Raw genomic sequence first — 72,089 nt, 5'->3', positions numbered from 1 at the left:
AAAACAAGTCTATAGAAATGTCCAATCAAAGGCATCCAGGGAAAGATACCTTGGTTCAAGAAGGCCGATGAAGTTCAGGGTTTCTCTCTCAAGTGGGAGGGCACGTGCGAAAACAGTCAGAGTTCCTCTCTCATCTGGAAGGGCACATGGTGAACACGGCATCATCTGCTAGCTTTCTCTCCTGGCTTCCTGTTTCATAAAGCTCCCCGGGAGGTGTTTTCTTTCTTCATCTCCAGAGGTCGCTGGTGGACTCTGCTTCTGATCGGTGTTGGTTATGTCATTCTGCTTTCTCTGAATCTCTCGCCCAAAATATTTCCTCTGTTATTGAATTCTAGTAAACTAATCAAGACCCGCCCAAATGGGTGGAGACACGCCTCTACCTAATCCATTTTAACAACCACTCTTGATTTATCACATCTCCAGGGAGATGATCTAATTACAGTGTCAAACATACAATACTGAATAAGGCCTAGAAGAAACGGCTGCCTTTACAAAATGGGATTAAGATTAAAACATGGCTTTTCTAGGGTACAGACATCTTTTCAAACCGGCACACTACTCTTTCTTGAGAAGACGTTTGATATCTTCATGGAACATCCAGACTAGCAGAAAACCTCATCTTAGCAAAATAGAGTCCCTATTTATTTCTATATCCAACTTCATGAAATCCTTTTTTGTATGCTTTCTGCTTTGCATTTTAATAGAATTTTCATATGAACCTATGAGCTGAACGCATTTTCCTAAGGGGAGGAGTCAGTATTTCTACATCTCAATAATTGGGGGAAAGTGGGGTTGAAAGGATCTGGGAGTGAATCCACTCTGAAGCATCAGGAATTTGGAGAAGTTGGAGCACAGAGCAGAGTAGTGCTCAATTAAGATGGTAAGCTTTGTGCACTTTGCACTCATGATCTAACTTCCCAGGAGTAATAAAGAGTGTAGGCATGTTTAATACCATGTCAGGAAAATAAATCAGAATGCTTGGTTTACTTGTCTTAAAAGGACTCTAAATTTGATATTTTCTCCTGAGGTTTTTTTTTTTTTTTGATTGTCCTGTTTGGATTATTATTTATTGAATTACTTTCAGCAATTTCCATTTATCTACTCTCTGAGCTTTTTTAATGGATTACTTATATAGCTCTGAAATTATAACATATTGTGCTGGAAGAAAATGGCAATTTAAATTTGCCTATGTAATGAACATAAATTCAAAGGGCAATAAATTGTCTTAATCATTTGAAAACTCAGGAAAATGGAAACTCAACAACAGGGACTTTTCTATGACATAGACAGTTTTCATACTATAAAGCCATTTTAATGCAAGCATTAATTTGGAGATGAGGCTATCTATGAGAATATAGCATTTGCATGCTTTTACTGTCTTAAAAATATTATACTGATTTACAGGGAAAAAAAGAAATTGTTCCATCTGTTTAACTAATAGGCAAGAAAGGTCATACTAATAAGTAACATCAGTCAGTTTACTAATTCCATGTTATCTTTATCAGGCATTTGTGCTCAAGAAGGTTTACCTAATGACCTCTTAGAATTTTAAAAAAAATTAGAGTAACTTTATATGAGCTTTCTTTTCCCCATGTCAGCTTTAGTAGGCTAGTGAAAGACATCACATGCTGTGATTTCGAAAAGATTGCCAACTTCCTATTTTATTATTTTTTATCTGAAAATCTTGACTATCATAAATAAATGCTTAACAACTTCACATTACTTTTGCCTTTGATATCAGTTTTAAGAGTTTGCTCTTTAGGATTCGGTTTGTTTGCTAGAATCTATGGAAATATATTTCTTCTTTGCTTATCAATGTCCACATTTTCTGTTAGAGGAGACATGGCTAATCTATGTGTAGACTTTGCTAATGGACAAGTAGCCATTTCATCTCTGGAAATGTATTCAAATTTTCAAAATGTTCACTGAGGTTCTGAATTGATGGGATACCATGAGTAAAATGACCAAATGATGGCTCATGGGTTATACATAACATAAATCCTCATAACTATGCATATATGACCTTGAATATGATATTCTTAATCCATGATCAAGAGTAAGAAAAATGTTGTTTCGTTCATGTGATTTAGTAGATTTTTACAATGTGGTTTAGAGGAAATATCAATTGACCAATCAAAAGATATGGGTTACAAACCAATAGCGTAATTTTCTAGTAGACCATTGTACATATGACTGCCAGTAATCTCAGTGATCAATAAGGATTAAAACATGCAAACACTCCCATAGTTGCATGTAAACTTAAGAAAATGATGCCCATACAAATATTTTTAAATCTTTAGAACATTATGGCATATAAATGCTACCATAATTAATTTACTATTTAAATTTTTCTATTAAGTGTATCTGCTTAACTAGAACAGGCAACTAAATTTTAAAGTATGATAAAAATCAAACATTTCTTGAGTATAGAAGGCACATGCCATAAGTTATTTGCCTTTAAAAATGTGGATTACATATATCACACTTGTAAATCAACCAAAAGATACAGAAGTAAGTAGAAAAAAGCCTCTTGTTACACAAAGGTTCATGATTCTTCTATTGATTTGGTGAATGAACTTTTTAATGTTTTTTTTAATTGAGGTAAACATAAATATTGTATTATGCACAATTCTTCAGTGTATAACTCAAGTTTTTACATACATCCACATACTCATATAAACACTAACATCATTTTTTGGAAGGCTCCCTTATGTTCTATTTCAATATACTCAACCCTCTCAGCAACAAGTATCCATAATATTGACTCTTTTCACAATTAATTAGCTTTGCCTATTGTTGATTCACAAATAAACTGAATCATACCATGTGTCCTATTTTGTGCCTGGCTTTTTTTCACTCATCATTATGTCAGTACATTTATTCTTCTTGCATTTTCAATATTAGTGCATGTTTTTATAAAGCTAGTTAATATTTCATTGTATAAACATGATTTATGTTTCTTCTCTCTAAATGATGGAAATTTAGATTGTTCCGAGGTATTGGCTAGTATGAATAAAGCTGCTATAAACATTCTAGTACTTGTCTTTTTATTTTATTTATTTATTTAAAAAGTTGTAGGTTTACAGAAAAATCATTCAGAAAATACAGAGTTCCAATACACCCCCTCACAGACAGTTTTCCCTATTATTGACATTTCACATTAGTGTGGAAACTATTAAAATTGTTGAAATAATATATTTTTGCAAATATCCTATTAATGACATCATAATTTATATTAGTGTTTGTGTTGTACAGTCTTATTTTTTTAGATTTTTATTCTTGTAATAAATATATACATATATACAATCTAAACTTTCCCTATTAGCTATATTCATATATATAATTCAGTGTTGCTAATTGCATTCACAACGTTGTGCTATCACCCCAACTATCTATTACCAAAATGTTACCATCAGCCCAAACACAAACTCTACCAATTAAGCATTTACTTACCATTCCTAATAACCACCCTAATCCCTGATAGCTTTATTATAGTTTCTGACTCCATGAATGTACTTATTCAAATTATTTCATATCAGTGACATCAGGCAATATTTGTTCATTTGTGTCTGGCTTATTTTACTCAGCATGATTTCCCCAGGGTTCATCCATGTTGTCTCATGTATTAGAATTGCATTCCTTTTTATTTCTGAAGAAGATTCCATTGTATGTGTGTATCATATATTTTTGTCCATTCATCTGTTGATGGACACTTGGGTTACTTCCATCTTTTGGCAATTCTGAATGATACAATATGAACCATTGATTTGTGATATGTTTGAAACCATCTGCCAAAGTGTCTTCCACAGTGGCTGTATCATTTTACAGTCTTACCAGCCAGAAACGGTATTCCTATTTCTCAACATCCTCTCAACACTTGTTATTTACTGTTTTTTTGATAGTAACCATTTCTGTGGGTGTGTAATGATATCTCACTGAGGTTTTGATTTGCGTTTCCCTAATGGTTAATGATGTTGAGCATCTTTTCACCTGTTTTTTTGTCATTTGTGTTATTTTTTTTTGATAAATATTGTTCATGCACTTTGCCCATTTTGCAACTGGGTTGTTTGCCTTTCTATTGTTGAGTTGCAGGATTTCTTTATATCTTCTGGATGTTATTAATTATTGGATATGTGGTTTCCAAATATTTTCTTCTGGTGTCTAGGCTGTCTTTTTATTTTCATGATGAAGTCTTTTGATGCAAAAAATATTTCAATTTTGATGAAGTTCCATTTACCTATTTTTTTCTTTTTCTGTTCATATTTTTGCCATAAAGTCTAAGAAAACTTTGGCTAACACAAGATCCTGAAGATGCTTCCCTATGCTTTTTCTAGGAAGTTTATTGTGTGGGTTCTTATATACAGGTCTTTGCTCCATTTTTAGATAATTTTTGCATATGGTATGAGATAGTGGTCCACTTTCATTCTTTTGCAAATGGATATCCAGTTTTTCCAGCACCATTTGTTGAAGAAAATATTCTTTCCCCATCTTTTTCTAGATCCTCCAGGTCTGAGGTTAGATCTTTCTTCTCTTATAATGTATACATTTAGAGCTGTAAATTTTCCTCTCAGCATCGTCTTTGTTGCATCCCATAATTTTTCATTAGTTGTGTTTTCAATTTCATTTGCCTCAAGTTATTTCTTAATTATCCCAGTGATTTCTTCTTTGACACATTGGTTATTTATGTTTTTTTTGTTGTTGTTTAGCATCCACATATTTGTGAATTTTTCAATTCTTTCTCTGCTACCAATTTCTATCTTTATTCCATTGTGGCTGGAAAAGATGCATTGTATGATTTATTTTTTTAATTTATTGATACTTGTTTTATGGTCTCTCCTGGAGAATGATCCACGGGCTCCAGGGGAGAATGTGTATTCCGCTGCTGTTGGGTGAAGTATCCTATATACATCTGTTAGGTCTAACTGATTTAGAGCATCATTCAAGTCTTCTATTTTTTTCTTAATCTTATGTCTAGATGTTTTATCAATTATTGAAAGTGATATACTGAAGTCTCCTGTTATTAATGCAGAACGGCCTATTTCTCCCTTCAAATCTTTCAATATTTGTTTAATATGTTTTGGGCATACGCCATTAGGCACATATATATTTTTTTACATCTTGTTGAATCGACATATTTATCAGTAGATGGCATCTTTCTTTGTTCTCACAAAAGTTTTTGACTTCAAGTCTATTTGAGCTGATATTGGCAAAGCTAACCCAGCTCTCTTTGTTACTATTTGCTGGTATATATTTTTCCATCTTTTTTTGTTGAATTTAAGGTGAGTCTCTCATGAACAACCTATGTTTGGGTCATGCTCTTTTATCCATTCTTCCAATCTCTGTTTTTGACCAGAGAGCTTAACCCATAACATTTAAAGTTACTAGTGATAAAGCAGGACTTTCTTCTGCCATTTGCTATTTGGTCTTTTATGTCTTAAGCTTTTTACCCCTTAACTGTTCTGTTAATTCCAAACTTCCTATTTATTTGGTTTTTTGCAGTATACCATTTTTATTCTTTCTTATTTTCCTCTGTATATGCTTTTCAGATATATACTTCTCACATGTACATATGTGGTTTCCAAACATTTTATCCCATTGCATAGGTTGTTGTTTTCTTTCATAATATTGTTCTTTGATGTGCAAATTTTTAAATTTTGATGAGTTTCTGTTTATTCATTTTTTCTTTAGTTGCTTGAACTTTTGGTGTAAGTCTAAGACGCCATTGCCTAACACAAGGTCGTGAAGATGCTTCGTATGTTTTCTTCCAGGAGTTTTATAGTTGTTTTTGATGTGTATGTCTTTGATCCATTTTGAGTTGACTTTTCTATATGATATGATGTAGGGGCCGTCTTCACTCACCATTTGTTTAAGTGACTATTCTTTCCTTGTTGAATGGACTTGACAGAGTTGTCAAAAATCAGTTGGTTGTAAATATGAGGGTTGATTTCTAAACTCTCAGTTCTATCCCACTGGTGTATGTATGCCCTTGTGTCAGTACCATGCTTTCCTGATTATTGTGGTTTTGTAATACATTTTATGATAATTGATATCTTAATCATGTTTAATCTTCCAACTCATGAACATAAGAATATCCTTCCATTTATTTAAGTCTCTTTCTGTTTCTTCTAGTAATGTTTTGTAGTTTTCTATGTGTAAGTCCTTTAAATCCTTGGTTAAATTTATTCCTATATATTTGATTATTTCAGTTGATCTTATAAATGGAATTTTAAAAGTTTTTTTCTTCTGATTGTTCACTATTAATGTACAGAAACAATATTGATTTTTGAGTCTTAATCTTCTACCCTGCAAGTTTGCTGAACTCATTTATTAGCTCTATTAGCTTTGTTGTGGTTTTTTTTTGTTTGTTTTAAGATTTTCTATATACAAGTCCATGTCTTCGGCAAACAGGGAAAGTTTCACATCTTCCTTTCCAATTAGGATGCCTTTTATTCCTTATTCTTGACAAATTGCTCTTGTTAGAGCATCCAGTAAATGTTGAATGATGGTGGTGACAGTGGGCATCATTGTCTTGTCCCTTGTTGTTAAAGGGTAAGCATTCAGGACTTCACTTTTAAGTATTATGCTATCAATGGGTTTTTATATGCGCTGTTTATCAAACTTAGGAAGTTTCTCTCTCTTTTCCTAGTTTTCTGAATATTGTTATGAAGAAGGGGTGCTGGATTTCATCAAATGACTTTTCTGCTTCAATTGAGATGATCATTTGTTTTTCCCTTTGTTTTGTTAATGTGTGTTACATTCATTGATTTTCTCACATTGAAACACCCTTGCATACCTGAGATAAATCCCACTTTTTCCTGGTATTTAATTCTTTTAATGTGCCATTGGTTCATTTTGTTAGTATTTTGCTCAGGATTTTGCATCTATATTTATCAGAGATATTAGTCTATAATTTTTTTTTGTGGTATCTTTATCTGCCTTTGAAAGAGGGTGATGTTGACCTCACTGAATGAGCATGGGAGTATTCTCTCCTCTTCAGTTTTTTTGGAAGTGTTTGAACAGGATTGATGCTAGCTCTTGGAATGTTTGATAAAATTCACCTGAGAAGTGACTGAATCCTGGGCTTTTTAAATGGAAGTTTCTGATTACTGATTCAATTTTTTGGAAGTTATTGGTTTCTCGAGATTTATTTCTTCTTGTATTAGTATAGGGCGATTGTGTGGTTTAGGAATTTGTCCATTTCATCTAGGTTATCTACTTTGTTGGTATACAGTTGTTCATATTATCACTCATAATCCTGTTCATTTCTGTGTGATTGGTAGTAATGTTCCACTTTTTATTTCTAATTTTAGAAATTTATGTTCTCTCTTTTTATTTCTTTGCCTAATTAAATGTTTGCCCATTTTAATGATCTTTTTGAAGAACCAAGTTTTGGTTTTGTTTATTCTCTAGTGTTCTCTATCCTCTGTTTCATTTATCAGCACTCTAATCTTTGTTATTTCCTTCTTTCTGCTCACTTTGTGTTTAGTTTGTTCTTCTTTTTTCTAGGTCAGCTAGTTTTGAGGTTCAGTTTCTGACTTGATATTATTAGAGGAATAAATTTCCCTCTGCGCACTTCCTCTTCTGCATCCCATAAGTCTTGGTATGTTCTGTTTTTGTTTGCATTCACCTCAAGTTATTTCCTAATTTCCTTCAGAGTTCTTTCCTTTACCCGTTGGTTGTTTAAGAATGTGTTGTTTCACTTCTGCATATTTGTGAATTTTCCAGTTCTCCCTACTGTTATTGAGTTTTAGCTTTATTCTATTGTGATTGCAGAAGTACATTGTGTGATTTCAATATTTTTCGATTTATTGAGTCTTATTTTTGTGAGCTACCATTTGGTCTATCCTGGAGAATGATTAATGTTACTAGAGAAGAATGTGCATTCCACTACTGTTGGGTGAAGTGTTTACATATGTCTGTTAGGTCTAAGTGGTTTAGAGTATTGTTCAAGTCTTCTATTTCTTTTTTGGTCTTATATCAAGATGTTCTATCTATTATTGAAAGTGGCTTATTAAAGTCTTCTATTATTAATGGAGAACCATCTATTTCCTCCATCAAATTTGTTAATACTTGTTTCATATATCTTTGGGCTCTGCTTTTTAGTGACTATGTATTTATGGTTGCTATGCCTTCTTTTTGAATTGATATCTTTATCAGTACATAATGCCCTCCTTTTCTTCTTGTCTCAGTTTATGACTTTCAGTCCATTTTATCTGATATTAGTAAAGTGACCACCGCTCCATTTTGGTTACTATTTTCATGGTATAATATTTTTCAGTCCTTTCCCTCTCAACCTATTTTTATTAGAGATGTTGTACATTTTCAAAAAATCCTGCATAATAAATATGATTACCATATATGACCCTATTATTAACACTTTGCATTGATTGGAACATTTGTTATATTTGATGATAGCACATTTTATTATTATAATCCATGGCTTAACTTATGGTTCACTGTTTGTGTAGTAGAGTTCCATGGATAGTTTAAAAACATTATTCTCTTGCCATATATACAATCTAACATTTAACCTTTTTATTGCATTCATTTGTATATTTCAGTGCAGTTAATTATGTTCACTATATTGCATTGCAATATTGCCTATTTTCATGTTTATTTGATTTTTTTTTGTCTTGTACCACATGAGTCTCTTAAATTTTTTTCTCTATATATTTTCATATATTTTCTTTGTGGTTACTGTGGGTTAAAATTTAACATCCTAATATAAAACACTAATTTTTAAAATGATATCAATCTAATTTCAATAGAATGTACATACACTTTCCTGTGTCCTCCCATCCTCTCACCTTCTTTCGTACTTGTTATAATTATGTCTTTGTATATTTTATTCACCAAATCATGTATTTGTTATTACTTTATGCATTTCCATTTTTTTTATACCTATAAGAAGCATGAAGCAGAGTTACCTACCAGAACTCTAGTACTATGTTACTGGCATCTATAATTATCCATATGATTATCTTTTTTTTTTTTTCAACATTTAGAAATCATTCCATGCTACATATGCAATCAGTAATTCTTAATATCATCACATAGATGTATAATCATCATTTCTTAGTACATTTGCATCGATTTAGAAAAAGAAATAGTAAGACAACAGAAAAAGAAATAAAATGATAATATAGAGAAAAAATACAAAAAATATATATAAAAAAAAAACACACATATGATTATCTTGACCAGAGGCCTTTATTTCTTTATACTGCTTTGATTCACTGTCTACTGTCCTTTCCTTTCAATCTGAAGACCTTCCCTTATCATTGCTTGTCAATCAAGTCTAGTGGTAATAAGTTCCCTTGGCTTTTGTTTATGTAGAAATGTCTTAATCTCACCTTCAGTTTTGAAAGAAAGTCTTGCCAGATATGAAATTTTTGGTTGGCTATTGTTTTCTCTCAGCACTTTATGTATTTCAGCCCGTTGTGATCTTGTCTCCATGGTGTCTTGTGGGAAATTGCCCTTAATATAATCAGGACTTGTACATAAGATGTTGCTTTTCTCCTGCAGCTTTCAGAACTCTCTTATTCTCTTTTGCATTCTACAGTTTGACTACTATGTGTCAGGGTATATTTCCTTCAAGTTTATCTTGTTTGATGTTTGCTGGGATTCTTGGATGTCCTTATCCATGTTTTCTTCCTAAGTTTGGGAAGTTTTCCATTGTTTCTTTCTTTGAATATTGTTTCTACCCCTTTATCTCTTTCCTCTCCTTTTTGGATCCCTATAAAAATTTCAGAATGCTTGATGTGTCCACAAATCTATCAGGCTATTCTTGCTTTTTCTAATTTTTTTTTTCTTCCTACTTCATGCCTGACTCATTTCAATTGTTTTGTCTTTGAGGTCACTGATTTTTTCTTCTGACAGTTTCTATTTGCTTTTGATGTCCCCCTGGGGATTTTTTCCTCTCAGTTATTATGGTCTTCAACTCCAGTATTTCTGTCTGGTGCCATTTAAGATTTTCCATCTCTTTATTGAGATTTTCATATTGTTCCTTCATTGTTTTCCTGATATCCTGTCATTCATTCTCTATATTTTCATTTATCTTCTTGCACATATTGAAGATCAACTTTAAGAAGTCTTTATTATATTCAGTCTTGTGGTCTTCATACATGTTTTCTGAATTTTTATTCCCATCCTTTGGATGGTTCACTGCTTCTTGTGTATTTGTTTGTCTTGTAATCTTTTATTGCACACTGTACATTTTAATATTTTAAAATGTTAACTCTGGGATTTAGTCCCTGAGCTGTCTGTTTCTTGAGTATATATCTAGGTAGTGATACGACAGGGATTTTCTTGAGTGCCAGCAGCTACTAAAACAAAAAAGCTGTGTTTTCTTGGTTTGGTACTCACCCAGTTACTGTACCCCTCTAGTTGTTTTCATGAGTTTTGAAAAAGATAACTCTGGCAGTTTTTGCTTGTTTGTCAAAGAATCTGGGGGAATGGCACCCTTGTGCATACTATTCTACCATCTTGGTTGCCCAGAATTCTTGTACTTGTATTGTGATGGACCTATGTAGTCATTTATTTTGAAAAATTCTTTTTTGGCAACTTCATTTTGGATTCTATTTAATATTGTTATTTCTGCCTACTTCTTACTATATGGGTTTTTTCCTTCAGACTCTTCTATTACAATGATGCCAGAAAACCTTTATAGCTATATATTTTTCTCTTATGCTTTTCATTATTTTATGTAATTTAACTGCCTGTTTCAAAAATATTTTGACTTGATCTTTCACCTCTCCAATTAAACACTGAACTTTAGGAAACCTGTCCTTTAACCTCTGTTAAGTCAGTAATTATATGCTGAAATTTCAGTACTCAACTTTTTCTTTCCAATGCAGCTTGAAATTTATTTTAGTAATTGCTGTATCCTCTTCAATATTTCTGAAACTATTAATTTTTCCATTTTAATGGATCTTTTATTTCCTATGCTAAAATTTTCTTATAATTTCAGTTTTTCCATTTAAGAGTTTTTCCTTTCAGGTTATTTTCTTCAAATGTTTTAGATGTATTTTTTTTCTTTGTATGCTGCATGGCGGGGGTCAGATTTCATTCTTTCTCTATGTGAGTTTCCCCTTATTGCAGCACCATTTGTTGAATTTTTGTTTTGTTTTTTGTTTGCTTGCTTGTTTTGGGAGGTGCATGGGCTGGGAATCAAACCCATGTCTCCTGTATGGCAGACAAGAACTCTACCTCTGTACTACCCTCGTACCCCCCTGTTTTAGATACTTTTTAATTAATATTTTTCATTGAGAAGTTTGATCAAAATTAATGGCCAGAGTGTATGTTTTTCTGTCCATGTGAGACTCTTTTATCTTGGAAATGAATATAGAAAAATACAGAATTGGACTGCAGTAGCCCTAGCTCAAGAGATTGAGTGTGTGTGTGTTGGGCAGTGAGGGAGAACACATGATCAGAGTAAGAAACTGCCTTGACTTCTGCATAGGGACTCCTAGTTATAAGATGCCATATAACACTGTTGTTTTCTGGTTTCACTGCCTAGTGTAAAGTATCTAATATTGGAATTTCCATTTTGGAAGATAGTCTCATGATTATATCCCTAAAGTGGAACCAGGAGTCAAGTGCTCTGTTCTTCCACTAATACCTGACCAGCTGCCAATTGACCATTCTTTTCGTGGCCTCTGTGATTTAATTTTGCTTGAAACCATTCTTGGGTTCTGCTGTTCACCTTCACTTTTAGGTGGTCCACTAATTTTCCAGTATGGCTTTGCTGTTTCCTCAGGTTTTTTTTTAGGCTTTCTTGTCCTATTGCCATTGCCTTATATTTCCCAGAACATTGACTATTCTGATCAACTGATGATACTCTCTCAGTCTTTCAGCATTCCAAAAGATTTATTTTTCATTTATATTGTATTATTTTAATGAAACTTGGGGTTGAGTAGAGAGAAATACTTGAACATAGCCATCTGGAACCAAGTATTTTTGTATTTTATTTCCAATATTTCTATTCATCATATAACCCATAAGAGGTTAAATAATATGCCAACATTTAAATATCTGGTATGTGACAGAACTTGATTGATTTCAATATCTATGTTCTTTTCAGTACCCCAATCTCATTTTACCATAGTAAAGATCCAAATACCCTATGGATCAGGTCAACATGCTATTTTACTTGGATTTTAAAACATTATCTTCTCATTTCAGTAGTTTTGTGGATAATGATGGGCTTACACTTGAATAAAAAATAATTGCAAATAAAGGATCTAACAATAGGAGTGCATTAGTGTATTCAACAGTAGTTTGATCATTAGAGGGAAAATACTAATATAAAATGCCGCATTCTGTTCTTTAAGCCCATTCTCATTATTGAAATAACATAACAGTTCATTGCCCATGAAATATTTAAAAATGTAACTGCATCTCTGGATAGAGAAGGAGGAGAAGAGGATTGTATGTTCATTTTTTTTCCCCAAGGAGTTTTGAACTTAGAATTGTAATGTTAGAATATTAGAAATTGGGTTCATAATATTTAAGTATTGAAAGTAGATACAAAACTGTTTATGCCTAATAACATCTTTTGGCTAATAATGATTTTTTTTTCTTTTTTGGAATTATGGCAATTGGAATGCTAACTGGTAGTTTTGATGTTAAGCTTTGAATATTCCTCACATTTTTATTTGAGCAGAGATGTCTATAAGTAAATGACCTAGTCACATTGAATATATTTATGTTTTAGTATAATTATTCAAAGAATAAAACTTTGATTTTGTATGCTAGAAAACTGAAATTATATTAGACATCTATTGCTTGGTGCTTGGATGTTGTAATTAAGAAAATCGATATGGGTTAACTTAATTTCACCTGAGCAAAGAACAGAGCAGCAAATAGACTTTTTATGAGGAAAGCCTTTTCAAATGACATGGATTAAAAGAGGCCAATGTCTCTGTAGCAGATTGGAGTTTTGTTAAGTTTTATTTTTCCTGATGTCTGTTTTAGGTATTATTGATGGTGGTGATAATTAAGGCAGTGGTACTATTTGACAGTGAGACACAGAAGCTAGGGACTCAGCTCTTTTTCCTTATGGTAAACATGGACTTTGAGTCATGTTTTTTTTTTGTCCCTCTGACTTTGATGTGACAGCATTATTGAACAGGGCATTTTCCATGCTAATTTTCACAGTTATTAATAATACATATACTATTAAACAATGATTTAACATATTTAATTAAAGTTGATACAATGACAATAATATAGAAAGGCAAGACTTTCCCCATGATGAGTCAGAAATAAGTGATGATGATTAGTCTGGATTGTGCCAAAGAAAAAAAACAGGTGTAGGAGATGAACCTGATGGCCCTTCTTCAGTAACTCTTGGTTTCCTTGTAATGAAATTTTAGTAGAAATTGCTAAATTATACACACTTGTCTTAATGAGCAGTGACAGGAACTCAGTGTGTCATAATCTTTTTCATTTGTTACACATCATGATGCATATCAGCAAATCCCTGACTTTCTTTAATTTTTCCATTAGTCCTAGAAAACTCAGGAATCATGCTTTTCTTCATCTCAAATAAATTACTATAAACTCTTCAGCCTTCCATCTTTTTTCTCCACAGCCATTATATCTAGAAGAGATCACTTTCATTCAAAGGTCAAGAAAGTACATCTGGAAACAGTTAATGGGTGCACATTATTAAATTATCTCTTCCTAATGATTATTCTATTAGCTGGAAAATGATTGTAGTAATTATAAGCAGAGCAGATATATGAGCTCATAACAATTGTGTGGCTCGAAATTTCCACTCATGGTCTCACTCATAAAAAATTCCAAATGATGATTGAGTATGTTTCATTTTCTATATCATTAGCAGTTAGCAACTGTTTTGCATAGATATTGAGAAATCAAAATTGACTCGCCGTTTGGGAAGGTTGAATTCTCCAAAGCATACAATGATGACCAATATAATGAGTTGGAGATTTGATGTTAAATGGACATTGCTATTAACTCTGAAGCAAAGAAGGTGAACTTATAAAAGAAGGAAAATCCTGTGTTGGGAATGAGATAAAAGGCAAAAATGAGACACTTAAAAAGATATTTTTAATACTGTGAAATGATTCATACTTAACTTTGTCCCTTGGATTGCTTCACATCATACACACTCAGGACAACCTATAGAAACCAATGAAGAACTCCAGTGTATGTAAATGGTCACAAAGAGTGTCACATTGTTACTACTTGTCATACATTCCTGCGGGACATAATCATCTTAAATAATAAGAAAGTACCATTTGATGAGATTGTGACTGTGTTCTATTTAGTGAATGAAAAATTCTGACTCTTTTCTTGACTCTTAGCTAGGGAAGAGTTACTGTTTCTCTCATTACATGGTTTTTGTGAGTTTTTAGTAGGTATGGTCTTCAAATATATTAAACAATACCAATTAGATAGGAAATGCTTCTATGGATTTTGCTGTTGATGAAAATGCTTTTTATTATTTGCATGGCAACACCATACTTCTCCCCATGTACTTGAAACTCTGATGGCTCAGATCTTACTTATGCCTATGCAACAGATCAACTTTCACCCATCAGCATAGGTCCTAGGTTTTGTATAAATGAGTGAATGGCATGATTATCCACAATATATTTGGGTTGCCTTAGTTTAGTCTGTATGGATACATTAAGAATATGTTGCAATATTATAAATCAGCAGAATCAATTCTACTTGTTGGGCATGAAAAGATACATCAAAGGTCTATCTAGTTGAATGTATAAAGCATTGGACTAAAAGATCCAAGTCTGTCATCTGGCTTTGTCTATTTCTAGTCTTTTCTTTTTTTAATATCAAATTACTTGATATACCAGATTCAGTTCTATCCTTTGTGGATGGCTCATTTCAAGATTTATTTTGAGGATGCAAGAAGTCACATTTTGTAGTGTAAAGTGATTTACACAAAAGGTAATGAAATCATAATAATATTATTTTTATATATGGAAAATATAGAAGATTTTCACAGTTTTTAAAAACAAGTCTCTAGGCTTCACAGGCTTCTGAATAGCCTATATTGCCCACTGTCACCCAACTTTCCGTCTGTTCTGATCCAGTGGGAAGGACTGGTCTCAGGTTCTGGACTTCTTTCCTGCCTTGAGTGACTTGCTGTGCTTAGACAAATCAAACTCACCTCAGGTAACATCAACCACAAAACTGACTATTGGAATAGTGGTTTGACATAAAATCAGAAACAATAAAAAATTTAACCTACTACATTCCTCTATTGGCTTTATCTAACAAGCCTTAGAGAAGAACAAACATTTTCAGGGTTTCAGCAGTTAGTATGGAAGGAGAGTCACACATTAGACTTATGCCACAAAATGTCTCACATATTTGACTCAAGGTCTATGCCCTGTCACTAAGATCCTCTGTGAAACAAAGAATGGCCTGTAGTGGTCTTGGCTTGGGAAGGGAGGCGTTTCTATTGGGCCTAGAGGAAATTATCATTTAGGGAAAACTTGGACTGAAACTATCCTTTTAAACAACATACTGACACTTTCTTGAATAGCATAGGTGTGGAGCCATAGCAGGAGTCTTCTAGAGAAGAGTCTAGTCATTAGTTATAGCTTATAGGCTATCTGACAATGAGGCTTTATACCTCATCTATAAACTTAAAATTTTCCACTTATGTGGTATATTATGCATAACTTAAAGAGCTCTGGTTAGAGGTTTCTTTCCAAGTGAGGTCTGATGACCTCTTCACTGATGTCTTCTGCTATATTGGACGTTATGGGTTAGGGCAGGTGGCTTCCTTAGTGACTTATATTTTCAGGGTCAATTATCAAATCCGGATGTGCTCTGTCCAAGAGACCTCTCCTTGTGCAAGTACCATCTCCTGGGAAGGGAAGTTTGTGGCCAAGTGTCTGGAGCTATCTGCTGAGTTGCTGCCATGATTTTGGTACATCATATTTCCTCATTCCTTTTGACATTGTCCCACTTGGAGTGGGAAGAGAAAGGGAAGGAACAATGCAGAGCCAAGTGAGATAACTCCCAGCTCAGCCATGGATCGAGGGAGAAAAGGAACCCTGCAAGTGGTGTGGATGCAGGTGACCTCCAACAGAGGAGAACTCTGCTCTGCAAATGGATGAGATTCTCAGAAATTGATAGCAAATTGTGTACGGTATTGTGGTAGAAGTTGCTGATTTTGTTTTGGAAAAAAATGCTGCTAATGCTTCATTAGACTTTGGACTTTTGAAGAAGAGACAGAGGCCACAGTGAATTAGAGATAGTGTTTGCCTCTGACTCAAGAAGGAGAAGGAAAGTCATACAAAATATATTATCTGTACCTGGGGCATTAGTCAAATTATTGCTCGTCAAAGTAACCTCCTTGGAATTGACTGATCTGAATTCCCTACAGTATAGGTTAAGTTTCTTTCTCCAAAAACAGATATCAATGATCTGAGTGTTACTGATAAGAAGCCACTGTATGGGTTACATCTGAGAGTTTTCCATTCAGAACAGAATGCATCCCAAGTTCTTGGAAAGCTTCTTCTCAGTTATAGACAACCTGCTCAGTCCAGATTTATAAATATACTGATCAGATTCGTTCTAAACAAAGGAAAACACTAGGAAGATATTAGCTACAGAAAATTATTTTTTTGAGCAAAAACATCATCAAAGGATCTGAAAGATTTGGAAGAACTTTGCTAAATTTTTGGAGATTCAAGGATTGCCTGACAGGTGAACAAAGTACACATGTATACTACCAGCAAAGCAGAAACATCAAAACAATGTTTGAAATAATTTCATACATTATGTTTGAAGAGCAAGGTTACCATAATAATATTGAGAAAATTAGACTATTTAAAAATTTTATTTTTAGTGTAACCATCACTTTTATTTTGATTTATAAATGGGTGTTCCCATAATATTTTCAGTGCTTAAGCTCTCTAAGGGCGTCATTGTAGCTTTTTCTGGATCCTTTGTCTGAAGTAAAGAGGATAATGAGAATGGGCAAGTATGTAGACTCTTAAAGTCATGTATTCAGTGCTACTACAATCCTTGTTTATTGAATTCAAGATGAATTCCAAGATGTCCACTAGCTAAGACAGTTATGCAGTTAATCAGGAGGAAGATTCAAGGCACTTAATGGTTCTGGAAGTTTGCTACTGTGTAACAGCAAATGTATCTTGACTTTGCAACAGGCAAGAAGATGCAGCCTTGAGATGAAGTTGTGCTGCAAATATTGGAATTTTTGGTAGCTATAAGCTTTTTGGCCACTGAAAGGAGACTCTATCTAATGGTGAAATAGTTAGTATCCTAATAGCAAATTATATTAGGTAACTGATAGTGGTGCTGGAAGTATCTGTGGACGATTGTTGGTGTTCCATTGCTACCTCATGACAGTAATGTCCAAGACTTAGTGAGCTGTCACTCATTGAGTGGAGTATGTTAAGAGAGAGAATAGTTATATGGAGGAGAGAGGTGAGGTAGAGGCCTGGTAATTCTCTACCTTTGAATAGTTGCCCAAAGAGGTGATTAACCCCCAAAAGAGCAAAATTGTATGAAAGTTGGCACAAATGAGACAAGTCTTTTCAAAGCGCACGAAGGATTCCATCTAATATTGAGGATGACTTGAAATGTCAGAGAAAATGCTTCCCTTTTATATACTTCCCAGTGTATGAATTGTACAAGTCTTCTCCAGAATGGACAGTCTTCATTTAGAATTGGTCCAGTGCAATTTTATAAAACACATCATTTTATACACAGCTGAGATGTATGTTTGAGGAAATGTATCAAGGTTATTAGTAGCAAGTAACAAAAACCAACTCTTGTTTTGAATAAAAGGAATTAACTGGCAAGTAAAGGATAGCTTACATTACTGAAGGAAAAGCTAAAAAAATAGACCATAAGGAGATCAGGAACCAGGAAAATCTGGTAATCTAGGAAGCAGGAGCCAATAAATGATCTTTATTTTTTGACAAGGAGTTGTATCAAGTCCAGCTGCTCTCTACCTGTGCCATTTTGCTTAAGCTACAAATGCTCAAGGTCCCATTTGTCTGATCATTCCAACTGGGTCTTATGCCTGCCACTTGTCTGGGAGAGAGCAGAGCACTATACTGACACAATCTGCAACAGTAGAAGGGCATCTCCCCAGAGGAAAAAGTAAGGTACTGTTTCCCAGATAAGAGGGAATTGAAGCCAAAGAAAAAATATATATATGTGGTTTAGAACCAGGGCTATCTCATGTGCCCATCTTCCTAACAAGTTTGCATCTCCACAATGATATCAAAAGTGTCTCATCGATATAATAGAACATTCACATGTACAATAAAAAACATATTAACATTTTTTTCCAGAATAGAAATAAACTGGAGTCTAATTTATTTTTTTAATTCCATGTTGAAAATATTTGAATGGTGAGCATTTCTTCTGTGGTTCTGCCACTTTCCTGTCATGATGTTGTGCACTTGCTACCAACTGAAATCATATAAAATAAGAAAGGAAGAAAAATGACGCACATAGACACATCAAAGACTCATAACCAAGCAAGGAAGGAAATAGAGGCCTCATTTCTGAAATAGGTCATAAAGCCACTACTGGATTTGTACCTGGGACTTTCCTTTTCCATAACACTCTCAAATGTCTCCTTGCTTTCCACCAGCATTTTAGATATTTAGGGTTCTTTACCCCATATGGTGACAATGTACACCTTTGTCACTGGTAACACTGGGCCCCAGTTTACCCTGACTTGTAATATTGCTGTACTTTTCAATTAATAATAACTATAAAGAAATGCCAAGGAACTCCATTTTACCCCCTACTTTTAGTCGAAATCCTATTTTCTATTTAAGTTAAGAGCAGTCACCCTAAAAAACACCAGAATTCTTATTCTCCCCCCCTACCCTTCCTGCCTCTTTTTCCTATTTGTGTAGAGGCACAAGATATACCCAATGTCCAAATGGCAACTTCCAGTATCCTGTTGAATGGAATTACCACAGATCCCTGTGACAGTATTTTTCTCTTTGGTACCACAATTTCTATACAGCAGTTGGACTAGAAGTCACAGGCATGGAAAGAAAAAAAAAATGAAAATGTCATTATGTAGCATCTTGAGAGGAGCCTTTTCCATTTTTTCTCCTTGATTCTTAGATTCATGCATTCTCTTTAGGGGAGAAACAGCAGCATTTCTTGGCCATTGGCTTACACACCATCCTGAAAGTCTCCCAGCTGTACCTGGGTGAAGGGGACAGTGATAAAAGTAATGCCAATGAATAAAACAATAGCATCAAAAAATACTCTATGGAAGAGGTCATTGCCTTGATTTTTATTGTAAGTAAGTTTCTTGGTCAAAGGCCATATCATGAGGGAATATAAGGTGTATGTTAAATACAGATGGTGGGGCTGGCAGAGGGGCAAGTTCCATTAAGAATATGTATGTTTCATAGAAGACAAATTGCTACCTCCCTTGTGATAAAAGAGTTGTAGTGTAATAAATCTTCCACTTGGTAGCTGCATAGACCCTCAAAATTTGATACGGTATGAAAGATGTTCATGGCTGTTTGTTGCTGATGTAACATTTGTCATAAGTAAAGCGGTCAGGCTGGCATTGTAAAGTCCATGTCCCTAAGCTGATGCCAAGCTGGTTTCATGCACACAGTCAAGTGTTTCATGAGACTCTTAAGAAAATCCTGGGCTACCTGGTCTGACTGAAACCGGGCTGTTTTTCCCACTTTGTTATTTAAGCGCCCTTCCTGTGGTGAGGGCTATTGCTCTTGGACTTTCACCTGGGATTCAAATCTCTGAAATTCTGAGGCCACTCTAAGAAACTCACCCACATATTCTTTCCTCAAACCTTTTCACCAGTCCTTCAATCATTCTGCTTTGCCCACTGAATTTCAGACAGTCCCAGGGTAAAGTGTTAACCCCACAGCGAGGAACTTCAGTCTGGTAGCAGCATTTTATTCAGAACCAACTTCAAACTCATATTACAGGGTTTCATCCCCTGTCAACTGACACAGGGTGTCTCTCTCAGGCCATGTGGTGCTTTGAGAGTAGATAACAATATGGTGGGGGTATGGTACTAAGGGTGAGAATCCATTTTGCATATAACATGCTCAGGCCTATCTCATATGTACCTGGTTCTGCTCAACTTAATGAGGAAGTAGACTCGATGGCACTTAATTCATGGACAACTTGGACATATGATCACCTGGTGATCCAAGCATGGTCTGCCTTCAGTATCCATGAGACCTTAGAAGGACATCAAAGACTATTTCTCAGAAGGAAAATAAATGCCTGCCAAAGGTAGCAATGTTTCATTTTAGAAGTCTGGAGGCTTAGGCTCTGATTCTTTTCTCAGAGCTTAATGTAAACCCATATATAATTCTAATTCACAAAAACATTTTGAATGCCCTCATATTTGTCTTGTCATAAAAGGGCAGAAATATAGACTAATAGGCAGTGATTCACATATGTTGTAAATTGGCCATAGCAGAACACTCAAAGGTGATTTATATTGCCTTCAAAATCCTAAACTGGACCTCTCATTCTTTTCTTTTAGAAATAGGAGGTGAAAAGTGCTGTACATTCTTTTATTTTGGAGATGTTCTCCTAAAGTTGTTTGTATTGGTTTTCTATGGTTACCATAACTAATTTCCGCCAACTGTGTGACTTAAAGCAATATAATCTTACCTTCTGTAGATTATTTTACATTCTATAGATCAGAAGTCCAATACTGCTGTTACTAGGTTAAAGTTAGCATGTTGGCAGAGTTGCTTCTTTCTGGAGGCACTAGAGAAAAGCCTATACCCTGCCTTTTCCATCTTCTAGAGGTCACCTGCACTCCTTGGCTCCTTGTCCCCTTCCTTTATTTTCAAAGCCAGGATTCTTGTAACCATCTGATCCTTCTTCCATCATCACATCTTCTATCTAATCCAGTCAGAAAAGGATTTCCATTTTTAAGGACTTGTGATTATATTACCCAGATATCAAAATCATCTCTCCATTTGCAGATTTGTATCTTTAATCACTTCAGCAAGATCTTTTTGTCATATAAAACAACATATTCATAGGTTCTAGGTATTAGGGCATAGATATCTCTTTTTTAATTTTTATTTTTAAAAATATAACAAAAACAAACACATTCTTAAATATGATCATTCCATTCTACATATATAATCAGTAATTCAAAATATCATCACATAGTTGCATAGTCATCATCATGATCATTTTTTAGAACATTTGCATCAATTCAGGAAAAGAAATAAAAAACAGTAGAAAAATATTCATATATATCATACCCATTACCCCTCCCTTTCATTGATCACTAGCATTTCGATCTAAATTTAACATTTGTTCCCCCTATCATTTATTTTTATTCCATATGTTTTACTAGTCTGTTGATAAGGTAGATAAAAGGAGCATCAGACACAAGGTTTTCACAATCACACAGTCACCTTGTGAAAGCTATATCATTATACAATCATTTTCAAGAAACATGGCTACTGGAACACAGCTCTACATTTTCAGGCAGTTCCCTCCAGCCTCTCCATTACATCTTGACTAACAAGGTGATATCTGTTTAATACATAAGAATAACCTTCAGGATAACCTTTCAACTCTGTTTGGAATCTCTTAGCCATTGACACTTTATTTTGTCTCATTTTTGCTCTTCCCCCTTTTGGTTGGGAAGGTTTTCTCAATCCCTTGATGCTGAGTCCCAGCTCATTCTAAAATTTCTGTCCCACGTTGCCAGGAAGGTCCACACCCCTGGAAGTCATGTCCCGCATAGACAGGGGGAGGGTGGTGAGTTTGCTTGTTGTGTTGGCTGGAGAGAGAGGCCACACCTGAGCAACAAAAGAGGTTCTCTTGGAGATGACTCTTAGGCCTAATTTTAAGTATGCTTGACTATCCTTTGTGGGGTTAAGTTTCATATGAGCAGATCCCAAGATTGGGGGCTCAGCCTATTGCTTTGGTTGTCCCCACTGCTTGTGAGAACATCAAGAATTCTCTACTTGGGGAAGGTGAGTTTTCCCCCTTTCTCACCATTCAAAAAAGTAAAAAAAAGACTTTGAAAATACTTTTTTACTCACTATTCAAATCACTCTGGGATTTATTGGGGCATCACTCTGGACAAACCTACAAAATCTTACTCCCTAATCAAGGTTCCATGTACTTATGGTGTTCAATTAAGCTGTCCACATAAATTATATTAGGAAGTGCATGAGTCAAAATATAAATTTTGTACCAAATAAACACTTTTTTGCTTTAGTCTCGCACGTAAGTTAAAATTTTAAAATGTTAATTACCATCTATTTTCAACACCCAGCAGTAATGATGTTCCTTTGTTATTTCTCATGCAAAGATATTTTTAAATTTGTACATTTAGTCACTATCATTATACACTCTAGGCATTCCTAGATTGTACCATCTCAGTCTTTATCATCTATCTTTCTTTCTGATTTCATTTATGCCCCCAGCCCTCCTCGGTCTATCATTCTCACATTCAGCTTTATTCAGTGTTCTAACATAATTGTATTACAATTAGGTAGTATCATGCTATCCATTTCTGAGTTTTTACAATCAGTCCTGTTTGTATCCCTTCAGCTCCAATTACCCAATATCTTACTCTATTTCTATCTCCTAGATGGTCTCTGTTACCAATGAAATTCTCCAAGTTTATTTACTAATGACAGTTCATATCAGTGAGACCACACAATATTTGTCCTTTTGTTTCTGGCTAATCTCACTCAGCATAATGTCCTTAAGGTCTATCCATGTTGTTACATACTTCATAACTTTATTCTGTCTTACAGCTGCATAATATTCCATCATATGTACATACCACAGCTTGTTTAGCCACTTGTCTGTTGATGGACATTTTAGCTGTTTTCATCTCTTCACAATTGTAAATAATGCTGCTATAAACATTGGTGTGCAATGTCCGTTTGTGTCCTTGCCCTCATGTCCTCTGAGTAGATACCTAGCAATGGTATTGCCAGGTTATATGGCAATTCTATACTTAGCTTCCTGAGGAACCACCAAACTGCCTTCCATGGTGGTTGTACCATTTGACATTTCCACCAACAGTGGATAATGTGCCTCTTTCTCCACATCCTTTCTAGCATGTGTTGTTTTCTGTTTTATTGATAATGGCATTCTGGTGGGTGTGAGATGATATCTCATTGTGGTTTTGATTTGCATTTCCCTAATAGCCAGGTAAATTGAGCATCTTTTCATGTGCCTTTTGGCCATTTGTATTTCCTCTCCTGAGAAATGTCTGTTCAAGTCTTTTGCCCATTTTGTAATTGGGTTGTCTGTCTTTTTGTTGTTGAGTTGAACAATATATTCTGGATAATAGACCTTTATTTGATGTATCGTTTCCAAATATTGTCTCCCATTGGGTAGGCTGTCTTTTTACTTTCTTGATGAAGTTCTTTAATGCACAAAAGTGTTTAATTTTGAGGAGTTCCCATTTATTATTTCTTTCTTCAATGATTGTGCTTTGGGTGTAAGGTCTAGGAAACTGCCTCCTATTATAAGATTTATAAGATATTTCCCTACATTTTCTTCTAACAGTTTTATGGTCTTAGATCTAATGTTTAGGTCTTTGATCCATTTTGAGTTAATTTTTGTATAGGGTGTGAGATATGGATCCTCTTTCATTTTTTTGCATATGGATATCCAGTTCTCTAAGCACCATTTATTGAAGAAACTATTCTGTCCCAGGTGAGTTGGTTTGATGGCCTTATCAAAGATCAATTTTCCATAGATGGGAGGGTCTATATCTGAATACTCTATTTTCCATTGGTCGGTATATCTATCTTTATGCCAGTACCATGCTGTTTTGACTACTGTAGCTTCATAATACGCTTCAAAGTCAGGTAGCGTGAGACCTCCAACTTCATTTCTTTCTCAGGATACTTTTAGCTATTCAAGACCCCCTGCCCTTCCAGATAAATTCAGGCTTTTATTTCTGAAAAGTAAGTTTTTTGGATTTTAATTGTCATTGCATTGAATCTGTAAATCAATTTAAGTAGAATTGACATCTTAACTATATTTAGTTTTCCAATTCATGCAAGCGGTATGCCCTTCCATTTATTTAGGTCTTCTGTGATTTCTTTTAACAGTTTCTTGTAGTTTTCTTTGTGTATGTCTTTTGTCTTTTTAGTTAAATTTATTCCTAAATATTTTATTCTTTTGGTTGCAATTGTAAATTGAATTTTTTTCTTGATTTCCTCCTCAGATTGTTCATTACTAGTGTATAGAAACACTGCAGATTTTTGAGTGTTGATCTTGCAACCTGCCACTTTGCTGTATTCATTTATTAGCTCTAGTATTTTGCTGTTGATTTTTCAGGATTTTCTACATATAGTATCATATCACATGCAAACACTGAGAGTTTTACTTCTTGCTTTCCAACTTTGATGCCATGAATTTCTTTTTCTTGTCTAATTGCTCTGGCTAGGACTTCCAACGCAATGTTGAATAACAGTGGTGATAGTGGACATCCTTGTCTTTTTCCTGAACTTAGGGTGAAGGTTTTCAGTTTTTCCCCATTGAGGATTATGTTAGCTGGAGGGTTTTCATATATTCCCTTTATCATGTTGAGGAAGTTCCCTTCTATTCCTATCCTTTGAAGTGTTTTCAACAGGAAAGGATGTTGAATTTTGTCAAATGCCTCTTCTGCATCAATTGAGATGTTCATGTGGTTTTTCTGCTTTGATTTGTTGATATAGTGTATTACATTAATTGATTTTCTTATGTTGAACCATCCTTGCATACCTGGGATGAATCCTACTTGTCCATGGTGTATAATTCTTTTAGTGTGCTGCTGGATTTGATTTGCTAGAATTTTGTTGAGGATTTTTGCATCTATATTCATTAGAGAGATTGGTCTGTAGTTTTCTTTTTTTTTGTAATATCTTTGTTTGGCTTTGGTATGAGGGTGATGCTAGCTTCATAGAATGAGTTAGGTAGCTTTCCCTCCTCTTCAGTTTTTTGAAGAGTTTGAGCAGGATTGGTACTAATTCTTTCTGGAATTTTTGGTAGAATTCGCATTGAAGCCATCTGGTCCTGAACTTTTCTTTTGGGGGAGCTTCTTAATGACTGATTCAATTTCTTTATTTGTGATTGGTTTGTTGAGGTCATCTATTTCTTCTTGAGTCAATGTTGGTTGTTCATGCCTTTCTAGAAAGTTGTCCATTTCATCTACATTGTTGAATTTATTAGCATAAAGTTGTTCATAGTATCCTCTCATTATTTCCTTTATTTCTGTGGGGTCAGTGGTTATGTCTCCTCTTCCATTTCTTGTTTTATTCATTTGCATCCTCTCTCTTTTTCTTTTTGTCAACCTTGCTAAGTGTCCATCAGTCTTACTGATTTTCTCATAGAATCAACTTCTGGTTTTGCTGATTTTCTTGATTGTTTTCATGTTCTCAATTTCATTTATTTCTGCTCTAATATTCATTATTTCTTTCCTTTTGCTTGCTTTGGGGTTAGTTTGCTGTTCTTTCTCTAGTTCTTCCAAGTGGACAGTTAATTCCTGCATTTTTGCCCTTTCTTTTTTTTTGATATAGGCATTTAGGACAATAAATTTCCCTCTTAGCACTGCCTTTGCTGCATCCCATAAATTTTGATATGTTGTGTTTTCATTTTAATTTGCCTCAAGATATTTATGGATTTCTCTTGTAATTTCTTCCTTGACCCACTGGTTGTTTAAGAGTGTGTTGTTGAGCCTCCACGTATTTGTGAATTTTCTGGCACTCTGCCTAATATTGATTTCCAATTTCATTCCTTTATGATCTGGGAAAGTGTTTTGTATGATTTCAATCTTTTTAAATTTATTGAGACTTGTTTTGTGACCCAGCATATGGTCTATCCTTGAGAATGATCCATGAACACTTGAGAAAAAAGTGTTTCCTGCTGTTGTGGGGTGTAATGTTCTATAAATGTCTGCTAAGTCTAGCTCATTTATTGTATTATTCAAATTCTCTGTTTCTTTATTGATCCTCTGTCTAGATGTTCTGTCCATTGTTGAGAGTGGGAAACTGAAATCACCAAGTATTATGGTAGATGTGTCTATTTCTCTTTTCAGTGTTTTCAGTGTTTGCCTCATGTCTTTTGGAGCATTCTAGCTCAGTACATAAATATTTATGATTGTTATGTCTTCTTGTTGAACTGTTTCTTTTATTAATACATAGTGTCCTTCTTTGTCTCTTTTTAACAGTTTTACGTTTGAAGTCTAATTTTTTGGGTATTAGTATAGCTACTCCTGCTCTTTTCTAGTTGTTATTTGCATGAAATATCTTTTCTCAACCTTTTACTTTCGACCTATGTTCATCCTTGTGTCTAAGATGTGTTTCTTGTAGACATCTTATAGATGGGTCCTGTTTTTTAATTCATTCTGCCAGTCTATGTCTTTTGATTGGGGAGTTTAATCCATTAACATTTTTGTGTTATTACTCTATGGGTAGTACTCTCTTCTACTATTTTGCCTTTTGGATTTTATATGTCATATATATATATTTTTCTTTTTTACCTTTACTGATAGTCTTCATTTCTACACTCTTCTCCACACCTCTCTCTCCTGTGTTTTCATATCTGCCTCTAGTGCTCCCTTTGGTATTTCTTTCAGAGCTGGTCTCTTGGTCATAAATTCTCTCAGTGATTGTCTGAAACTGTCTCCCTCAGTTTTGAAGGACAATTTTGCAGGATATAGAATTCTTGTCTGGCAGTTTTTCTCTTTTAGTAATTTAAAGATATCATCCCACTGTCTTCTCACCTCCATGGTTTCTTCTGAGAAAGCTATGCATAGTCTTATTGGGCTTCCCTTGTATGTGATGGATTGCTTTTTTCTTGCTGCTTTCAAGGTTTTCTCTTTCTCTTTGACAGGTGACATTATGATTAGTAAGTGTCTTGGAGTACATCTATTTAGATCTATTCTGTTTGGGGTATGCTGCACTTCTTGTATCTGTAATTTTAAGTCTTTTGTAAGAGTTGGGAAATTTTCAGTGATAATTTCCTCCATTAGTTTTTCTCCTCCTTTTCCCTTCTTGTCTCCTTCTGAGACACCCACAACATGTATATTTGTGTGCTTCATGTCTTCATTCAATTCCCTGAATCCCTGCTCATATTTTTTCCATTCTTTTCCCTATATTTTCTTTTGCTTGTCAGATTTCAGATTTTCCATCCTCCAGTTTACTAATCCTATCTTCTGCCTCTAGAAATCTGACATTGTAGGTTTCCATTGTTTTTTTCATCTCTTCTACTGAGACTTTCATTCCCATAAGTTCTGTGATTTGTTTTTTCAGACTTTCAATTTTCTTTTTGTTCATTCCTTGCCTTCTTTATATCCTCCCTCAATTCATTGATTTGATTTTAAATGAGGTTTTCCATGTTTGTTCGAACATTCTGTATTAATTGTTTCAACTCCTGTATCTCATTTGAATTGTTGGTTTGTTCCTTTGACTGGGCCATATCTTCAATTTTCCTAGTGTGATTCATTAGCTTTTGCAGGCATCTAGGCATTTAATTACCTTAATTAGCTTATTCTGGAGACTGTTTTCACTTCTTTTACCTAGGATTTTCTTGCTGGATGACATTGTTGTCTATATGTTCTTTGACATTCAGTTCAGCTTATTTGGTCCACTAGCTTAGGTTTTGTTTAACAGAGAAGAATTTTTCAGTTCTTGTTTTCTTGTTTCTTGCTCTGTCTGTATGGTGCCTTTACCTGCCCACCCCCACCCCATCACCTTAAGAGGTTCTATTTAGGTATTATAGACCCCAGCCAGATTTTTCCAGACCAAACTGGCCTCCTGTCAGAAGGAAAGAGTCACCTGCATTCAGTTTTCCCTGAGGGTGAGACCCAGCAAGTTGAAAGACTTTCCTATGAAGTCTCTGGACTCTGTGTTTTTGCTATCCTGCCCAGTATGTAGCACTTTTCTGCCTGCAGGTCCCACCAGCATAAGGTGATGTGGTACCTTTAACTTCAGCAGATAATTCTCCCTGCTGGGGGTGTGGTGGAGACAGAGGAGAAGTTGTAGACTGGCTTTAATTGCTTCAATTTTCCAAATGCTGAGGTCTGAGTTCCTTGAGGGAGGGAATCCACTTGAGCTGGGCACCACTGCTCTCCTAGGGAAGGCAGAAGGACCAGACAAGCTCTCAAACAAGCTTGTTTCTGCCTATGCCTGGGGCAGTTGCAGCCTGAGAAGTCCTGCTGCTCTATCCAAAGGCAGACAAGCCTTTGTAGAAATACAGCCACAAAAAAAGAATGAGAAAATTCCTTCTCAGAGCAGGACCCCCATTCCTCGGGTTTGCCAATTAAGAGCATAAGTTGGTATGTTGCTTTGGGTACCTTCAGATCCTATGTGCCCCCTCCTCTCCTTCAGGACCCAAACCCTTTCAAGTATTATGTGCTATCCAATCCAAAAAACTCTGTTTCTTTTTTCTTTTTCCTTCAGCCCTGCTCCCTGTGCACTGGGCAAAAACCAGTGGCCTCCATTTTTATTTGAGGTTCAGCTGAGCTGGGGGCCTATTTTTAGTAGTCAGAATTTGTTAATTAATTCTGCAATTGGAGTTTGTTTGCACTCAGCCCCTGCTGCTAGTGAAGTCCCTTCCCTCTGGGAAGCAGCCTGTGGGGGAGGGGCTCTGGTCGCTGTAGCATGGGGAACTCATGGTTCTGGGGGGGCTCGCAGCTGGTCCAGCTGGTCCAGACTGTGGTATGCTGTGTGTCCGGTCACTGACCTGGTCCCAGCAGTTGTTCTATATTGTTCCCGACTGTTTACTAGCTGCTCTGTAGGATGAACTAAATTCCACACCTTGCTAAGCCATCATCTTGGCCCCTCTCAATGGCATAGATATCTTTGGGGGGGGCATTATTCTGCATATAATGCTGATTAATCCTGCTAGTGGTACCTTGAAGAGATACCTCATTACAGAAGCTCCCTAGTTTTGTTCATTCTGAAATCTGTTGCTCAGTCATTCCTTAATTTTTTTGAATCTCCATCCCCAAAGAAACAATATCCACTTGCCTTTCTTAAACTAACCAGAACTAATTTTGCTTGTTTACCTGAGAGACATATCATAGGTTGGGAAGGGATGGTGGATTTAAGAAAAGAAATGGAAGCTCTCCAATAAGATGTATTGGCAAGGTTTATAAGGTAGGCAAAAACAGATGAGAAGCTGGGATTCACAATAGATAGGCAACCAGTAACAGAGGAGATTGAATTAAGGGCAAATAGGAATTTGCTTATGAAAGCAACAAAGATCAGAGACTGAGTCAAAGCCAGGGCACAGCACATTCAGTTTGGTCCTCGAAGGGAACCAAGATTCACAGGACTCCTGTTGCACCCATAGGCCCCACACCAACTTTACAGATGCAAAAATAGAGGTCATAGATTTATTTGGTGCAAAACCTGTTTTTCCAGAAATTTCTGCCAAAGTCAGGGGATGGCGCAAGACCTCTAGTTAAATAAGAGACAACAGAGGCAAATAAGGAGCAAATTCTTGACAATGGCTAGGGAATCGGGCCCAATAACTCCCTAGGTTTGACTACAGAATGGGGCAGAGTGGTAAGAGGTAGGAGTTCTGGTTATCTTTGAGTATACACACATGTCCTGATATGATCGCTGAAATATGAGGCCTCAAGTTTTGATGGAAAAAAATATTTCAAAACACGCTGTATCTAGGGTGAGGTCTCATATTATATTGATCTGGTATTTTCTAATGTGTCCCAGGAAGGGGTTGGTGTAGATGATTTGCAAATAAATGGTCCCCTACAAGAGATAAATTGGCAATAAATGAGATGTATTAGAGCAGAGACAAGGGCTAATTTTCTGAAGACCTTGTATTCCTCTAAGCCTCTGAGAGGTGCTTTTATAAATCAAAGTAGCTAACAAGAATGAAAGTTATAAGTAAGTGGTTCATTTTAGTCATACTATTTTTTACTATATAGACACATGATTTTGGGTGCCAGTGCAATTCATTCTATATCATTCAGATGATACTTTGAATACATTCTTTTTCCTAGATTGCTAATTCCCTTGTCTGTCCCAGCTTTGCTATCACCTATCTGCTTGAACTGGGACATATCTCTTAATTTCTTGCAGATTTCATTTTTACGTTTATAAACATAACAGGCTATTGGATGTCCTCTGAGATGTATTCACTCAATAAATAATTGAGTGTCATGGCCAGGGATGCAAAGATAAAAACAAATTTCTCACTCCCACGGTTCTGACAAATCAGAATTTAATTTAAGAAGTGTGATTAATTCTATGCAAAGGTGTACAAAGGCAGCTAAGGTGATATGATCACCCATTCACCCTAAAGAGTGGGAGGGTGGGAAAAAGGGGTTGTCCTCAAAGGGCTTCAGTAGGTGTGGCACCATATCTGAGTCTGAAGGACTCAGGTGGGAGTCAGGCAAAGGTGGCTTTATCACAGAAAGCCCAGGAGCCTGAGAGGGCGTGGTGAAAGAGTAAGCCTTCCTGTGTGATTGCAGCGTCATGGTGAGAAAATTGGTATTCCTGCTAGAAGAGATCTTGAAAACTTGCCTTGAAAAGCTTCTCATTTAGCCTCCTCTCAAGAAAAGCCCCAAACAAGCATTCTTAAGTTCTATCCTCAGGAAGGCAACAAAACCCACATATCTGTAACCAGGTATCTCCATGGTCTGGCCTATTTTACCTCTTGTTTTAAGTTGGTTCGCCATTCAGGCCTACAGCACCCATTAATTTAATTCAATTATTTCATTCAAAATTAAACCTGGCAGGCTGCTTTCCTAATATTTCCAAGCCCCCCTTACTCTGCTTCACTTTATCTTTTTTCATATTTATCATATTCTACAAATGTTATATAATTTAATTCTTTATTATGTTCATTTTTTATTAAATATCAACTCTACTAGCATGCAAAGACTCCATAAAGGCAGGTGTCTTTATTTTTTTTCCTCTCTTTTTTTGTTTGTCTGTTTAGCATGTACAGCAGTACCTGGCACATAGCAGATGTTCACTAAATATTTATTAAATGAAATAACCACAGGGGTCAGACTTAAAAGCCATGCAGTATTTAAAGAAATAAGATATATAGATATAATACAGTCAGAGGCATTTAGGTGGATAAATACCCAATGAATTTGGGACTGTGATTGTCCAGAATAGCATGAGTGGGAAATAAAAAGACAGGCTAATTGTTTTGAGAGCCTAACTAAGAATTTTGGTCTTTCCCCAAGTGCATGTTGTTTTGGGTAATAAAGCTTCTAAATAAACATTTAAAATCAGGCTGCTGCTATGGTGGGTAAGAAATCAGAGAATTGTGTATTTAATCTGAATTCTCAGGTGTTGGTGCCAATAGTGAGATCCTTCCAGAATACTTGAATATGATATTCTTGCAGTGTTACATCAAAAGGAAAGAGAAGTAAATGAAAAGATGAAAATATAACCTGGGCCATGCAACAACACAAATAGAGTATATAGGATAAAAGGAAACTATATTTAAGCATATCAATCATCTTAGAGAAAAGTTAAAGTAAACCAAAAAAAAAAAGCATCACTGGGCAAGGAAAAGATGAAAAGTTTTTAAATAGTGTGAACTTTGATGGGCAATGTAATAGGAAATGAGAAACCTGTGAAAAGGTTGGAAGATGTTTGACATTAACGCTACAACAAAGCTATAAGGCAAATTTGATTAAAACTTGTTTGAAGAACATTTTTATTCTATTTTGTCTATTTTTCTCTACTATAGCAACTGGAAAAAATGTCACTTTCCTTGTTATCTATGTTATTGGAATTATAAAGCCCACAGGCGACAAAAATCATTCCTGTCCCCCTTTATTTATTCAGTACAATGCACACTGTATGTTGTCAACAAGCATAGGTAAGATCCTCTCGCTAATTATAGGTATCAGCTAGAAAGATGAGCTAGTGCAGAGGTTTTTAACCTGGGACCCACTAGGCAGGGCAAGGACCTTCTGGAATTTTATGCAAAATTTTGTGAGTGTGTATGCACATTTTTCTGAACAGTTCATGCTTTTCATTACAGCCTTGCAAGAATTTATGACCCACATAAATATATGACTACTAGGGTCACCCACCACCTCTGTTTATTGGGGATGGAGGGTTTCTGAGGATACAAGACTTAGTTTTAAAACTGATAACAAACCAGGATGAATTGGTCTCCCTAATGACTAGTGTAACTGTTTTATGCATAATATGGAAACTTAAACCCAGAAGAAAGACATGGATTTCCAAGGACTAAAATCACTGAAAGAGCTGAGAACTGACTTAAGGATTCCTGCTACTTCCGCGTGAAGAGGTAAATCATATCATAGTGTTTGCCTTGCTGTAGTCATGCCATTTTCTCCTATAACTATTGAATGTGAAACACTTACTTTAGGCAGAAATATTTGCTGTATACAATTTCTCTATACAAGAATGTATAATATATGCTCAATTTGTTCTTTATATAAACACAGAGAACTAAAAGTTTTTAGGAGGAAACCTGATATAAATGAATAGACATGGAGAAATACAGTTTGAAAATAAAGTTTGGGCGAAGTTCTGATCCTGCTTACTTTTTCGGATTCATCAACTTAAATACTGATGTACTGCAAGGCTAATTAAAGATGAACTAGAAAATAGATACTCCATTTTTCTATTAAAAGAGTAAATGCCTGCTTTGACTGGATTTCATTGCAAAACCTAATTTTAAGTAAAATGCAAGTTTTAAAGCAAGTTTGAGCACTGTGTAATTTATTGCTGCTGATGGACTTATCTACAATGGCATCCTCTAAATCATATTTAATGAGATAAAGTCTACATTTTTCACCATGCATGTTTTTTATTCATAGAGAGGCTGTATCATGATAAATATTATCTTAGAGTAGCAGTTTGGTTGTTAGGCTGACATGCATGTGACAGTACTGAGGTTTCAATTATCCACTTGCATCAATCAATCTTTTACTTTTCAACACTGTTGCCTGCAGTAATGTCACAGCTTTTCTGTCAGACAGAAGAACTTTGTGGGAAATGTTATTCATTACAGCTGCAAATCTGTCACTGTGCCTGGCATGGCTTGTTAATGACAACATTTATTTCAAAGAGCCATGTTTCGCTTTGTTGCAGGAGAGTTGGCTTTGTGATTGTAAAGTATAATGAAATGCCAAGAAGATGAAGTGAACAAAGTTTTCCAAAAATATACTAAAGTGATCTAAATCTGTTTTAAAAAGAAGACTGCATTTGCATTCATATTTTTATGTCCCTAGTTGCAATTGCAAATGAGCACCCTGGGAGACAGAAGGAGGACTGTGTTTGGGTGGTTAGAGAGAGATCTAAAGATTGTTCTCCTGTGTAGAGATAAGAGTTCCAGTGTACCCAAGTTAATTAATTGGTCAGGCTTGGACTAAACAGCAAAATGTTTAGTAACATTGTACTTCCTTCTCATAAGCTTTCAGGGAAGCTGTACAATCATTAGTAACAGCACATCATGATTCATGAAAATGAATATTTTTACTAACGTTAGTGTGGTTTTTTTAAAAAAGTGTTTAAGAATAAGGGATGATATGGGTTAATAAAGTTAGGGAGAGAAAAGATGGAGGAATATAACTCTCTATTCAAACTAAGATTGCTAGTTTCTGACACTGTCATTGGACAGACTGATATATGAGTTACTTGGAAGCAAAAGTAGCACTGATGGCCATAAAGTTTATGTTTGACAGATAGATTGCAAAAATCATCTTGGTACTCTGCACTTTCTCTCCTTCAGAGGTGGAAGGGGGAGCCTATTTCTCTACCCTGTCATTCTGAGTTGCTGTTGCCACTTATTTGACCAATAGAATGTGAGAAGCATAGCTGACTTGATTCCAAGTCTGGACCTCAGAAGGCTTTGCCTGCTTCCTCTCTTGGAGCCCATCACCATGAGAACAAACCCAGGCTGCCCTGCTGGACAGACCAGGTATATCTGGGATGAGCCATTGTACTTGCTGAGTGATCTGAAGTCAGCCATCCCTCAACCAATCTGACAGCTGATCACAGAACCTTGGGTGAACCTAGCCTCAATTAGTCAAGTCTGGCCCAGGAAGAAGTATAATTGCTAACTCACAGATTCATGAGTTTAAAAAAACAGTTGTTTTTTTAAGCCACTAAGTTTTGTGGTGGTTTACTATGCCACTTTTTCTGGAAGTGAGGGTATTGAGCCAAATGGTCTTTTGGGTAAATCAAAGTGGGAAGACTGTATGTACAAGGGGATCAATCAAAATTGTAGGAACAACATAGAAATTCATAATAGCTTTGTTATTTATGAAAGTTAAATATCTATATGCATACATGTACATATAGATATCATATTTACTTTTCTTCTGATTTCTCTTTCTGTATATGCCTCTTCATGCCACCTATTTTGCCAATTTTTTTGGCTCCCCTATGCTTAAAGAATGAATTATAAGCTTTTTAGCAGGACTTATAGACCCACAAGAATATTTTTTTCTTTGTGAATATGCTTAGGTTTGTTATCTATTTTTGGGTTTGTGGATGCCCTTTTCCCACTTGTCCTGGTGAACAACTACTCATAGTACAAAGCTCACCTGAAATATCTCCTCTCTGAAGTCACTTCTAACTCTTTCCACTGGACGTAGTTGTTCAATAGGCATTTTTTATTATACTTTCTATTGAATGATAAAATTGGATGAGATCTTGAAGATAATTCAAATATTAGGAAAACAAATAATTACCACCTAGACTCTCCTAACATAAAGATATGCATCTTAATCAGACGTAAGAAAAAAAGGAGGAATGATTCATTTACCTTTTAGATACTCTCCACAGAGCTTTTTGGGTATGCTCGGTACAGGTGCTATTCATATACCACTTTTTGTTTTTGGTGACCTCACTGGTTTGCCTTAGAATAAAACTAAGTGCCAGGAAAGAAACAAAAGGTAGTTCATTCAGCATAATCTTTAAAATCTAATGTCCTTTTTATCAGCAGAAAAATATAAAAGTTTAATGGAAATCTAAGGCAGCCTTATCACTGGTTCTGGTAAATATGTGTAGGTATGTATGACACCTTGGAGCCATTTAAAATTCTAAGATTATTGATTTGTCTATTGATTTGTCATCTTCCAAGAACTTGAACTACTAAAGCTCTGAAGCTTTCCATTCAAACAAGTGGACAAGCCGCATAATTGTTGCTTGCTAATTTTCCTGGGAGGAAAACATGAACTCACTTTGTCTAGACATGCTGATTGTAATCCATCAAACAATGATTAAAGAGTAATACTCTTCTTCATTATACAGAGAGAATGTTAAAGAGACCCTTGAATAACAATTAGAATTCTTGAAACACAGAACCTAAAGGGTCCCAGCCCATAATATATTTTCTGTGAAACAAAGGCTTTACGAAATCTCGTATGTGAAAGAAAAGTGATGATAAATCCTGTTTTCTCAAGAAAAAGATAATGCAGCAACAATCATGTTATAGGAACTTGGTTCCAAGGAATTTAAAACTTGCTATCACATAATCAAATCTTGATAATAATTTAAATATAAATATTATTATGTACATCCTTAATGTGAAATATATATTCTCAATATATTTACATATATGTTTATATATAGAAATATTCTCAAGAGATATATCTACTTCAGCACTGATATTATAGGCTCCGTACTAACACACTGATTTTATGTAATTATTATCTCATTTCTGGTTCTATTTGTATGTCTTTTTCATAGGCATTTCTTTGGTTTCTTCCACTGGATTTTAATTTCTTTAAGAGCACAGAATATTTTTTCTAGGCCTTTGCCGTTTGTTGTCACCACAGCTGAGCGAATGTCTGCGTAAGTCAAATCAATAGTTTATTGATTGAAGAAAGAACGTTAGAGAATGTAAATTATCAGTTTCTATTATTTCACATTCATATAATTTATCATTTTATGAAGTTAAACTTCCTCCACAAAGCCTTGCTTAAATGTACCTCCCACATAAAAATCAACTCCCCCATCCTGCCAATGCTGATCAATTTCAGGCTTCTCAACTCATAACACTAACCCACTATGAATCTCCTCTGGCCATTAATTAATGCCGTAGCCTGTGTTTTGCTTTATTAATGAATATTCTTTCATCTATCATTTACTTCCCAAATGTTTATCCCTTCATTTTCGGTGTGGATTTGGAACCTCTTGAGTGCAGAAAATAAGTCTTATTTATGTGTCTTCCTCAGTCCCTTCCTTGGTTCTCACATATCTCATAATGGATGCTCAATAAACACTTTTTATACTAAAAATAAATAGTAAAAGCAGATTAATCCACGTTATACTAACAATGTCATTAATCTGACTATTTTTACCTCTGCCAACCATTTTTTAATTGTCTCAGTATCCTCTTTGTAGGAGTAGGCTTAATATTACTAGTTTAGAATGAAAAATGCTTCTATTCTCCCCAAATGAACAGTTACCTGTTCAGGAGGAAACTAATCACAATAATGAACATAAGGATTTGATCACTAATGGAGAGCTGGATTTTAAGAAAAATATTCCACCTCTTTTGGTGAATGCCAGATTGAGCTGGTGTTCTCAGAGATATAAAGGATACCATCCAGGAAAAATTATTCATTCACGTCTCCTTGGATATATCCAATAGTCTGTGGGCCAATGCCATTGCATCATATCTAAACATGCTAGGCTGTAAAGCAGGGGTTTACTCCAGATCGACTGAAGGACAGTTATCAACTGTCACCCAGCCATTTGTAAATGAAGTACACTTACTGCCAACTGTCCATGCTAGATGCAGTGGCAAATCACTTTACAGATTTTTGACAAATTGCATTGGTGTAACTACAGAAAAGCGGCAAAAATTTACACTAATTGGGAGTGAACCATTCCGAAAAGTGAGACATCTGAGGTATGTAGGGAATCTTTATAAGAAAGGCAATTTCCTAACTTTTAGGCTCATAGAATTGTGCCAACATGGTTCAAGAAGTGTTTCAGGGGCATTTGCACTGATGAGCAGATGATTTATTGGCATATTCACTATGTGCTTATAAACAAATGGAGAAATGAAATGGGGGGAATGACAAATATGACAGAATCAGAAATTTAAGTGACCTTAATAGGCAAAACTATTGGGTTGGTATGGTGAAATGAAGTTCTTTAGGGATAAATCGGTAGCTTTTTATGTAAGTTTTATAAAAAAAGTCCTCAAACTACTGGACATGTGGGAGTTGGTAAGTTGCATTTGATCAATAGTACTATTTAAAAACACACAGACAGACAAATAAATGCAACAGAAAAACCACACAGATATTTTCATTAACCAGAAACCTAATATACAGCAACAGTGTCATATGACTGTTCCCTCAAAATGAAATGATGGGGGTTGCAACGGTAGTTCAGTGGTAGAATTCTTGCCTGCCATGAGGAAAACCCAGGTTAGATTCCTGGCCCATGTGCTTCCCAAAAAACAAACAAACAAAAATTCAACAAATGGTGCTGCAATAATGGGATACTCACATGGAAAAAGAATGAAACGTGAAACGTGACCCCTGCCATTCAGCATACAACAAAAAAAAAAAAAAAAAAAAAGAAAAGAAAAAATGATGAACTGTGTTAGCAGAAGAATATTATCGTCAAGGCAGAGGTAATAATTTTAGTCTTCTCAGCCCTGATGAAAACTTGATTACAGTATTGAGTTGTGTTTTGGATACCCCAGAGTAGAAGAGACATTGGCAGGCGAGCGCAGGTACCAAGCAAAATGACTAAGCAGTGAGAGGCAGGAAACTGTATCCCACAATCGAGAGTGCAAAACTGGAGAAATTTAGCCTAAGAAAGAAAAAAAAAAATTACCTTTAACTCTCATTACCTTTAACTCTCACATATAAGAATTAAATGAAATATCTTTTTTTTCTATAGTACAGAAAGAAAGGAATGAATGAAAGTTGAGGGACAGATAGCAACCCAATATAAAGAACTTTCTAACAATTTTAGTCGTTTGAAATTGAAATAGAATGCCTAGGGGTAGAGAATTGCTAGTCATGGGAGAGTTACAGCAGGAATGCTCAGAATATTATAGAGGACTATAAAGAATGGAGTAAGATCCTTTCCAACCAGCAGATACTATACTATTCTTGAAATTTTTATTTATTAATCAAATGAACATCTATGTTTACTTAATAAATAATATTTGTTAATATTATTTAATATTACAATATATATAGCTCTTCTCCACCATTTTATGTTTACACTGGCCATAAAATAGGAGTGTTCAGCTTCTTGTTGTCACTATTTCCTGATTTGCCTGCCCAGAGGCCATTTCACCCCGCCTGGCCTCCAATGGCCTCTTAAGCCTTTTGGAGTAGGCTTCACTGGAGCAAGTCTCTCTCTGTGGCTGGTGTAGGGAATTTAGTTAAGAGTAGGAAGTCCTTTTCAGACTGTAGGCGCAAGCTGGTTTTCTATTCACTGATAACTCTTTTTCTGGAGGGTGGAGTACATGAACGGGAATCAAACCCACGTCTCCCATGCAGTAGGTGAGCATTCTACCACTGAACCACTTGAGCACCCTTCATAATTACTCTTAATGTACCTGCTACTGTGTCAGAGAATAGTGTCATGGTTAGGAATGTGGACTTTTGAGGTAGACTGGCCGAACTTAAACCCTGTGACTTTTTTTTTTTAATGGTTAAATTGGGTAATACAAATGCTTATTTTCATGGCTTGTGATTATGAAATGAGTATGTTCATGTAAAGCACACTGAATAAAAGTGTCACATTCAAATGTTAGGTATTATTAATGTCATTTCAGACTCAAAAAACATTAAATTGAGTAGAAAAACATTAATAAGTAAAATAAAATAGCTGTTCCTCTGTTTTGAGTATGGTATGGAAGATCTTGGTTACATTCATGGAGAAGGTATCTTGGTTTGCTAATGCTGCTGGAATGCAATACAACAGAATCGGGTTGGCCTTTATAAAGGGAATTTATTAAGTTGCAAGTTTACAGTTCTGAAATGTCCAGGTATTCAGAGAAAGATACCTTGACTCAAGAAAGGCTGATGGGGCCAGAACACCTCTGTCAGCTGGAAAGGCATGTGGCTAGGGTCTGCTGGTGTTTTGGATTCTCATTTCAAACAGCTTCGTCGGGAGCATTTTCTTTCTTCATGTCCAAAAGCCTGGGTCTCGTGTTGGTCTTGTCTGCTCCCAAGCTTTATCCAAAATTGTTCTTTCTTAAAGGAAACTTGAAAGGGTATAGACACATTTCCATGGAAACCACCTAATCAAAAGGTCCCATCCGTAATTGGGTGGCTCACATCTCCATGGAAACCACCTAATCAAAAGATCACATCCAACAATATTGAATCAGGGTTAAAGAACATGGCTTTTCTGGGGTACTCTATAGTTTCGAACTGGCACAGAAGGTGACACTTGAGCTGAAATCCTATATCTTAATGGTAGTTTTCAGGTATCAAAGTAGGGGTTGAAGAATGTGAACTATAGCCAGAGAAGATGGTGAGCATGAACAGAGACGTAGGAATGCAAAAGGAGAGGGAAGATTCAAGGTGAGAACACAGGGCAGGAGGTTGGTAACTGCAGGAGGTGATGCTGGAGGACCAGTTCCTGGAAGCTTTGTACTTTTTCTTTTGAGAGCCTGGTCTTTAACTGTCCTAGCAGCACAAAAGGAAGTAGCATAAGATCTTTGAGTTCTACAATCTAGACCAAAGGTTGGAAAACTTCCTCTGTTAAAAGCCAGTTAGTAATTACTTCTGGCTGTGCAGACCACATCTTTCTGTTGTATTTCATCCTTTGTTTTCTGTTTTTTTTTTCCAACTGTTGAAACATATAAAAATCATTCTTAGCTTGAGAGCCACAAATAAACAGGCAATGAGCTGGATTTGCTGATCCCTGGTCAAGACCTTCTATTCAGCACTATTTCTCTATCCTTAGAAACCTTGGCCCAAGGTGCATAGTGTGTGTCACAAAATGGCTCAATCTGGATAACAGGTCAGGCAAAAGTGATGCTGGCAATAACCAATGAAAGATTTTGTATAGAGACATCACGCAGGTGTTACCATAAATTTTTTAAAATACAAAAACATCATTTGACTAACTTTGACTTAGGAAACTGATGAGTTGCTGGTGATGCTGTATAGTTGAGAGGGAGGGAGAGGGTGGCTCAAGAAGCTCATCTGTCCATGCATTATTGTTTTCAAAATTATTTTGCAGGCTTTGCAATTAAAATGTCTGTTGAACATTGTGAACTCCATCTCAGCTTTATGTGTCAAGTGGCAGTTATGGTTATATTAAATGATGTCTTTATGTTTGAGAAATGGCACTATGATTGAGGTACCAGTGATGGACTAGAAGATGGGGGACTAAATCGAGGTGTTAAAGGGATTGAATGATGTTACTAGTAAGTTTGAGGGATTCAGTACACCCTGGAGTGGACTTTGGCTACTGGGAAACAGGAGGTGTGAGGGAGCTCAGCAAATAAATCCCCTTCCTTCTTCTTTTTTCTGTACTACTCTGAAGAAAATTTCTTTCGTCAACCTTCCAGAGAAGAACTGCTTGTCAAGTCATCTATTGAGAAAACTGCTCTTTTTCTTCACAGTTCATAAGCCTTGCTTTTTTTTCTCACCTCACTGACTGAATTTGCACTACCTAAATAAAATAATAGCACTTTAAATCTTGCCTTAGCTCCATTTTCTTGAGGGTCTGGGCTAAGGTATAGGTTTACAAAGAAAGAGGATCCTGCAAAGAAATTTGAAAGTAAACAAAGAAGGGGGAGAGAGAGGTTGGAAAACACATAGGAGAATCACAGGGAAATATTTCAACAAGGGATATTCAGTGGCGACAAGTGCCATAGAGATGTTAAGAGAAAGTCAGACAGCTGAGTGGTTGGGAGGTCAGTGATGATCTTTCTGGGCACTTTCCTTGGGAGGGGCGATAGTCACCTGGCAGAGGTTTTAAGAGTAAATGGGAATTGAGGAAATGGATGTGACTATACATGGATTTACCTTTTAAAAAACCTGGCTATGAAGGAAAGGAGGGACAATGGGCAATAGGTTCGAGGAAATGGAGTTGAGAGATATAATTTAGATTAGAGATTAGAATGGCAAACACTAGCTGTGTTTATACATAAGGAGCAAAATAACTAGGGAAACCATCCAACCGCTTTTCAACCTATCAGTGACCATCCTATCTAAAAGAGCAACTCTCCCCCACTCGTACTCCTGAACTTTGCCGTTTCTTACTGCCATTACCTGGCTTTATTTTTTTTTAATTTCACTTCTTTCTTTATACATGATATAATTACAAATAGATTTACTTATTTGTTCCCATTTAAATATATGCTCCAGTGGACAGGGATGTTGCTTATTTGTCTTTTTTGTTTATCCTCAACACTTCAGAGTACACACAGGAGATACACAAAAATATTATTTTGTTGGATGAATGAACCTGACACGTGTAAAATATCCTATTCTAGCACTTTTACAGATTTTTTGAAAGAGTTAAACATACTAAAAAGAAATAAGGTGAATTGATTCTATTTTTTAGAAAGAAATAATTGGGATAAAATACTGGAATAACAGATGGGTGTAAGCTTGGTTGAGCAAACTCCGATCCCCAGGATTGCAAAAATGAAGGACAGTTGCCTAAAGGAAATTCTTGTTATCATATACTAGTGACAATGAATGTCACCACTTTGTAATCTTTACAACCTGGATTATTTTGTTGCCCAAATACTTTTGCCTCTTGGGTATTTTTTCCTATAAAGCTATTAAAATGCAAAAAGCCTATGTGCATAATGTTTCTATAAGAATTAAGGAATTGCTGGGATTGCTCTATTGTTAATAGGAAAGGAAAGGTAGGTTAAGAAGCACATCTGCCTATGCATTCTTGTTTGGAAATTTATTTTGCAGGTTTTCAGTTAAAGAGTGGTGAACTCCATCTCAGCTATGGGTATTGGCCATTATAGATTTTACAAAATAAAGAGTTAATATTAAAAAACTGAAGGGGGAACAATGGGTGCAGAAAGTAAATAACCAATGTACAAGCCCTAACTCTACAACTTCAAATTAAATGAGCAGGCAAACATTAGTTAATGAGGAGAGAAAAATCAATGAGGTACAAACAATCTGCCTTGGAAAGCGAATGAAGCAAAAATGGACTCTTTTCTCTTTATTGAGTTTTGGTGCTGCTGTAATGCTGTTGACCTGTTGTTGATGGCAATTTTATTAGCTTTCAGCACTGATTAATTAATTTATTTAATCAACATCTGTGTCTTCCATACACCAAGGAAAGTTTCTCGTGTGGCTTGTGACCCAGGTCTGGCAGAGTGTGAGCCTGTTACCTGTTACCTCTAATCTTATTTAGAAATTAATTTATTTAAAAATTAAAATGACTTTTTCTCCCTTTTTATATATTTATTTTAAAAAAAGAAAGCTATAAAATTTGATTATAATTTATATTCCCCACCTAGAGGTAACTACTGATCATGACGTGGTACATTGGTGCATATCTTTATGGAATTTTGTGAGCCCATCCACACCTACGTGTACACATGTAAAATGCACACAGGCGTGCACACCCCCACACATTTAATAATGAAATCATACACAAAATACTGTATGTAAACTCCCTCATTAATTACTCTGATCTTACTTTGTTACAGAATATGGGGGAAATCAGCTTTTTATTTTGAACTTGATTTAGGAAGACAGGCAACAGGTGAAAAGCATAGATGATTGTGCTCAGGGGGAGAAACTATATTAAAACAGAGTTTTTGATAGAGTGATTAATATTTTTGTAAATGCACTTTCTAGGCAGTTCTGGAAGTGATTACACATGTTAGGGAATATACTACTTTCCTTCTCTATTTTGTTGTGAAAAATAGAAGGGGTTGAATTAGCAGAACCTGAGCAATTTGTCTTGGTCATTAAAAAAAGCTTGCTTTGGTCAAAAAGCTCTTTGGGTACATAGGTGTCTTAGTTTGCTAGGGCTGCTATGACAAAAACCACACAATGGGTTGGCTTACATGACAAGCATTTATGGACTCATAGTTTTGAAGGATGGAAATTCAAAACCAAGATGATGGCAGGGCCATGCTTACTCCTGGAGTAGAATTCTGGTACTGGCAGTCCTCTGCCTCATAGTGATCTGCTTCCTTCTCTCCTCTTATGGCTTCCTCTGACTTCTGGCTTCCACATCTTCTGGCTTCTCCTGGTTTGTTCTATCTGGATAAAATTCTATGAGTTGGAGGATTGGGTTCAAATCATATAGCATTTTACTACATACATCTTTACATGTCATCAATGTTTTTGGTTTTAGCAATTGCAAGAAATTCATATAATTTTACAGCATAATTTGTTTTTGTATGCTGTAAGGCAGAGGTCACATTTCATTAATTTTTTCCAAGTGAGTACCTTTTTACTGCAGCACCATTTGTTGAATTTTTGTTTGTTTGGTTTCTCGTTTGGTTGGTGCTTGTTTGTTTGTCTTTTGGTGAACCATGGGCCAGGAATTGAACCTGGGCCTGCCATATGGCAGGCAAGAATTCTACCACTGAACTACCCTTGAACCCCCATATAGCATAATTTTTTAAGTCAATCTAGTCTTGATAGTATTTGAGGCCTGTGGTAGTTTGAATAATGAGCCTCTAAAGCTATCTACTTTCTAATCCAAGGAACCTGTGGATGCATTAAGTTATATGGCAAAGGGAAATTTAGATTGTAGATTGAATTAAGTTTAAAACTCAGCTGACCTTAAACTAGGGAGATTATCCTTGTTTATCTAGGTGGACCCAATGTATTCACAATGGTCATTAAAAGTGGAAGAAAGAATCAGAAGAAAGAGAGATAGAAAGAGAAGAAAGATAGATCAGAAGAAGAAAGTGATAGCATGAGAAAGACTTGGCCTGACATTGCTGGATTTGAAGATAAAGGAAGGATCCATAAGGCAGGGAAAGAAGGCAGCCCCTAGACATTGGAAAAGGCAAAGACACTGATTCTCTTAGAGCTCCAGAAAGAACCCCACACCTTGATTCTAGACTGTTGAAATCTGCACTGAACCTCTGGCCTACAGAAACATGATATAATAAATTTGCATTGGGTAAGCCACTAAATCTGTTGGTAATTTTTCATAGCAACAACAGAAAATGACTATAAGGCTTACTCTTAGCTCTCAAGTGGAATCTGACTCTCCAGGAAAGTTCTCATCCTATGTATATTGTTCTTATTCCTGAGCCTACCTCCGAATATGTTAGAATCAGATGACCTGAAGCCAGCCTTAGGGATGTAGTGGGTCTATTGTCAAAGGAATGGGCAAGTTATTTCTAACTTACATATTTCCCAGAAGGAAATTTGTTTGTGTCTTTGAGTTTTCTGAAATGTTGACTTTTCCTACATTGCTGTCCAACATTGTTGGCAGAATCAGTCAATACTCAACTGATATTTAGAAAATGCTGGGTCTTTTGTTGACCTGATTGACATTCAGTTTGATCAGGCTAAGACCTGACAAACTAACAAAATTGAGGTTCTATCTTCACTTGGAAATGAAAAGCAGAAAACATAAATTCACCCTACACAGGGTAGGAATGTATTCTCCCAGTATACAACTTGTTTCTGAGTTTCACATTCAGAGATTGAACTGCTTGTATAAGATTTCCACATTAATACATTGCAAAGGACTCCAGATCTATACTCCTGATTCTCCCTAACCTGTTCTTTCCCCGATATTCTTCACTTCAGTGAGAAGCACCACAAATACTCAAGTCCAGAGCCTGGGACCCAGCTGCCACACTGGTGCCCTCCCTTTGCCTCCCCCTCCCCTACAAAATCTATTCACTAGTTTTCTCTGCTGTACCCTAAACTGTATCTCTGATTCATTCAGTTCCCTAAAACTCCACTGCCACCAGGCATCTCTTGTCTGGAATACTGCAGTAATCTCTTAACTAGCTTCCTGGATTTCAATCTAGATCCATTATAATTCTCAGAATCGTCTTTTAAAATGTAAATCATTTCATATCACGTCTTCTTAATGCCCTTATGTCGTCAAATTGTCCTGAAGAATATAAGTTAAACTCTTTGCGAGAACGTATAAGGCCCTGCATGATCTAATGCCTGCTTATCCACTCTCTAACCCTCACAAATCCATTATTTTCTTTTTTCTCTTGTCCCTCTATCCTTCTTTAAGTCCCATAAACTAGCCAAGTTCTTTGTATTCTTAGTGGTTAAGCACATAGACTCCAAAGTGTTTGAGTCCGAATCCTGAACCCCCTGTTTACTAGCTATGTGAACTTGAACAAGTTACTTAACCTCTCTGTTCATTTCCTCATCTGTGAACTGGATTAAATATATTTCTGTGTTTGGAGAAGGCTGGATATCTCCTGGTGTATAGTAAGCACTAAGCATATGATCTGCTATTATGGAAACATCTGTGCTCAAAGTTCTTTTCTCATGTTCCTTGGAAAGCTGGCTCTTCCTCTTTCATCATGTCTCATAATGACTGTCATCTCCTCAAAGAGGTCTCCCCAATAACCTTATCTGTAGACTGCATCTCCTCTGTTACTCATTGTTGGAGTATGTTGTGACTTTCTTTCAAGACACTTATCACCATTTGAATTCTTTCTGCATTTATTTTTTATGTGTCAATTGTGCTTCCCCCATTACATTGTAATTCCCCTCAGTGCAAAGGCCTGTGTCTGATTTTTTAAGTTTCTGTGCTCAGCACCTAGCATGCATTTGGTACAGTGGATCTTAGTTTTCTTAGATACAGAAATCTAATCTTTGTCACTTCTTGTAGTCAGAAAGGTCTCTGCTCTGGTCAGTGGCAGAAATTACATTTAATTGCCAGCAGGAGACCCTCCACAGCCCTCTTCCCATGTTGTAGAAAATCTTAAAGTAGTGTGTTGGGGTGAAGGTGCCACAAGACCAAATGCTAAGCCATTGCACAGATGACAGTCACCCTGGGGAACTTCAAGTACTTGAAACAAGAAGTGAACTTTGTGGGAATAAGCCCCTGTGATGTTGGTGTGTTTGTTATCACAGCATGACCTAGTTTACCTGACTGATACATTTAGCAATGATTCTATACACACACTGAATGGATGAATACATGAATAAATGAATAATAATAAAAATGAATCTCTGTAATTCTCTGCCTGTAACTTTTTGCCTGGTATTCCCTCATACTCTTAAATTCTCCCTCTTAACTGAAATTTCCACAGAACAGAAGTAGAAGTATGCCTTTTTAGGTATCAAAAACTCTTAAAAACTAATCATTTACGAGAGAAGCCTATCCAAAAGATATCTTACACCCAAATCTCCTTGTTTCAAACCCTTTGTCTTAACCATTATATTTAATGATATCTTCATCTCTACTATCATGTCTGAATTTCTTCTTTTTCCTCCACTCTTAATCTCTGTTGAGTGGGGCTCCTGGATTTAGCAGTTACTTAATATACGAGTTTTGGCAAATTATTTATCTATCTGCATCGCGGGTTTTACATGCATGATATGAAGATAACACATATCATGGGGCTTCTATGAACATTAAGAGAAATAACAAATCTAGCATTTATCTAGCATTGAGGTAAGAACAGGATACTTGATTATTGCTTATTAATAATAGCTATAACAATAATGACAATGATAATATAATTGCTAATATTTATTGAATACATAGTATGCTTTATAAATATTAGCTGATTTAATCTTCACAAAGCCTAATGGTGTAGATGCCATTATTTTTCCTAATTTTTAGGTGGAACTAAGGCACAGAGAATTTAAGTAACCTGCCCAAGGACACACAGAATGTAAGGGGCAGAACCTGGATTTGAACTCATATTGTCTGGCTCTAAAGAAATGAAATAACCATGCTTATTAAAAATTGTATGAAAAAATACCAAACAAAACAATTCATGAAACCTCTGCAGAAGCCCTGGAAGGTAAAACTCTTTTAGACTGCCAACCTTTTGTTCTTAGAGGAATATTTTGCTTTAATCCAAGTGTAGTCTGTGTTTTGAAGTTACAGACAACTAGTGCTTTGACTTCAAGAAACATGGAATTTTATTCTGTGTTTAAGATCAAGTCCAGGCTCCCTCTTTTATTGGGTAGCTTCAGAAAGGGAGAGCTGTGGCGGCGCCAGCTCGAGGGATTGGGTCGAGCTTGTGTCTCGTGACAGCCCCAGGTGTAGCTCAGAGTCTAGTCAGCACCTGGTGAACATTTGTTGAACTGATTTAAGCTGAAGTTTGTCTTTACAGCTTCTAGTCATTCCTGTCCAATCTGGCATTTCTCTCCTTCTCAGAATTAACCTGGATTTAATCCTTCCTTGTGATCTGGGCTTAACTGCTGCCTAATCCCTTTTAGGGCATAAAGTTTGTCTCCTCACAAGGGATATGAATATTTTTACAAGACACTTTACATCAGTAATTCTCAAGATGAGACAATTTTGTCCCCCAAGGAACATTTGGGAATTGTCTAGAGACATTTTTGGCCATCGCTATTGGGTGTGCGTGGTACATGAGGGGTGCTGTTGTGTCTAGTGTGGAAAGGCATCATTTCCTATTGAATATCCAGCAATGCACAGTATGGCTCGCCACCACAAAGCTGAGCTGAGTGTCAGAATAGAGGATGGGGATAGGAAGTACCTGTTGAAATCATCGCATAGTGCTATTTGTAGTTTCTCCCCTGTTAGGTCAGGGGATGAGAGAAAAAGTACAACATTTTTATGACCCATCTGTTTGATCTACATATCAGTTGGTGGACCAAGACTCCTGGGATTGTAATGGGATAGGAGAACATAGTGTAGAATAGTTAAGAATTTAATAAGGTTTTAAGGCAACATGCCTGTGTTCAGATCCCTGTTCAATGTGCCCTAATTTTTGCAACTGTGGAAAATCTACTTAGCTTCTCTGGGCTTTAATCATTTCATTACTAAAATGAAGAAAAGAATGTCCACTTCATGTGAGAGTGGCAAGGATTAAATGTGCTAACACATATGAAAGACTCAGCGCTGTGCATGCTTGACACATTGTGAGCACTGAATAAATGCTAACTATATAGTAGCAACTGGTATCATTGAGAAGGTATAGTGTATTTGAAAGGATGCACAATCTGCAGTTAGAAGATTTCAGTTTTCTCCTATGTAACATCAGAATGATAAAGTTGTAGGGGAGTGAAAAAACAACTAACAGTAACAGCATTACTATTAACATACATAATACGTGCACAGTAATACTGTATGCCCAAGGCACTATTCCAAATTCCTTACAGATTTTAACTCATTAAATTCTCACAAAAACTCTATGAGGCAGGTAGTATTATCATTGTTTTGCAGAAGAGGAAGGTTAAGGTGCATTGTAAACTGCTAATTCCACAGAAATATTGATTGCTATTCTTATCCACATATTTCCAAGATTTTCCCCTACATGATTGAACACTTAGGTCTTGTTTGATGCCCCTATTTAAGGTTCTTTCACCAGTCCTGTTGCCCACATAAAGATGCAAATGTTACATTCTTCTTGGGAGCAGAGATGGTGCTATAAATCTGCAAATAACTTCCTTCTTCCTAATGTCAGAACCAATGCCATAGGTGTAGCTATGATACTTCAGAACCAAAAGGGCCTTCCTGATGGGAAACCCACACAAGCACCAACTGCACTGCCACATCCCAACCAAAATATGGTGTAAAGAAAGGAGACTCACTACAGGGATTTTGTAATGCTTTTGTTATTCCCATCAGAAGAGCCCACATGCAACAAAGAATTTCATCCTCAACTCCTCTCTATGTGTCTACACCACTCTGCTCAGAGGGGGCATTCCAAGGTGCTCCATTATGCCATGGGTGGATAAATGACAGAGCTAGGTGAGAATAGAACCCAGATTCCTGGGATTCTCTGTTAGTGATATATTCCTATCACACAGCTGTCACCACCACCACTTCCAATTTGACACAATGATGGGATATTTTCTGGAAGTTGTTTTGCAGGTGACTTCTGAGTCTTGGCAAGAGATTATTTGCCTTGTCTGGGAAAACCCAGCCTAGATTCTGGTGAAAGGTAGAAAGAAAACATTGTTTGTTCATTCTATACAACTTGAAGAAAGTGTTATTGATACCCTTGTTGAAAGCTGAGAGAAAAATTACACTGACACTATATTTTAAAGTATTGTGACTAAAATGATTGTTGCTTGACAGGGAGGTGAATCTTACTGTCATTTTAAATATTTTTTGTGTGTGTACTCAAATTTGGTAATATTTCCTTAATTGCTTAATGCTGTAATAATACATTTCCTCTTTTCGTTTTCTTAATCAAGTAGCAGCCATTGATTAGAAAACATTTTTGGGGTTCTACCTGCATTTTTGTATGTCATCTCTGATTGTAGTTAATGTTTTTAGCAAAATTTCTACTGGGAAAGGAAACATATTGAGATGAAAAGAAAATATATGGCCATAGTAATTCCAATTTTAGAAAGGTAGGTATTTTATTCTTCAAGTAACATCAAAATTTTTGCTCTTCATTTTGCATAGATTATTGCATGGTTTTCTGATGTATGCTCAACTTCTGAGTCTCCTCCATTTTACCTAGAATGATGTCCCAATTGACAGGCAAGGACTGAGAATTTGCCATGGGGGATATACATAATTTTAAAGTAAATAATTAAAAAGTTCTTGTGACAATTTTACTTCTTTGACTTTTCTTTAATCCAGAAACAACATTCATTTTCCAAATGTAACTTTCAATTCTGTGTAAATGTCTAAGTAAGAGAAATGATTATTTTGCCTTTCAATTAATAGTATCTATTGTGATTTTATGGACTGTTGGTTTAATTGTGATTTTCTAGATTCTATTTTTGGCATATGGAAAATGTACAAATGATATTTTGCCTCTGATCTGTTCCAGATAGTAATCCCTTATCACACCAGGAAACTTCAGTGTAATGTAAATTTTAATGTTAAATTATTTAATGCATATAAATTTTCTATCAGAAGAGGATCAACATACTGAATCCACTAATGCCGGTCTAATAGAAAGTTAATGGCTTATACCAACTGATTTTGCAAGAACAAAAGGACGTGCTAGCTTCCATGACAGTGTGCAATTAGCCAAATGCCTAGGGGATAGATTTTCTATGGTCCACATTAAGTCTGCAGAACTACAAAAGTAGCAACTTCTTTCTAAATCATCTTCCTTATTGGATTTCCACCATTATACCTGCAGAGAAATGTAGCTGGAAAGTCAGTAACACACGTGTGTTGATAGAGAGATTCTAAGTTTCTTTATAAGCAGTGAATATCTAACACTTGTTGTTGTTGGGCCCAGGAAGTATAGTACACAATATGACTCCTTTTCTAGTTTGAAAACTGGATCTGAGAAGGAAGCATGATGACTAGTAGTGCAGATTCAAAGTACTGGCTCTTGGACACAGATTTCAGCAATGAATTCCCCTTCCTTTTGGTTAATCAAAAAGCAAATAGCTATCAGCTAGGCAGGTTTCTCTACAGCTTCTATAATATTTAAGCCATGACTATGATTATTCTGGTGGTAGTTTACCCTTAGCAATCATTTTTCCTTCAACAAGAAAATTTTGCTAGAAGAAAAATTGGAGTAATCATTTATTGATTGAAGTCATATCAACTGTGAATTTCTTTTTTGAACTAGTAAATTAAGTGCATTGATTGATAAAGGAATGATTATGACATTTCAGTTTTTGAAAGCTTGGGTCTTAGGTCTTGATATAAGAGAAGATAAATTAAAGGTTTTATATACGGGAAATAAGCATTTTTAAAAATATAAAATTCCTATTCAAACTGATATTAATTGAAACCAAAGACTAGAAACTAAATCAATCATTAGTGATATATCTGGAAGATATTTTTACAATTTTATTTATTTTTTACCATTTTTATTGTGCACATAACATGTATACAAAAAAGCTATAACTTTCAAAGTACATTGTAACAAGTAGTTATAGAACACATTTCAAAGTTTGGTATGGGATACAGCTCCACAATTTCAGATTTTCCCTTCCAGCTGCTCCAAGACATGGGAGACTAAAAGAAGTAACAATGTAATGATTCAGCAGTCATACTCATTTGTTAAATCCTATCCTTAGGTATATTTGGGCTATGTCCATTCTAACATTTTCATGTTGGAAAGGAGTGCCAACAATATGGGATATGGGGATGGAACTAGTTGATGTTCTAGGAGAGGTTGACCCCTCTGGGTTTCAGAACTTATCTGGCCTAGGAGCCTCCTGGAGGTTATAGGTTTATGGAAAGTAATCTTAGTGGGTGAAACGTTGGTAGAATTTCAGATAGAGCCTGTTTTTTTTTTTTTTTAGGGTTAACAGGAACAGTGTTGGTTAGGGCTTGGCAAACCAAGGCAATTTGCAATATCTAGCTGAAGCTTGCATAAGAGTAGCCTTAAGAATCGCCTCTTAACTCTATTTGAACTTTCTTAGCCACTGATACCTTCTTTTGTCATGTTTCTTTTCCCCCTTTTTATCAGGAAAGATTTTCAATCCCACAGTGCCAGGGCTAGGCTCATTCCTAGGAGTCAGGTCCCATGTTGCCAGGGAGACTTTCAGCTCTGGATGTCCTGTCCCACATGGGGGGCAGTGTGGGGAGAAGGGGTAATTATTTTCCATGCAGAGTTGGGCTTAAAGAGACAGAGATTACTTCTCAGCAGCAAAAGAGGTTTCTGAAAGTAACCTAACCTATAGGTAGGCTTAGTTTCTCTACCCACAGAAATTAGTTCCATAAGGGCAAGCTGAAGGTATTTTGTTTTTTGACACAACAGTATAGAGTATATCTTTCTTCTTTAGCATTTGTTATTCTTACTGAAAATTGAATGTCTAGTCAATCATTAAGATATCAGTAAATATCTAGATTTTTAAGACATCTAAATTTGTTATGGAACTTTTAAAAATTACATCCAATTTTATAGTATCTATTTGGGGGTCAAAACGTTTAAGCACTTCAGTGGTATATTTCAGAAACAACACGGCATTATCAAAACAAAAATTATGCTTGAATTTTGGAAACAAATTGCTCTTTTGTCCAATATGGAATAATAGGTGATGAAAAGCAGTGACACTTGATATATGGGAAAAAATAAGGTGAGCCCAATGATTGCCTCAGATTACTGCCTGGAGAAAGTTTCTAAATTGTGGCGCAGGAAGGGCTAGCTCAGGCACAGATATATGGTTTCTCTCAGCATGGGAGATAGAGCTGGAAGTCTAGAGAAGCCATGGCAGCTAGTGATTGCAGGGAAGAGCGCTGGGGAAGGGAACTGCACAAAGGAAGAACACTGGAGATATTCAGAAGGTCCCTCAAGAGTATTATGTTGAATATTTATTAGCATAGGAATGGGAGGAAGCTATCCTAAGCCTTCACAAAGGTCAGGAATATCCTATGCCTTCACAAAAGCTAGAATGGAAGACCCTCATATTTCATGAGGCATTTGCTGGAGTACTTTAAAGTGCCTTGCCTCGGTAGCAGGGAAAAATGTTCCCTAGACTAAATGTTGCTCCGGTCCTTCCTAACAAACCTAAATATTTCTGCATCTAATAATTGAGCTTCAAATTAAATGAAGCAAAAATTAATAAAACAATTATTGAAAGAAGTTTCAACGCCCTTCCCTCAACAGTTGGTAGAATAAGAAAACAAACCACCATGATACAGAAGACTTGAATAACACTATCAGTCAGCTTGACCCAATTGATATTTAGTGACCATTGCACTCCATGGCAGCAGAATACATATATTTTTCAAACTACACATGTAACATTTACCAAAAGGATCAAGTTTTGTTCCATAAAACAAAATAAAATGCATTTAAAAATGATTCAACTCATACAAAGTATGTTTTCTGAAACATAATGGAATTACATTAGAAGTTAATACATAAAACTCTTGGGAAATTCCATATGTATTTGGAAACTAAATATACACTTCTAAAAAAATACATGGGTCAAGGAAGAGATCAAGTGGAAATTAGACTATCTCGAATTGAATGAATATAAATATATAGTATATCAAATTTTTGAGGTGCAGCTAAATGAATAAGTGGAGGGAAATTTAGATTGCATTAGAAAGGAAGAAGGGTTTCAGATAAATGACTTTAGCTGCTATCTTGAGAACTAAAATAAGAAGAACAAAGTAAACTCACAGTAAGCAGAAGGAAGGAGATAACAAAGATCAGAGAAGACACGAGTGGAATAAGAAAAATAAAAACAGTACATAAAATCAACAAAACTAAAAGTTGCTTTGAGGAGAGCAGTGAAATTGATAAACTTGTATCCAGACTGATCAGGATTGTGAAGACACAAATTACCAATGTCAGGAGTGAGAAAGGGGACATCACTGCAGTTCCTACAAGTATGAAAATGATAATAAGGCAAATTCATGAAGCAGCTTCATATAGATAAATAAAATTAATATAAGTTAATATAAAGTGATACAAATTAACATAAAGGAATAGTAATCAATAGAGTGAGTTATTGCCATCAGGATAGACAAATATATCAAGCAAACAAAGTTCAGATCAAAGCACACATATATACTCAATTGTTTTGTAGTTCTAGAACAATTGGATACCCATATGCAATAAAATGAATGATCTATAATCCATACTATGCAAAATAATTAATTCAAAATGGATCACAGGTTTGAACAATTTCTTGGAGAAAACATAGGAGAAAATATTTGCAATGTTTTTTAGATATGGAAAAAACATAATTCATAGTGGAAAAATGATAAATTGGACTTTATCAAAATTAAGAAATTCTGCTCTTCAATAGATGCCATTAGGAGTGTGCTGGTTTGAAAGGATGTATGTACCCTGGAAAAGCTTTGTTTTAATCCTAATCCCATTTTGTAAAGGCAGCTGTTTCTTCTAATTCCTATTCATTACTGTATGTTTGAAACTATAATTAGATCATCTCCCTGGAGATGTGACTCAATCAAGAGTGGTTGTTAAACTGGATTAATTAGATCATCTCCCTGGAGATGTGACTCAATCAAGAGTGGTTGTTAAACTGAATGTCTCCACCCATTCGGGTGGGTCTTGATTAGTTACTGGAATCCTATAAAAGAGGAGACATTTTGGAGAATGAGAGAGATTCAGAGATAGCAGAGAATGACATGACTACAAGGAACAGAGAGTCTGCCAGCCAGCGACCATTGGAGATGAACAAGGAAAATGCCTCTGGGGAGCTTTGTGAAACAAGAAGCCAGGAGAGAAAGCTAGCAGATGAAGCTGTGTGTACCATGTGCCTTTCCAGATGAGAGAGAAACCCTGAACTTCATTGGCCTTCTTGAACTAAGGTATCTTTCCCTGGATGCCTTAGACTGGACATTTCTATAGGCTTGTTTTAATTGGAACATTTTCTCAGCCTTAGAACTGTAAACTAACAACTTATTAAATTCCCCTTTTTAAAAGCCAGCTTCACTAGTAGGGGTTGATCTCCCAAAGTCAGCAGGTCTCAACCCATGGCTGATGAAGGGAGATGTTCCATGCTCAACTCCCCTTTCTTATGTATGTGTGCTAGAGTGGAAGAACCCTGTTTAGACAGATACAACACTGGGGTGTGAGCCGAGCTGGACGTCATAAAACAAACTCACTGGAATCAGACCTTCTCCAGTGAGTATTTGCATATGCATGGGACAAAGTGCTGGCAGTCCCCTTAACTATTAAGGGATTTTTATCTCCTCAGGCTTGCATACCTGGCCCTGAGCACAGAATGTGTTTGTGCATCTCAGGGAAAAGTGAGAGGCTGCACCAGAACTGCCACCTAGCATGCCTCTAAACCTTGATACTTAAGCTGTGGACACTGAACTAGCAAAATTAGCATGATCTGGAAGCTGCTGAGAAATGCAGAATCTCAGGCCTCACCGTAGACCTACAGAGTCAGAATCTGTATTTTAACAAACTCCCAAAATGATTTCTATTTATATTAACATTTCAGAAGCAGAACTCTAGAGCCTTCCCTAGCTCCAGATTTGCAGTTCCAGGCACCTACTTCATCTCTATCTGGCTGACTTAGAGACCACATAAACTTAGCCAACTGGAAATGGATTTTACGAGCATTTCTCCAAATGACTTTTTCTACATATTTTAACTCACTTGATGATGTCATTCTGTTATCTAATCCTAAACTTGAAACAGCAAGGTCATTTTCAACTCCATCCTTTCTTTGCACCCTCTACATCCAACAGATCCAAATGGAATTGGTCTTATCTCAGAGATGCTTCCCCAACCTGCCTCGTACCTCCATCCTCACCTCTACTCCTTTTGTTCAGGAAAAAATATCTTCTTTAATGTCTCCCCCATGCTCCTCCTTTTCTTCTACCACCGCATTCATCTCCATTTTCTCCAACTATGAGGCATGGGACAAAACTGCCATAGGAATTTCATGAAAGCTGTGGGCAATATCTATTTTTTCTAAAAGGATGTACACATATACACTCTCTTCCCCCCTCATGTCCCTGCACGCAGATTCACATAACTTTTCATTAATTCAAAATCCAAGCTTACTCTCTGTAAGTTATAGAGACAAAGCGATCGCCAATCAATTCCACTGGAAATTCCAAAATTATCTCTTTTCCTCTGAAGTCATCAGAATGCTTCAGTTATGGTTGTACTATCTTATTAACAGAAATAAACTCTGTTCACATCTGAACTTGACAGTTTTAATAAAAATAGAATATATTTTCTGAAAAAAGAAGCAACCCTTTTATGTACCCTCCTTTTGGGAGATTGTTATTAAAAATTTCTCAGATTTAATAGTATGCTTAAAATAGAATTATAAATTTAATACGTGTTAATATTACCATACGGGAATGATGTTATTCCTCAGGGTAACACAATTCAAGTGTTTTTCTGAAGAAATTTTGTAGCACGTACTAAGTTTATGTCCCTGCTATTAATTTTAATCTAATCTCTCAACTGTTGGAAGGAAAAAAAGAACAACACAGTGTTCACTGGGAAATCTTGGGGGCTTTTACTTGGATAAATTGTGCTATCTTTATAGCTGTGATTCACCTTCAGCTGAACCTTCTTTTTTGTCTCAAACATGCCCTGCTGGATTGCTGTTGATTGCATTAGAAGTTTCAGAGGGTAAAAAGTAGGAATGACTTTCTTTACTTGACACATCAAGAATTTTATTCCCTCCAACTGACCCTTACAGCTTCTTCTTATAAGTCATTTCCATGGTTCTTAAGTGGAATGAAAATACTGGTTTATTTTCTTCCCTATATGAAGTCTGATTTAACATAGGTCCTTTTTTTTTTTTCACCCAAGTTTAGTGCCTATTTATTTATTTAATGAAACATTGCACCTTTTATTGTGGCATTCACATATTAATGTTTAATGCAGTGAACATGAAAAAGATATCAAAGGTATCATGTATGATAAAACCTGAATTGGAGCCTGATCTATTCACTCTGGACACTAATCACTCCACTGTGGTTTCCAGAGGCCAGAGTGCTTGCTCCACAAGATTTTTAGCCCTAAGCTGAAAACCTTGGCCAATTGAGTTCAGTACATCCCTCAGGATTTATTATATTAAGCTAGCTGACAATGAGTAAGGGACAGATTTGTTCAGACTGAAAAAGGACACACTGTTCCAATGCAGTTAAAAGTAGCCAAATGCTCCTGACTTCACATCTCTGTTTTCAGTTGGCAAGATTTTTTCTACCTACAAATGAAGTGAAATTCCAAGTTGCAATTATATTATTTATAAATTTCCAACTGAGGGAATACTTTTGTGTCCTCTTTCTATAACAATGCCTTTTATTTGTATGGCAATTTGCAATCTGTGCAGTTTTCATTTCCATTATTTCTTTTAAGCCTCCAGACAACCCTAGTAGCTTTTGTATTTTTGTCCTCATTTTTATGGATAACGGAGTTGCTGCTCTGAGAGCATAAGTGATTGTCCAAGGTCACAGGGTGGTAGTTGAAGTCAGAACTCAAACCCAGATCTTTTGACTCCATGTACAGCTAAGGGCTGTTTTGACTACAGACCATTTTATAATAGTGTGGGATGCTTTATCCTTACAAATAGTAAAAGATTTTCAGTATCTCTTCAGAAAATGGATTGAAACACAGGAATATTTGTGGCAAGTGTTTATCTTTCAACTAAAACCAATGGTGAGCCATTTCACTGTTTTCCCTTAGAGCATTCTCATTTTTCATTCTACATACAAAATGCAGTGTTCATTACATTTGACAGCGCTTTAGGGATACTTGTTTTTAATATTAAATATTTTACTGGTGAAGATTCAAAGGGCTTATACCTGGTTCTGTTGCTAGCCTGCTGTGTGATCTTGATAAGCTTACTTAACCTTTTGTATGACTATGTACAGTTAGGATAAAATCATTTTCTTACTTGACAATTGTAATGCATTGTTAATTAGTAACACTAGAGTGATCTCAAAGACTTTGCCACTAAAAGCAAGAGAAATGCAGCTCAGGGGGGTCAGCCCTACCCTGAGCCCATGACTGGAATTTTATAGCCGTCACTGATGGCAGTAGGCAACTCAATACAGGAGTAGGATTATTTTTACCATGCATTGCTCTTCCCAAGATCTTCTAACATACAATATACAAATGCTCAATGAGGAAATGTAAATTTCCAGTTGCCAGACCTGGCATGTTGATGTTTTACGTATATTATAGATTTTGGAGAATCCCAGTCTCTGCAGAGGGATGCAATTGCAGTTTTTGCTTTTGTTTTTATTACCTCATTTTTCTCAATTTTTTTTTCCTGTGGGGTCAGTTAGAGAGAGGTTTTGTATTGGTGGTATTCATAGCAGTATTATTATTACTGAAACATCTCAGTTAAAAACTTCTGTGCCCAAAACTGCCCGTCATGGAAATGGCTTGGGGATATATTTTCCCTCCAAGTTATTCAATTCTGATGTTGGATGGAAAGAGATTACAGACATGGTAGTGACCAGAGTGGTTCTCTTGAAGGCTCATTCTGCGGGTGAAATGAAGACTGGAATGGATCATAGGAAGGCAGTTAGGAGGTGAATAATATCCATGGAAGGGGCATCACAACTAGGCAGATCTTTAGAAGATAGAATCACTGTGACCTAGGGAAGTCCAGAGACCAGGTGAGAGGTCGACTTTTTGGTCTAGAAGGCAGAGTGGGTGGGAAATTAAGACGGAGAAACACTCCAGAGCCATAGGTCCCAGTCCCTACCTGCCTTCATTCCAGGGGCCCCTCGTGATTATCCACGTTTCATAGATTCTTAACCTGGTTCTGGATCTCTTCATGCCAAACCTCCCTAGGTGAAACCACAACCCTGGTTAGGTCTAACTCGCCACTTGCTCTATGCCTGTACCTGGGTCCTGAATGTGGCTGGAAAACACATTTGGTCAACCCAAATATCAGGTGAATTTAGGATGAACCGTGTGTGACAAATGGTGCTCTCGGGTGCATTATCAGTTATTTGAGAACATGTATGTAGTAGATTGCAACTGTCTTACTATATAAGAGGGTGGAATTTCTTTCTACTTTTGCAACCACTGTAGTGAATTGTCTGTAATGTAGCTTACATTCTGGCTTAATGTTTATCCCATAATAAAACCATTTTCTATTTGTCTTACTTCTGTGGAGAATTTTGTGTTTAATTATATTTCCCCAACACTCATCCTGTACCAAATTATGTTTCTTTAATTCTGTTTTGTTTGTTGTTTTCCTTGATTTTTAACAGCTTTTCAGTATTAATTATATTATTATATATAATAATATAAATATATAATATTTTCAGTATTAGTTATACATATTAGTTTTATCTGTGAAATAATTTAAAATATCTTCTCCCAAAATATCATGTCTTTTGAGTTTTCCTGTGCCATTTTTGCCATGTCTTGTCATATATAAGTAATCATGACAAGGTCTGATTGTTTTGAGTATACTTTTATTATTGCTTTCTTAAAATTTTTATTATTATTAGTTTTTTTGTTTGCTGTGTGGCGGGGTCACATTTCATTTTTTTTTTTCCATGTGAGTATCCCATACTGTAGCACCCTTTGTTGAATTTTTTGCTTGTTTGTTTGTTTTTGTTGGTTTCTCTGTTTGGGAAGTGCATGGTCCAGGAATTGAACCCAGGTCTCCCACATGGTAGACAAGAATTCTACCATGAACTAACCCTCACACCCCATTTTTATTTTTTAATTAAGAAAGAGTATTGAATTCATTGGTCATTTCAGCACACATGGGGAAAATTATACGGTTTTTCTCATTGGAGCTACTGGTACCATAACTTATATGAATAAATTTCTAATAATGAATCATCCCTGCTTTTCTGAAATAAATCCCACCATTACGATATGTTTTGCTTTTAATGCCCCCTTGGATCCATTTTGCTATTATTTCATTTAGAATTTTTGCATGGAATTTATAAAAAGCAATCTGCAGTTTTATTTTTTTGTGCTCTCATTTTAAAATATAAGTATTAAAGTTATGCTTTTTTCAAAAAATAGTTAGCCACTTTCCTTAGAAATAAATTAAAACAAATTTGGATTATATGATCCCAAAGTTTTCCTTTGTGAAAAAAATCTTGCTTTTTAAGCAAGTGCTTTTTAAGGGGTATTATTTAGATAACGTTTGCTTTCTATCTTTACTAGGGTCACTTTTGTCTAATTTATTTTTAGGTTCTCAAATTTTGAGATGTTCAAGATAGTCTCAAGATTTTAAAAAATGTCTTATATTTAGTAGTTATTTCTTTTAGATATTTCTTATTTAGTGGGTATTTGTGTTTACTCCATTTTTTTTCCCGTGATTAAGTTATCCAGTGATTTGTCTATTCTATTCACTTTCATCAAAGAAACAGCATTTCAATTTATTTATTTATTTGGCTTTCCTCTTTGCAACTTCAACAGTTTTGAGGTTAATCTTTTCTTATATTCTGATCTCGCTCTCTCTCTCTGTCTTTACATTATAGATTTTTGGTTTTTTTTTTTTTTTTTTGCTTTTTCAGATGGAAATTTAATTAATTAATTAATTTTGCATGGGCAGGCACTGGAAATTGAACCCAGGTCTCCAGTAATTTATTTATTTTGAATCTCTAATTTTCATTGATATATAGATATGATGGATTAGAGATGTATTAATTGTATCTCATAGATTCTGGTATGAAGTGTTTTCATTACCATATTGATTATTAGAAATTGTGTAGATTTCCTTTACCCGAGTTCTGTGTCATAGTTTCCTGACTGCTGATATGAATACCCTACAGTATATTAGCCTAACAACAGGAATTTATTCAGGGGTAAAAAGACTTACATTCTCCCAAAACTAGTATCTTCTGGCTTTCCAGCAATCTTTAGACTTTTCCTTCACATGGAAATGCCCATGGTTGAGACTTCTCCTTTCTCTTCCATGTTCCCTGGACTTTCAGCTTCTGGCTGCTTCCCTTGGCTTTGATTTCCTTGTCCAGTTCCCTTTGATTGTAAGGATTCAGCCATGTGAATTAATGCCCTCTCCCCTCATTCAGTTTGGGCACACCTTAACTAATAATATCTTCAAATGTCCTATTTACAAATGGGTTCATGCAAACGGGGCCAGGAATTTGGACCTGAATGTGCCTTTGAGGGGGACAGTTCAATCCCTGACAATTTGTTTATTGAACAGTTTTTAAGCGTACAGAGAAAATAAATCTTGTTTCCTTTTTAATTTCTCGCTTTATTGCATTATAATGGAATTTATTTTCACCTCATGGGACTCACTGATGTTTTCTTTGAGATGATATACAGTCAATAGTTCTGCATGTTCCATGTCCACATAATAAGAAAGTGTATTCTTTAATATGGGGATGTAAAGTTTGATGTGTGTGCATGTTTGTCTGTATTTTTCTGTTGCTATGCATATAAGAGTAGAATTGCTCGGGCATATGATATGTATATACTTAGATTTAGCAGATACTGTCAGTTTTCCAAGAAGAGTGTGCCAATTTACACTCCCACCAGCAATATATTTATTTGCTTGTTAGTTGCTCCACATTAAAAACTTTGCATTTTTTGTTTGTCATTTTGGCCGTTCCGATGGATGTGTAGTAGTATCATTTTGTTGCTTCAATTTGCATTTATTAGAGGAAAAGATTGGGCACATCTGTATATATTTATTTGTTTCTTTGGTGAAATGCTTCTTTTTTCCTCCTTTGTGATGTATCTAATGTGTGTTTTGCCCATTGTTCTATTGGGCTTTCATTCTCTTGTTGATTTGTAGGTGTTCATCATGCGCCCAGAATACAAATCCTCTGTTGATTATGTATATCACACATATTTTTTCCTACTCTTTGGATTGCTCTTCACTTTATATATATATATATGGCATCTTTTGATGCACAAAGTTGATACATATCAATTTATCTTTTTTATGACTAGTACTTTTTATGTTGTGTTTAAGAAAATCTTGAGCTACTTTAAGGCCACAAATATGTTTTCCTTTGAAAACTTTGTTTTACCATTCACATCTAGATCTTACTAAAATCAGAATTCCTAGGAAAACAGATTTTATTCTATTAGTACTAATAAGGTTTTCAAAATATACCTCCTCTGAGAGTAGTTTTCATTCTAGGAGACTGTCAATTTTGCATCTAAGACAACAGACAGAATAAGATTCTTTCTAATAACTATTCCTTAGTTCTGAATATTACAGAAATCTTATGCTTTGGGAATATGATTGGCTTTCCATATTCATCCTCAATAAAATCTCTTCATTCACTCTTTCTACCTTAACTTGATGTTCAATAGCTATTTCTTGAGTTTCCTTAAAATTCCCTACTTCATGGTTGTCTGTAATATAGCAAATATAGATGAGAAATGATCTGGGTTTTTCAGGGAGACTGAAACTAAGGCAGGTTGATTGCAGTCTGTATCATATAAAAAATATGCTGCATAACTCAAATTGTGCTATGTATAAGTCTTTTTAGAATTGTTACAGTTATCAATGTTATCATGTATATGAGCATTACTTGATAAACTCAGAAGTGTAACAAATACTACTTCTTACTTTTGCTTAAATTTATTTAAACTAAATACAGGAAATTCAATCAGGTCAGTTTTGCATACCTCCTTCCCTCACAGGATTGTGCAAAAGTTCTAAGCTCTTCTAAGAGTGAGAGCACTGAGCAGGCCATGCTGGTCAATGTCAATTAGTCAAACCATGCTTACTGATAGAATGGTGTCACAGTCTGCAGAGTAATGTCTAGTCTGGGTGTTTTGTCAATTCCATACTGCTTTTGGAGCAGGGGACTCTTTTGTGAGACTAGTGTTTAACATTGCCATCTTGTCAAGTCTTGGAAAAGTCCTCTTTTCTGAGGTCCTGGAAGTTATATCAGTTAGCGTTCAGAGTTGCTGGTAAGAGAATTGACTCCAACCAGTTTAAGCAAAAAGGGTTCATCATATGACAAAAGGTAGCTTATAGAATTTCTAGAGGTGCCATGATAATAAGCATGCATACTGTACAACCACAGAAAGACCTACAACCTGGGACATTCTAATGGGAAACCCTTTGGCATGATTGCCTGATGATTAACACCTAGAGCTCAGGGATGGGACAGTCATCCACCACAGGTGCCCTGGAACGTCTAATCTCACTTTGCTCACTTCAACCTTCTGAATCTCACATGAGTGCATCTGCTTTGTTAACCTTCATTCATGGGTATACTATCTGTAAGGGAATCTTAGAAGTATAGTTTTTAGCTTTTTGGCCTCTGTAATATAGGAGGGTGTATAGAGTAGGGTTGAGTGAGTATATAGTTATGCTTTCTGTTGTGTTTTCCACATATCTCCCTAGAGTGTTAATGAGGAGCTGGACATATCCAATGAATGGAGAATCCATAAATCTACAACCCATTCCAATGTTAGGAGAAATCTCTATGTCAGTTTTTTTAAAGGCACATGCCTTTCTTGTTTTCCCAGTAGAGTCCCTGAGAACCTGAGAATCATCTTGTACTAATTTTAGACTTCTACAAAGACAGAACCAACTACTAGGTTCAAGTAACTTCCATTTCCTGCCCTACAAAAATATCTGAGATGGGAAATACTAAGGACATTGCTACCTGCTTGAAAGAACAGGAAAGGGAAAGTAGAGACAGGATGTGTACATTAATAAATTGATGAATTATCATTCTTCTGCCTCTCTCTCTCTCTTTTTTCTTCTTTTATTCCTTCTTCTCCTTACTTGGAGAAACTAGTCCTGAAGAAACTAATCTCAGGAAGGTAGTTTTGATTGATGCCTTCTAGAGTGCCTATCCAATCGGGATGGCAAGAGAAACCCTCTGAGAAGCATCATCATAGTAGGTTTTCTTGGTAATTTGCCTCAAGCCAAGCAGACCGAAACATTTAGTGTTACCTTTCATGTAAGAAACAAAATGATTGTTTCATGCATATATTCTTTCTCACTTGGACCATTCTAAATAACTCCATTTCATGGTTCAATTCATAGAGTCAGCTGAGGGAACATTTTGCAGCTACTTGGTCTTGGTAAGCCAATCAACATGAAGTATTTTCAAAAACAGATATATTGTAGTAGCCATATTAAAGCCATTTAAAGATTGAAATCACGGGCTTGCAACTACTGCCTTTGGGAATTTTTTAGGACAAAATTTTTTCCTCTATGGAAAACTGTGGCTTACTGATGTCATATTCATAGGTTTAAGCAGATCTAAAGCTGCTTTCTTCAGCAAGTTTTAGATTTAGCTTCTGGTACTTCTGTAACTTTCACCTTGTAAAGGTGAAGGGACAAGAATACTTTAGCAAGTTAATTTTCTATGAGAAAACTTCAACTGTTCCTACTGAGAATTATCTGAAAAACAGAAAGCTTTTTTCAAACACAACAGAATAAATAAGCTTCAGGCATTGCCTTTCAGTCACAGTTGTGGGTTTTTAAATTTTGTTTGCTTGTTTTTTTTTTTTCTACATAGTATTTTAAATGAACTTAGGTCAGTTGCTACATTTGTTTTCCTAGCACTGTCAGAACAAATTACCATAAACTGGATGGGTTAAAACGACAGAAATTTGTTCTCTTACAGTTCTAGAGCCCAGCAATCTGAAATTGAGTTATCAGCAGGCCAATCTTCCTCTGAAGCCTCTAGAGAAGAACGCTTCCTTGTCTCTTCCAGTTTCTTGTGGTCCCAGTTGTCCTTAGTTTGTGACCTCGTAATTCCGATCTCTGCTTCTGTCTTCACATGGCCATTTTCCCTCTGTGTCTGTTTCTCTGGGTTCAAATTTCCCTCTTATTCTAAGAACACCAGTCATATTGGACTTAGGACTCACCCTCTCCCAGTATGATTTCATCTTAACTAATTATTTCTCCAAAGAACTGGTTTCCAAATAAAGTTAAATTCTGCGGTTGTGGGTAGACATGAATTTTGGGGGTATACTTTTAAACCCAATACAGTTGCTAGTGTTTGATCATTGAAACATTTTATATAAAAGTCTAGACTTGGGTTTGCTCTTGAAAAATTAGAAGCTCTGAGAACACCACTAAGGCTGCACTTCCACATGGAACTGGAGAGTTGCTGAACGACTGCCCTCTTTAGATGAGAGTCTGGTCTAGTTCTCCTCAGGATCTACTCCTTGCTACCATATTCCTTCCAGCCCATTTTTCTTTATTGTCTGTCTGGCCTTGGCATTTGAGAATGCAACCTCTGGTCTTAGAACACACTAACCATTTATTCCCTTCTATTTTGGAGAGGTCAATGGATATTAAAAAAAAATCCTTGGATACCAAAACATGCATATCTGTATTTTTTAGGGAGAGGATTCATAGCTTTTGCCAAACTTCCACAAAAGCTTTGGATGCTCTAAGTCACTTTACCTTACCCCTGCCCCAGGTTTTAATCATCTAATTGTATCTGTGTTTCACTGTATATATTTTAAATTCTTTTTTGGAGAATTGCATGTCAGTACAAATAACACAGTAGCAATAATATTAATAATAAATAATGAAGAGATGAATGCTATCTGGATGCTAGCTTGACTTTAAGGTGTGTTTCAATCTTGTTCCAATTCTTTCAGTCAAAGAGATCCTGAATTGGCTGTGAGAAAGTGTTGAGGAATTGTAGAACCTGAAGTTCCACAACATCCATTTTTTTAATACTGGCTTTGAATATTCCTAAAGGCTAATAGTTGCTAGCCCTCTTTACATAAGGAAATTCCACCATAATAAATTGTCAGAGACTTGATAGCTAAAGCAAGTAACACCACACTCTCATGGATGGACACATATGCAGCTGACTAGCTAGGTATAAAGCAAGGCTTTAAAAAGAGAGAGCTGAGGTGGATAACAATGAAGAAATATAGCAGGATATCTAGCAAGGGAAAGCTGCAGGGAATCAAAGCTTGGTGAAGAAAACCTATACCCCATTGCCCTAACAGTACTTGTGATTTATTTTTGTGTGGTACTCTGTCTTCTTCTCAGTTATGTGCTTGCTTTTCCTTCTCAGAATACTATAAGGAGCAATAAGAATCATGCATCTGGAATTTCTAAGAGGTAATGTAAAGAAATTACAACATTGCAATCGGTACCATTTATATCATGGTATACAGATCCTTTAGAATACCTCCAGAAAAAGCATTGCTATGTCTAGAAAAAAATTACTGTGACTTTCCCTGTTCCTCTTTGCACTCATTTTCCACCTGACTGAATACCAGGAGCCCAGGGTAAATGACCTGAACTTTTGCCAAGCTCCTGATGGGAATGGAGTGCTACCATGCCGCCATGTTGGCTTGTAGCATTGTGCTTTTGGGATGGAAATCGATAGAGTTGTGTGGAGAAAGAATGAGCTGATAAGATGCTGTGTGGTATATATTGGAAGAAAAGCCACCCTTGAGCAAACTACTTTGGGAAATTGCTTCAAAAGAACACATCAGGAAAAGGGGAAATAATGACACATGTTTACTTTTCCAAAAATTAATAAGGAAACTACATTTTTTCCCCTTAGTTTTTTAAATGCCTCTTTATTTTTTGGTGTAAGGTCTGAGGCGATTTTATAAATATAGTGACAACAGGGACTACAAAAAAGTATCAGTGCCAATACATTTTTTTCATGATGGCTTACTTCCCAGGGTGAGTCACTTTGCTTTAAGTTCTCCACACTAGGTGAAGCTGGCACTGAGAGGTGGGAAATGATTGTTTAAATGTGACACAAGCAGAGGGTCTTGCTTTTCCACATGGGCAAAGAGGGGCTTGGCAGGGAAGTGTGACAGAGGGAGGTTTGCTGCCTGCAGGGACAGGGTCAGGTGGGGGCAGGGATAGGCAGGGCACCCAGCCAGCGGCACGGAACTGGCCCTCTGCCTGACTCGGCCTTCTTTGCTGTGGAGGAGGAGAGAGGGCACTGTGGGCACATTTCTCCTCCACTCCTCAGTTGCTGCTGCTTTCCTACCTGACCATGCTCCTGGCCCAAGAAGCAGGAGGAAAAGTCCTATTCCTCATCTGGAACACATCTCAGCGTGAACTATCAGACTCAGTTCTATTGTATAATGCAGTGAATTTGCCTGATTCAATATTACCAGCAAATTCTGACATTTCAGTAAATCTGAACACTTTATTATCATCTTAAAGAAAGTATGATTTTATAGAATTCAAAAGGCAACTATGTGAAGTGGTTTTCTTTTAAAATTAGCAGGTGAAAATGTGCATACGTAACATAAAGGTGAAGAATAGGGAATGGAGAGAAATGAGATATTAGAAGATCTGGTTTCTAGTTCTCCTTGGCTTTTCAAACTTGAATGCCCACCCAAATCACCTGGGGATCTTGTTAAAAATGGAGAGTCTGATTTTGGTGAGGCCTGTGATTCTGCATCTCTAACAAGATATTGAGGGATATCTCTGCTGGTGGCCTCCGGGTTCATACTTCAAGTAAGCAAGACTCTCTATGACGTGAATCAAACACCTGAGTGATCTCTGTATCTTACCACTTCATTTTCTTCAGACTTCCACTCAGATGTCAACTTCTCCCTCTGGTCTTCCTAGGCCATGCTATCAAAAACAGCAATGCACATTGTTACTCTATCCTCTCGATGGCTTAGTTTACTTTATAGCATTTACTCCATAAATACTGACCTGAGTACCTATATATTTATAATCGCTCTCTTCCCAGTAGGGTGTAAACTCCATGAGGGTAGTAGTTTTATTTCTCTACTTATTTTTGTTCCTTATTGTATCCTTAGTATTTAAAAGTGTTTCTGTTATGCAGAGGAGAATAACATTGAATGATTTAACTGACTGAATGAATGAAGGGATGGATGGATGGATGGATGGATGGATGGACAGATGGACAAATGGATGGAAAGATTTGCTTCTCTATCATGGAATGTCTGACACCTTTTCTGGACCCCTGAGCCTTATGAGAAATTGAGGAAACCCATTTTTGAACAATCAAGAGTAGTGTAATATCTAAATTTAACTTGTCACGGAATTCATGAAGACTAAAGAGAGAATAATATCCTTTGATTTTTGATATTTTGAAACTTCCGTATCATTGTGATAAACATAATCAGAATACAATCTTGCCTAGAGAAATGCGGCATTCTTAATTTTTCTAGGTCTTGAAGACACAGTTTCTCAGAATTACATGGCTAATTAAGGTTAATTGTCAGAAAATTATTTCAGTAATTGTCAGAAAATATGACATCATTCTGCTCTTCTTACTTATATTTATCTTGTCTCAACACATGAGAAATATTGTTGAGATAAACTGAGTTGCAGTTTAGAACAAAGAAAGCTCCTATCAACCTAATAAAAATTTCAGCTCTCAGGAGTGGAAGCCACATGAAAGTGGGTCAACCAGACTTGAAAGATAAAATTTGTAAAACACCAGAACAGACAAATGATGTTTGTAGTTGCAAATCAAGGGATTATATTTTATTCTGAGTAGAACAAGAGGGTTAAGTAGTCTTGACTCTAATAACACACTGAACAATAGTAATTTTCTTCAAGATGATTATTTCCAAATATTATTTATGAAATAATTTATATGAATATTTATTAAAATAAAATTTTCATCACTTTCAAAGCCAATCTTCATATTGGTAGTATTCCCCCTGTAAATGTGTGTAGCGTGCAATAGAAAGGAATAAGTGCACAAGAGTCAGAGGTGAGAAAGAAGGCAGTTCTCTATTTAGGCCTTTTGGAATAGTCTAATCCCAAATTTGTAACTAATGCTAACTAATTTAAATTAATTAAATATCAAACTTCTATTAAAGAAAAGATGTGATTTAAATTAGTCTTTGTTCTTAAGCCTTGCCAAGGGTGGTAAACAGAATCAGTTAGTTTGTTTCAGCTAAAATCTGCATTAGGCAAACTAACAAAACCATTATTTCAGCCAAAAGTTTGTTTCCTCTCTTCAGGTCCACATTATACCTGCTAATTTTCTCACTAGTGGGGAAACAAATTGTTAAGATTTATAGATGGGTTCTTCTAAAACAGAAGGCCTGAAACCATTTCTAACAATCTATCTTGCTTTTCCAGTTACTTTGTGATCACTGCAGGGAAGCCAGAAAAGAAAACCACAAGGGTAATGCAAACTAAGGATGGAGTGGCTGGGGGCATTGTCTCCTCTGAAAATCTCTTTTAGCCTCAGGGAATGGGGATGCCTACCAAGAGAGTCTTTTAGATTTATTTGCTATAGAAGCATATTCTACCTGTTGGATTATAAAATTCCTACATATAGAGCTGAGTCTGAACTAGATGTGATATATTATTGGCATTTTCTTCTAATGCACATCTGCTAGGAAGTGAAGAACAGATACTAGATGCTTACAAAATAACCAGCCAGACAAATACAGCCATATTTCACATTTAAAAGATATTTAACTAATGGGAGAAAATGATGTCAAAGATAACAAGATAAATAAATGCATCAGCACTTTCCACAGTGAAAGTCACCAGAGTTTAGACTTGTGTAAAGTCACCATAAGTGCATAAAGTGGTACAAATGGGGTACAGGCTTCACTGAAGAAGACAGAGATGAGGGGAAAATGAAACACTCATTCATATGGACACACAAATGCGTTTGTCAAAACTCGTAATGGCAACTCATTGTTTCTCTTTTGTTTAATCCAGTTTGCAGAAAACTATTTTCTTACGTCCAAACTATTGTTATAAAATATTGGTCTTTACACTGGCTATATCTTTAGTAATATAGTAAATATTGCATTAAATAAGTAAATTATTTCCTAAAAATATTTAAGGGGATTTATCTTTTTGGCTGACTTCATGGAGTTGAAAGGAAAATGAAGAGAAGCGCGATTCCCCTGAGATACTTGGTTAATAAAGCTTTACTACAGCAGCAATAGTCACACAGTCATGTGCAAGAAGCATAGATCTTATTGTTTAAACCAGGACTTAATAACTGTGAGATTTTAAAGGTTTTTGTGTCTCAAGGAAAGGACTCTGCTATTGCTGGAGCAGATTAATTCATAATATTTGAACAACAATTAAATAGTAGATAACATTAGTCAGCAATAATGCAAAAAAAATGTGTGAATGAATCCTTGCCATAGCTGCATTATCTTATTTGTTCTTTGATTCACGGTCTTACAACCTGTACCTCGCAGCGACACCCTCTCAGAGCAGAACCAGAAGTGGTTAAAGTCACATTGTTTTCAGCTTGGAAATAAATATTTCTGGATCAGTATGTTATCTTGCACTGTGTACACAGAACCATGGTCAAACTTTGGGGTATACAGAATGGTAAAATGAATGAAAATGCCCTTTTAACCAATTAGGAAGACACTCTATTAGATCCTTTTCATTACATGGGCAAAAAAGTAAGTGTCACATCTGGCCTATTATTCACTCACTTTGCAGTCAGTTTCTTAAGTGATTCCATAATGTCATGAAATGCATGTTTAGAGAGCTCCTTTTCACTCTACCATGGCCTCTCCTCTTGAATGACATGACAGGGTACACATCACTGTCACTGTCACAGCATGAGCTGCATTGTTTTCAGTGAAACCTCTTTCATATGGATATCACATACTTGAGCCAGTGCTCCATGCTAACAATTCAGACCTTGTCCTTTAGGAAGAAATTTTTTCCATTTGGTTATTTGGATTCTTTAAGATTTGCTATTAAGCCATCTTCAATGGGCCCAACTATTTGTGATCTCTTAGAGAAGGATAATATACATAGTTGTACTATATAGCAAATAAAATGGCTTTGATGGAGAATGCCTATTATTTTAGCATCTTAGGATCCAATAGTTCATGCTGGCTCTTTATTTATACACTTCATATGTATTTGTTTAGACTACCATTTCATATGTAAGTACCTTTCTCTTCTTTCTTACACAGCAAAGGCTTATTTTAAGTGTATTATTTTGTACACAGCCTAGAAAAAATCAGAAGCACATAAGATACTATAATTTAGATGCACTGAAGATTATTTTTACAATCTGCCAATGTTAAAGATCAAAGTTTTATTCAACAAGTAATAAGATTTAGAAATTTTGGTGAATATTTTGACTGGATTTTCTGCCAGGTAAGATATTTTATCATACTGTGCCAGTCTTAGGAGTAAGTTAAAAAATTCTACCTCTGACAATAACTTGCAATGTGTAATCTAGGAAAAATCATTTGACTTCTTTGAACTCACTTACCACATTTATAAAATGTCAAGTTTGGAAAGGAAAAAGGTAATATTTTGAAAAATAAGAATTAACTATGTTTTAGAGAAGTTACAAAAGAAATCCAGAAAAAAACAACAACTAAAAAGGTATGTGGGCTTCTTAAGTCTTTTTATTCAGTCCCAGAATAGGAATTTTATTCAAGGTAGAATTTCCTTCTATAGAGGAAAAGATTACATGAGAAACATTTCTTTCCCCTACCCAAGCTGCTATGAAAATGAATGACTAATGGAAAATGTCACCAATGGGAATGAGTTATGACCTAGGAGAATACATGCTAGATTGAATCAGTTTCAACTGATGGAACATTGTATCTTGAAATGTAAGGTGAAGGTATCAGGAAAAAGTGTGGGTACATAATGAAAATCAAGGTCATTTATTGGTTTATTGATAATTGGAGGATATTCCATTGGAAGACAGAACAGGATCTAGAATCTTAGTTCATGCCACATTCTGTAAGGTAGACAGACTACTACATGGTTCAGAGTCAGGAAATTTGCTTAGTAAGTATCAGGGACTAAGTAATGATAAGATGACTGAAGTGACTGCAATGTGCCAGAAGAACTCTGAACTTGGAATCTGCCACAAGGGCAGGCAGTTATGAAGTTTGTAGCTAAAGACAGGAAAATTAAAATGCTTTCACAGTATTGTGAGCTTTTCTGCAATTGGGATTGGATTATACCTACCATATTTATATCCTCCAAACTTTCCCCATTGCTTGACAACTAGTAAATGATTAATAAACACTTGATATTAAAAGAAATATTAAATTATGAACACAGACAAATGGTGTGAAGTTGATGATGAGTCAGAGCCATAGAGTTAGACTACATTTGGTACTAGGAAATGATTTTGGTTTTGACATTTGGTTTGCTAAAATGCAGAAATGCAAGGCATATATTCTTTAAAAAATGTTTTAATTGAGAAATCTTCACACATATACTGTCTATACATGGTATAAAATCAATGGCTCAGGATATCATCACATTGTGATCATTTTTAGAATATTTGCATCATTCCAGAGAAAGAAATAAAAAGAAAAAATTAATGCTTCCTGTTTCACTTACCCCTCCCTCTCATTGATTACTAACTAGTATTCCAATCACCTGATTTTTTACCCTTTATGCCCCCTATTACTTGTTTTTTTATCCTTATTTTTTTATTCATCTGCCCATACCCTGGATAAAAGAAGCAACAAACACAAGATTTTCACAATCACACAGTAAAAGCTATACAATTATACAATCATCTTAAAGAATCAAAGATTTTGGAGCACAGCTCAGCAGTTTAAGGTACTTGCCTCCTGCCATTCCAATACACCATAAACTGAAAAGGGACATCTATATTTTGCATAAGAATGAATTCCAGGTTAACCTTTCGACTCTGTTTGAAATCTCTCAGCCGCTGAAACTTTATTTTGTCTCATTTCTCTCTTCCCCCTTTTGGTCAAGAAGGCTTTCTTAATTCCATGATGCTGGGGCTGGACTCATG

General features: G+C 35.8%; 1 long non-coding RNA gene across 1 annotated transcript; it reads right to left on the bottom strand.

The window, feature by feature from the left end:
• Positions 1 to 18,346: 18,346 nt before the first annotated feature.
• LOC143682887 (uncharacterized) lies at positions 18,347 to 64,093 on the bottom strand. The gene is made up of 3 exons (XR_013175347.1): positions 63,997 to 64,093; positions 20,665 to 20,901; positions 18,347 to 18,450 (listed from the first exon to the last, which is right to left on the bottom strand). It is a non-coding gene; the product is annotated as an uncharacterized LOC143682887 (long non-coding RNA).
• Positions 64,094 to 72,089: the final 7,996 nt, after the last annotated feature.

This window comes from Tamandua tetradactyla, chromosome 5 (genome assembly GCF_023851605.1).
Source record: "Tamandua tetradactyla isolate mTamTet1 chromosome 5, mTamTet1.pri, whole genome shotgun sequence".
NCBI lineage: Eukaryota > Metazoa > Chordata > Mammalia > Pilosa > Myrmecophagidae > Tamandua > Tamandua tetradactyla.
Note: the sequence above shows the minus strand (reverse complement) of the source record. Positions and strands in the feature narration are given on the sequence as shown.